This window comes from Pantherophis guttatus, chromosome 6 (assembly GCF_059756535.1).
Source record: "Pantherophis guttatus breed Tessera chromosome 6, ASM5975653v1, whole genome shotgun sequence".
Taxonomy (NCBI): domain Eukaryota; kingdom Metazoa; phylum Chordata; class Lepidosauria; order Squamata; family Colubridae; genus Pantherophis; species Pantherophis guttatus.
The window spans coordinates 27758793-27816681 of NC_142068.1; the positions used below are offsets into that span (position 1 = coordinate 27758793).

Consider the following 57889-nt stretch of genomic DNA (forward strand, 5'->3'; position numbering starts at 1 on the left):
AAATTTGAAACCCACCACTGGACAGCGTATCTTATACTCTGGCATAGTAAGCTTTTCCTGTCACAGTGACAGTCAGTGAACAGACATGGAATTTATTCTAGCAGAACTGTATTCCCATGTTGTCACATGGTCATGACATTCGTGAACAAAGCATGTCATGATACATATTATTCTGCATGACCATTACTATCACCACAGATCCCTATGCTTCTCATCTAGCTTTCTGACTAAAAAAATAGGTGTTCATAATCCAGACTAGGGATGATAATACACTGGGGAAGGTTGAAGTTAACTCTTAGAATTCAGAAAGCCAAAGAGAGCATAGTTGCTTTGATTTTAGACATGTTTGGCTTTTTTCTCTAATAATATATATTGAGTTTTAGCAAATAACAATGCAGAAATAAATGAAGAAAACTGAGTGTTATACAATATGAAAGCATCTGGTTTAATTTTTGGTAGTGCTAGGAACATTTTCTGCAAGGTTTTTTTAAGGGGGAGCAGCTATTTGCAGCTAGTCGAAATTATACAGAATAATTATTTGGCATTCTGATTGTTTTTATTTTTTTCCCCCCGGTATGGAGAAAGTCCTTACTTTCTGGAATTGAAATACCTCACTCGTGACCTGTTGAAGATCAATTGGAAAATGGCTGTAGATATATTTTGATTAATATTGACTATATATAGATTTGCCTTTTTTTTCCTTTTTTTACTGTGCAGTCAAAAAGATTTGTTTTATGCAGAAAAATCTCTTTGGCCTAAAATACTGCTGAAGCTCACTAATTAAACTTCTGAATACTTTTTTTTAACAAATAATATTTTATCCATTTCTAACATGTTTTAAAAATGCCTTTTCAAGGACTTGCTTACAAGGTTGCCATCAAACAGGTGTGAATATTTAAAAGCACTTTCCTATTGTTATTTTTATTAACCTATTTCCAGTGGTTCTCCAGTGGCCTACTTTCCCTTTCATCTTTGTACTTGCTTTGTCTGACTTACTAGTTCATAATTTCACTCCTTGCCCAATTCTCATCACCTATTATATGACTTTTATACAGTCAAAAGAAAGCCAACAGATTTGTTCTGAAATGCCACAAACAGCTTTTGCTAAAGCCCAATTATCCATTTTATCCTTATTGTTAAAACAGATTTAAGAAAATCATCTTAATGAATGCATATGCTGCTTTTACAAAGGGTTATCTAATCATCCAGGTTACAGATCAAATGTATGGCCTAATCAACTTTGTTACTGTTGCATCAAAACAGTTCTATGCTGTTTACCTGTTAAACCAATAGATCACATTCAATAAGACTTGCCAAATAATAAATCACATTCAATAAGACTTGCCAAATAATAATAGTTATGGCCTATTTGTACTATCTGGTTTCTATTCCTGCTTTACAGAAATATATCCCAAAGAATTTCAAACATCAATAATCCATTACTGATCAGTTACTGATACCAATGTAAGATTTAGACTAAAAGAAGAAATTATCTTGAGGTGGTGTCTAAAATATCTATTTCATTTGTATAATCCTGCAAACAATACCTTGAACACCATAAAATATCAACATCTACCTATCTAACAGGTCCTTGGAAAGGATTCAATAGGTGTACAAATGCCAAATCTAGTCTGAACATCTGGATGACTATGCGATGAATCAACAATACACATTTTCTGTAATATTTTATAGGGATCAAATGTGTACTCTCTACAAACATGTATATCAGTAGAAAATTACCAGAATTTTTAAATGCTGCTAGAGAGCCATTTTAACAAAACTTCAAAATTCTTCAGCTTCTACTACTGAATATAAATTTTAGTGTAATAGGAAAATTTATTAAATACATTAGAATTATTTTGTGGGCGTGGCTTGATGGTCATGTAACAATTCTTTAGGATTTAGCAGAGGTACTGGTCTACCAGGCTTTTAACTGCTTGCAGAGCTCTACTGGTCTCCCATTTATTTTTGCAGGCACTGGTCTACTCATTTGTTTTGGAGGTACCAGTCTACCACCAAACTGCCTTTTATCACTGATTAGCTGTAGGGCAGCCCTTTGAAGCCCCGCAGCAAGAGTTTAAACAGTTTTTTTCCTTATAGCCCATCAGCTGGGACTCAGGAGGCAGCAATAGATTGGGGGTGGGGCCAAATAAAAGGTAAGAATAACGCGTGGGGGCGGGGGGCAGAACTGGTTCGGTGACATCATATCGTCACCGCTACCGGCTCGGCGGAACCGGGAGGAACCCACCACTGGCATGAGATGTTAACAAATGCAACAGTTTACTACTTCCATGATGAACAAGAAGCAGATTGCAAATATTCTGGCCCAGATAACCGAGATCAGGCTTAATCACATGACTTTATAACATAATACTATGGGAGTGGAAAGTCTGGGATAACATATGTGGATGTAAGCAGTTAGGAATAAATTTAGATCACAGCTTAAGGAAGTCCTGGTTCAAGTCTTTCTGATCTTCATGGGAGTGTGATGTCTTCCATTTCTACCCATCTGCTGCAAGGATTTACTTTGCAACTCTGAACCTTTTGCACTCTACTTGACCACATTCAGATGTTATTGGCCTCATCTGAAACCATATCCTGCACTAAAATGTGAGTCTGATCTTTAAAGTGTTTGATAAATCTCTTGGAAAAGTGTCTGTTGTGATGGACAGCAAAATGTCTCATTCATGTAGACAGATGAGTCAGCTCTCGGTTAAGAACTATATCAAATTGTTCCCACTACTTCAGTTAGCACAAATTAAATGGTCTGATACCTTCAGAGGAGAAAAACCCTTTTTGAGGCATAGATTTTAATCATCCTGCATGGGATAGATTTAGTGATCCTGAAGTGTTGAAAAAAGTGAACTCCCAGAACTCAAGAGATGACTTAAGATCCTTTAAATTGTGGCTCTGAGTACCTAGAATAGCTACTATGCATTCTAAAAGTGACCTAATTTGGCTATTAAAGCCAGTCTGTTAGCACAGCAATGCCTACAGCTTCTCTTCCTTATCACTTCCCAGGATGTTTTTTGCATTCCTCTGCCAGCAAGCCAAAGGGGCAAACATAATCTTTGACCACAACCATATAGAATTCCATTATGATGAGCAAAACCTACGGAAGGAGGAAAAGAATGCTGCAACTTCCTCAGCAATATTTCCAACCAAAATGTAAACCATCTCAACAAGGAGAGATTTTTCCCAGGTCCCACTCAGAGCACAAAATGGATTTTCCCTCATCAGATAATAAAATGGATCAGAACAAAACGCTAGATTAAACTATGACCAAGGAATTGCCTTCTTCCTTATACAGCATGCAACTATAGCTATGAATTTCATGGTTATGAAAAAATTATCTGAAATACAGAAGAACTCTGACTATATAACAAATGTTTACTTTTGATTCTGTGATGACTAATATTCAATAAAGCTGTATATAAAATATCGAAGTGTTAGTATCCCTCAGTGGAACATTAAAAATGAGATACGATATAAAATATAATCAACTTGTAACTGATAAACAAATGTACTCAAAGTCGCATACTACAGAGTCTACCTAGATTTCTAGAACTATTCTCAGACTCAGTGGAATAATTATATTTACTCATGTTTTATTTATTTATATGTGATATCTATATCCTGTTTTTCCTGCAGAAACTCACACTGGCACACAGTGCACTCCTTCATCCAATTTTTCCCACAATTACTATCTTGTTGTCTAAGTTGTTGTTACTTCCATGGCTAAGGATCAATTAGAATCTAAGAACTCCTTTTTTTAAACAACCCTGTAATCCCTTAAATTGGGGCACAGTTGGGGAGACTGGATGGAGCTGAGCATTTACAGGCCGGATGCTTTTCCTGACGCCACACAGAGTTTGCAGCAAATATTTTTTCTTTGTGCCTTAGAAGAGAATAATCTGCCACTACTTAGGATTGAACTCTCAACCTTGTAAGTGGGAGGTGAGCATCTTCACCACTTAGTCACCACGCTGCTCATCTGGATGCCTAACAACAAACCATTAAAATCCTCCTAGCCTACATTAAAACAATAATAATCAGATAGTTATCTAGAATAAACCATTATGGGCCAAAGATCGATAGAAAAAGAGCAGTATTCAGGGTCTCCTACAACAATCAAGGAATAAGGGGCCAGGCATACGTCCAGATATTTCACTACAAAGACCTGCCTCTTCTCATATGGGTGAAACTCTCAGTAGATCATCTGTGTGTGTTTGGAGTAGATGGGCCAAATCATTATTTGGTAAAGCAGCCCTTGATATAATAGCATCCTGGCATGACCGGAATCAATTATTTATAAGGGTATACATACTTATTGAGAAGCAAGTACTACTGAGCATTATGGTGTCATTTAATAAACACACAATTGTATGGTGATCAGAATTCAGGAAAATTTTTATTCTGGTTTTGGATTTTAATTTTTTTTTATACATTGTATTTGTTCGTATATGAATATTTAACTAGAGTTTTCTTTATATTGTACTGTTATTATATAGGAAGTGAACGTATACATTTGTTGGAAGAAATGTCCTACTGGGTTCAGTTCCAAGTGTGGAAAAAGACACTGGAAACATGGAGACTGCTTGGAAAGATGGTTTAATGATGGACAGGATCACATAATTTGAGTTCCTGAACAGAAAAGGGTTGAGATGCTGAGAGTTCCTGGGTTTTATGCCCTCTCTGGGCTTTCAACTTCCTGAGGCACAGGAAGAGTATCCTGATTGGTGTTCAGACTCCCAGGGGGTGGGGGTCTTAGCTAGCCTTGCTGGCTGATGTAATCTTCCCAGGTGCCATGTGGTCAGTTTCTGTTGCTATATGGTTCCTTTGTGTTGCAGATGGGATGTTGAGCCTTAATGGCCCATTGACAAAGGTGGGGGTGAATGAGTTTCTGCTTCTCTGAGTTTCTACTTCTCTTTTAGGGGAAATATTCTGCCTTTTTAGTATATCCTAAAATATTTCACTTTTCTAGGAGAGAGGTGGGTTTTAACTTCCAACACATTTATATTATAGTAAGATGATATAGTAATGTATCATCAACGCTGAACTAAGAGATTAGAGTTAGTCAATACATCTGTTAACACAAATAAACTGCTCAGGAGCTATACATGAAGCATCTGGAGAGGTGGAGCTGGACAGATAGTGATCTGGGTACAACTAAGTCAGTATGACAAGTTAGGTGACAGACTAGTTACATAAATATTACATAAACCATTTGAACCAATTCTCAGATGAAGGAGTCATCTGGCTTGTAAAGGAATCAATCAAGAATGGAAAAAAGTCAAGGTGAGAGACATTGAGAAACAACTGGAGGGTCTGAATAGGATGTGAAACAACCTCAATTTACAGAGAATAAAAGAACTGCATTTCTTTTATCTGTGAAAGAGAGCATTTCCATGATCGCTGAGCTCAAAGCACATCCCCACTCTTGTCTACACAGCCCAATTTTTTGCTTCCTGCCATTAAAATCTACCTCATGAACTACTTAAGCCTGCATTTTAGTTTGCATATAATTGGATAGTGAAATATTTGCTTTCTATTTACTTTTCTTTATTTTTCTAAGCAAATTTAAGTGATTGTCTCTATGTTACGTTCTCAACTTGCTATCTGGTAAAGCAGACAAAATTCCATTTGGTTTTCCTATCTTTGTTCAACATTTAAGCTTAAAAAGGAAATGAGCCCACAGGGGGTTTTCAGCAGATGCTGAATTAAATACAATCAGGAAAGCTATTGTTCTCTAACAAAAATGTAAACTGAGAAGTTGGGCAAAATAAGCTCTGATAGACTGGATTTTGACAGATTCAAAGTCTTGGGGAAGGAAGAGATGTCTATGTTAGTTTGACTAACTGTGTCTTTCAACCCTGGGCAGGTAGTTTGGTTAGCTTATTTTGCAACCATTCCATAATAAATAATTTTAGGAGTTATTGGTGTAGCATAGAGTATCTGCTTAAGAAAAACTGTACAGGACATAACAATAGAGCAGGAGAAGAGGATGTCAAAAAAGAATACTCTGAGTATAGAAAGTAAAAAATGTGTCCTCGTCTCCCTTATAGTCTAAATCTGTTCCATCCCATGTTGATCCATAATAACCAGTGGAACTACATAGTGCAAGAAATAATTTTAAAAATGGATACATGTGCTTTTGTCATATCTAGTTAATGTAAGAATTTCACACAAAATAGTGCTTCTGTAATGAATAATTGTGACTAAAAATATTAAACTAGTAGGAATGCATGGAATGATTACAAATGGAGGGAAATAATTTTTGGAAAATCTGTTTTTAAAAAGGGCAGTGATTGAAGCACTCCTAATCTAGTTAAATGTCAATGTGATGTGAACCTTATTTATACAGGTAGTTCTCGATTTACTCACCACAATTGAGCCCAAAATTTCACAAAATGAACTGTTTTAAGTCAAGGACTCCTTCTATTACATTTTTACTGATGCAACTAATATTATTTTATTTTCCATGCAGTACTTTGTTTGCTATCATCCCATAATGGCTCCCAATAATACAAATCATTTCTTCATGTAGAATATTGCCTTTGCTCATGGAAATGGACATTCTCATATCACACAATCCTGCTCAAATCATCAGTCTGATATCGTTCTTGTTTTCAAACTTTGCAACACTCTATGCCAAATACTGCATAAGAATCTTATGTACCTCAGGCACTATACAAAATAAACAATTTGATTGTGATTGGATCAAGATAGTTCCACCCATTCCACTGTGGAAAAAAAATAACATATTTTGTCAGTCATAAACGCTTATGATCAAGAAAGTGAAAAAAATAATGAATTCTTTTTTGATACCCCAATATATAAACAGGCAGGCCTGATTCAGATAACACACTAATCTATAAATGTGATTCACCTGGTTCTGCCTTGCATGTTGGGTAAACTCAGCTGTTGTCAAATCATTATGTTGTGCAAACTCGGTCTACAGTGGCTATTTCAATACAGTAATGTAAACAAATTTAACCATTTGTTTATTAAATAAGCCACAATAGCCAGGCTGATAAAATACAATAAGCCAAAATATTTAAGCCCAAACAGACCAAGTTATGTCTTAACATTACTTAAGAATTAATAGATGTGTGGATTCAGTCTTAGAATAAAAAATGAAACAATTCTTATTTATTAATTGGCTTTATGTTCTGCCATTCTACTCTAATAAGCACTCAAGGAATAAGTTTTTTAAATTTAAGCACTCAAGTTTTTTAAGCTCCAGCAGCAAAATAAATTCTAAAAATATAACAATTTAGAAATGTAACTATCTAAATTGGGGGTATCCAATGTTGGCAGGCTAATCAGTGATGGGAGTTGGAGTTCACAAGTCTTAAAATTGCCAAGACTGGACACCCCTCATCTACGGTAAATGCTGAGAGAGAAGGTGCCAAACACTGCTTACAAATCAGTTCATTCGATAACTAGCCAACAATGAGAAATCCCAAAAAGGAGAAGAGAATGGGGCAGTGGCAAAAAACACTGAATTTGGGGTAAGAACATGGAGATGCACATGGGAAGCCACCAGCTGAATATTACAGTCTAGGGACAAAACCATCGGAATCTCCAAAATGCAGAGCTGAACTCCATCATCATCTACTGTGGGTTTTGTTTACTCCAACCCCCAAAAAAGAACTCTTCAGAGGATGGCACGCCAGATGGCACAGTTATATTTTGCACTGTACTTACCAAATTATCATCCAACTATGGTTTTTCTTCCCCCCCCCCCACCCTCACAAATCAACTTGCCGTTTTCTACTACATACAGGTACATACTGCAGGTAGTTCTCAACTTACCACCAATCATTTAGTGACCGTTCAAGTTACGACACTGAAAAATGACCTGTCCACATGCTTACCAACAGTTGCAGCATCCCCAAGGTCACATCATCAAAATTTGGGTGCTTGGAAACTGGCATGTATTTACAAGGGTTGCAGTGTCCTGGGGTCATGTGATCACCATTTTTGACCTTCCCAGCCAACTTCAGTAGGGAACGCTAGATTTATTTAATGACCACGATTCACTAAAAAAAACCAGTGATTCGCTAACTGTGGGGGAAAAGTCATAAAATTAGGCATAACTCACTTAACTTGCTTAGCAACAAAAATTCTGGTCCCAGTTGTGGCCATATGTTGAGGATTATCCATACACTTCCTTTTATTCTAAATTGCAGGATTAAAAGCTTACTAGGGCTGGTCCCTTCTTTCAAAAAATAACACACTAACATTGAATATGTACACTTACTTCTACTAGACAACATGCACAATATTATATTCATTCAGGCCCATTACAAACAATTTTGCCATCTGAGTGAAAGACGACCTGTCTTCCAACATTCTCTGAGGCACTACAGAAACAAGCTCAAATAGTGAATTAATTTTGCTTCAATGCCAATCATGATCTTCATCCCCCATGACAGTCCTGGCCCTGGCTGAAAATTCAAGGGTTTGTAGACCCAAGATACTGTGAAAGCCAAAGAAGAAATCTGACAGTTGGGAGCTGGAAATCTGACCAAAGCAGCTGGAGAAAACTAGGGTGGGAAAAAATGGGTTCTCAAAAATTCATAGCAGGCCATGTGGCAGGGGTGAAATCCAGCAGGTTCTGGACAACCGGTAGCAGAAATTTTGAGCAGTTCAGAGAACCGGCAAACACCACCTCTGGCTGTCCCCAGAGTGGGGTGGGAATGGAGATTTTGCAATATCCTTCCCTCAGGAGTGGGGAGGGAATGGGATTTTGCAGTATCCTTCCCCTGGAATGGGGTGGGAATGGAGATTTTGCAGTATCCTTCCCCTGTCACGCCACATCCACAGAATCCGGTAGTAAAAAAAATTGGTATTTCACCACTGCCATGTGGCCCATACAGCTTCCCTCTTCAGAAGGAAATGGGTATTTAGGAAGAGCCTCTCAGCAGTTTTTTCACTCTGTTAATGCCAGGAAAGAGGCTGATTAGCCAACAAATCAGAAAACCACAGTCCATGTGTCCCTTGGTGTTGCAATGTTGCAACATCCACCATTTAATAGAGCCTTGGTGGCGCAGCAGACTAAAATGCTGTTAAGTAGCACCAGCTGCCTGCAATTACTGCAAGTTCAAAACTCACCAGGGGCAAAGTTGACTCAGCCTTCCATCCTTTCGAGGTAGGTAAAATGAGGACCCAGATTGTGGGGGCAATAAGATGACTTTGTATAAAAAAGAACACCGCTTGGGGGGTGGGGGGCGAAAGCCCTACTAAGCAGGTATATACAAAAGTATGAAGGCTATTGCTTAACGCATTGTAAGCCGCCCTGAGTCTCCGGAGAAAGGGCGGCATATAAATCGAACAAATTAATTAATTAATTAATCCACTTGTTACTCAAGTTCTGAAAGGTAAAGATTTATTCAAATTCCGTTTAGGATGTACTATATGGACAAGTCCCTGCAATTTTCTAATCCGCTCTACAGCGTTAGGATTTCCGGGTAGCCTTGAATTACTATCTGCTTGCCTCTTTTTCCCAGATTGGTCTTGCTACATGCTGCCCCCTGCTGCAAACGTATTTTTTTTAAAAAAAAAGAGGCAACAGGACTGAACATGCAGAAGGCCAACCTCTTATCACTTGCTGCACGAGGCGTCATAATTGACCAGCGTTGCTAATAAACCTGCACGATCAAACACGCCAGACGGAGGAAAAAAATCAGCCGGAAAAGTTTCTTATAATATAGGTGAACAGGCAAACGGGGTGAAGAGAGTCTTGTCTAACCTCAAAAGGAGGTCAGCATACAAGACGCCCACACACCCGAAGCACCAAAAACAAGCCACCCGGAATGAACAGCTAAGTTAACGGGTGGAGTTTGTGCCCAGCCGAGAGAAAGGAGCGCTTTGAGCTCCTTCCCTTGAAGTCCCGCGGGGGAGTCGAGTCCTGCTGCGCCGTCTCCCGAGAGACCAGAATGCAAAACACTTCACGTCACAAGGCACATAGAACGTCGCTTCTCCGAGCAGCCCTCGGCGTTTTAAAGGGGCCGCCTGAGATGCAGTGAGAAGGGAGTTGGCGCGCGGATTATGGAAGGATTTTCTCAGACCTCAGACCAGAAAAATCGGGATGATGAAGGCAATGATCCAGGTGCTGGTCGAGCCTCTTAATGCTCTGTCTGTTACCATCGGTGTCCTAGAGAAACACGCGAGGAAGTCACTGAAAAGGAGTATGGTGGGGTAGAAAAGCGGGCGTTTTCCGTGTGCCGCCCCTCAGGGACTTGCAAGAAGCTAGGAACACGCGTGAGTTTAGTGTCACGTGCGCAGAGAAGCCCGGCGGTCTCAGAAAGCAAAAGTGTGGTTGTGTTCGGCTAATAAAACGCACATCAGCAGATGAGGGTTTTCTTAGTGGGGGTTTAGCGCACACGGGATAGCCGTCTTTCATCTGAACGTTTCTTAAAGTACAAGCTTAGGTCTAGTTTTAGGAAGCTTCTCTTAAGTGATGAATGGAAGTTACTCCTTTATATTGTAGGAAGAAATATCCTCCTGGGTTCTGCTCCAAGTGGGGAAAAAGACACTGGAAACATGGAGACTGCTTGGAAAGATGGTTTAATGGTGGACAGGATCACATGGTTTGAAATCCTGAACAGAAAAGGGCAGATACAGGGAGTCTCCGGGTTTTATACTCTCTCTGGCCTTGAACTTCCTGGGGCCCAGAAAGAGTATCCTGATTGGTTGTCAGTCTTTCAGGGGGTGGGGGTTTTAGCTAACCCTTCTGGCTGATCTAATCTTCCCAGGTGCCATGTGGTGAGTTTCTGTCCTATAGATGGGTCCCATTGTCTTGCAGATGAGGTCCGTTGACAAAGATTGAGTTTCTGCCTCTGGCTCATTAACAAAAGGGTGGGGGCAGGAAGGTGGGAGCTGCTTTGTCTTTAAAACATGCTTCTCCATTTCTCATCCGGGAAACATAATATTCTGCCTTTTTAATATTTCCCAAACTATTTCATTCTTCTAGGAAAGGGGTGGGTGCTAACTTCCTACAATATATTACATGCTTGTCCCTTTTTTTTTTTTAATGGGAACTGAAGGTGGTGTTCTTGGGGTGGCCTTCTAATTTTAGTCCCACGGCAACAACTCTGGGGAGTAAGAATTTCAGACAGAGCCCTGAAAATTGGAAGGGTGAGTAGATGTGGAACAGCAATGTGTGCGGTTGGTCTATCATCTATGAAAGAGGTTTGGGAAAGAGCTGGACAGAGCGGCCAGATGTTCTCCAGTGCAGAACATGTCTCCATAAAAACATTATAAATATTCTGGGAACACTTATTTGTTGGTCCCATCCTTCATGTTGTCCACAGCTGTTGAGCAGAAGAAATGTAAATCATCCTTAACTCTTTCTATCCCTCTCACTCCTTTTCATCTCAAAACTGTCCAAGAATAGCATAGAGGTGTATAAAATCTGTCAAGATTTCTTGCCCCACACTGAGAAAAGAATCCGGCAATTGCACTGATTTGAAACTACAGTAAGCAACAGAGACAGGATAGGGATCAGCAAGGGACTCAGCCAATTTCATCCTGGTTTGCGGAAATGTTTTCTGCAAACATTTGGGCAGAAAGCACTTTGGCTCACTAGTGAAATCAAGGCCCAAGGAGACTGGATCGAATCACCCAATAAGCACTGTGGTTGAGCGGAGACTTGAATCAATGGCTCCCTGGTCCAAGCCTAGAACCACCGATTTGGTAATTTCCTTCCCTTTTTACATCTTCCCAAGGCAAAATTCCAAGAATAGGCTTTTATACTGTTATCATGGGAATGGCTGAGAAATTTTTGCTGTCAGAACTATAGACACACACATACATTTCATTCTTGCATTATCTGACTCAAAGGAGATTAGGATGGGAGATGAGATAATTTCTGTCAGTGAGATATATACCTCATACATGGAGTCTGTCTCTTGTATTTATATCATATATTTGTCTACTCCTGTGGGTTTAAACCAATTTGAATTTTACTTTATGTGATTCAAAATCTAATTTTTATGTTCAACATGCAGCATCCATAGATACATAATGTGGTTAACGGATCTCAGTGGTATCTTACTGTAAAAGTATAGTTTCTGTAGTTAAACACAATCACTAAACATTACAGATTTTTTTTGCCAACATAGTTTATCCATGATGTATGAATGTACATCATGAAGTATGATTCAGCTATGCAGCATGTGTGGAATAAGAAGAACTTGACAGTATCCAATCTGTCATCCACCACTGTTGAGGGAAGGGAGTATGTGTGTCAAAATCTTCAAGATGTTGGGTATAATGTTTATTTATTTATTTATTGGTTCGATATGCCGCCCTTCTCCGGAGACTCAGCGCGGCTTACAATGCATTAAGCAATAGCCTTCATACTTTTGTATATACCTGCTTAGTAGGGCTTTCGCCCCGCCCCAAGCGGTGTTCTTTTTTATACAAAGTCAGCTTATTGCCCCCACAAACCGGGTCCTCATTTTACCTACCTCGAAAGGATGGAAGGCTGAGTCAACCTTGAGCCTGGTGAGATTTGAACTTGCAGTAATTGCAGGCAGCTGGTGTTACTTAACAGCACTTTAGTCTGCTGCGCCACCAAGGCTCTGTAATGGCTTTGCACCACCAAGGCTTTGTAATGTTACAGTCCAAGGCCTGTCCCACTATCTTGCAGATTTTGACCATCTCTTTCTTCCCTATCCCAAATGCCTCTGCTGTCATCCTTCTTTACAAATTATCTGATGTTGTCTAAGTTATGTTTGGTTTTTAAAAGAAGGAACATAGGATGAACAGATGCTTATGTTTTTTTTAAAAAAGCAGTTCATATTTGTGCGTATGCCACGCATTCCCACCCAAATTTTTTTATTGTAAAAATGGTAGATTGAGTGATAATGCTTCATCCATAGAAAATTCCGTCCAAATTGTTTATTTAACAGAACATTGGGAGAGTTGCATAAATTAGAAGTATGAAATACTTACTGCTTTTTTACATTAACAACTACAGGGTTTAAATATTTTTTTTCTCCTTGAAATCATGAAACTTGCTGGATGAGTTTGGATCAATCTTTCAGTCTAAACTATCATTTAGAGTTATGAAAACATTGGGTGGAGAAAGAACCATGTATTTACCTTTTGATCTTTTAAAGAGAGATCAAATTTTTATTTTATCAAATAAATGTTCTTAACTTCCCACCTATGATTTGGAATGGGGATCGTATTTAGCATTACTTTTCAGTTTATAATTCAAAACCCAGTAAATTCATCCATATATTTATAATAAATGTCTGTATTTACCAGATGGCAAAGATACTGGAAATGGAAGTTCATCTTCTGAAGCTGATAATTCTGATAAGTAAGTGAATGGTAAAAATTGTTTTCTTTTTATCTGTAGTTCTCAGAGTATTGCAAAGAAAATGAATATCCTCCCATAGCCATCCAATAAAATTCATTGATAATAAATTTAGGCTAAAAGTCAAAAAGTAATTTTCCTGTGCCTCACACCATTAACTTAATGGTATTAGTTTCCAAAGAGGTTGCAATTGGAAGACTTAAAGCAACAAGATGAACGAGGTAGTGTTATGGAAACTAATAGAAATCTCTCACAGCTGCAAGTAGCCAGCTAAATGCAAACACAACTGTCCCACTTGAACTGCTTGTCCCAAAGAATTATCTGGTGAAAAATCCAGATAGTTTCCTTGATCTTTCAAAAATTTACTAGAATTTATTGATCCTTAGTACCAACCATTCACATTTAGACTCTCAGTCTGTGTACGAGAGATAATTGCTATAATTTCAATAGGAAGTGGTCAGCTTTAGTAAGAGAAGTCATATAAAATCCTACACTTTTGAATTAGCATTCTCCTGAAAAGGCTGGCAAATGTTTCAGTAAAGTTATCTTCATTGGTCCCCTGTGCTGCCATTGTGGCATACCTTCCCTCTAAACTAAATTTGATTTATTCTCAACACAGTGCACCGGAAGCGAGTAGAAAGATGGAGTTGCATGAAATCACAGAAGAGTCACAAGTAGCTACAGGTGTTGTATTACTACTGTTTTTGAAGTGCAAGTGCAAGGGTATGAAATAGTAAGCAAAAGAAATTATAACTAAGATTGTTTACCCAATACCATTCGTTACACCTCTCCTACCCAGTTAGTCTTTACAAATCATCCTTCTACCAGATTCATACACCAATTCCATAAATAGCAATTAAAATATTAGTTCTAGCTTCCCTCATTCTGGCTAAAAGTTCTCAACTTTGTTTATATATATCATTAGAGTCGATATGGTGGAAAATGCACAGTTTCTGATCTAATATCTTGGCTTCCTGAAGTAATCAGTTGCTTATTTTGCCTTCAGTAATTCATATATAATCATTCTGTTTCTTGTAGGTCTTCCAAAGAAGTCAAAGTAGGAGAAATTAATGGTAGTCCAGATAAGAGATCAGATAGAGCTGCTTCAGAGAGAAAAATTGAGTTGTCTTCCCCAAGTGCCACAGAGACATCAACATCAAGCACAGGTACTCTGTCTTAATTTCCTTATAGAAGTTCTATAAGTTAACAAGGCAGAGAGTAAGGAATTTCAAAGCCATGACACTGGTCATAAAGAAACTTCTTAAGTGCAGTTGCATGAATCTTTCTACTCCAATCTAATGTTCTTCAGATGTTGGCCAATAAAGAATTCTATTCTATTATATTCTATGTCGTGGGATTATAGTTTCTAGAATTTTCAGCCAGCATTACCAAAGTGCTCTAATCCCAATGCATTTGAACTTTCAGGAAGTTCATCAGTTATAGGTTCAAAAATTAGGTAGTCATCACACTTGGTGATTAGAATATTTATAGAAATTTGCTCTATGTTGTTATGTTAATTTGGTAGTATAAGATCTTCAGCAGTTGCATTCATTCCTACATAATGCAAGAAATTTTGGACTGTGTGGCAGAAATCCAGATAAAATATATCTGTATCACAATTATATTAATGTTGACCTTAGGAAGAACTACAATAGTAATAGCACTTAGACATATATACGGCTTCATAGTGTTTTACAGCACTTACACTTACTCTCTAAGTGGTTTACAGAGTCAGCATATTGCTCCCAACAATATGGGTCCTTATTTTACAGATCTCAAAAGGATGGAAGGCTGGGTCAACCTTGAGCCAGTCAGGATCAAACTCCTGGCAGTGGGCAGAGTTAGCCTGCAATACTGCATTCTAAACACCACCACCAATGTAATAACCTTCCTTATTGATGCTGTATTCTCCTATTAACTTGGCAGTATGCAAAGAAAAAGTATAACTGGACTAATCTCTTGGCCGAATGAGTACCAAAACGATGGCATTAAAATGAAATTTAGCAGAGTTATGTTAGAATACGTTTCTGTTTTCTGTTTATATGGATGTAGACTAAACTCTATGTGCAATCAAGTTCTTCGTTCAAAACAATGCTTGTAGGAATTTTTGACAGAGCCTATTTGTCTTGCAGGAGGGAGGAGAAGACAGCTATAATAAACAGTGGAGTCAAATCTGATTCCATTTGAAATATCTGAGAAGGAAGAGGGAGGATAAATTTCATTAAAACAAGCCCAGATTGGTTTTTGATGCTATTACATTTGGCATAGGATTTTTTCAAAATCAATGGAATAGTCATATTTAATCTGTTGGTCTCAATCTTGATCCAAATCAGCTGCAACAATAGTAAACATGTTATAATGCTTTAAAGACTTAACATGAATTATACATACTATTTCAATACAACAAAACTATAACATAAGTTGTTATCCTGAGTGTTGCAGTTGAAGCTAAGAGTTGCCTCATGAGCTGACAAGAGGATGCTACATTTTAATGATCATTTTCTTGATTCATGAAAATATCGGAGTTTGAAATAAAGGAATGTTGGTAGCTCAGGTTTTAGACTTTGCTCACCAAGCTTGTTTCAATTTAGTTTCTGAACGTTTCGTTACCAGACTAGGTAACATCAGCAGCAGGATTTTCTTCTCCTACCTAAAGAAGAATAGGGCAAGAAAATCCTGCTGCTGATGTTACCTAGTCTGATAACAAAGTTCAGAAACTAAATTCAGAAACAAGCCTGGACAGCAAACCTCTGCCAAAATACCTCAGTTTAATTGCATTACTGATTGATTTTACAGAATTTATGCCTCACCCTAATCCTAAAAGGCAGTGGATATCATACAGCGTCAAACAAACAACAAATGAAAAACAGTATAAAAATACAAAAAACAAAGATAAAACCCATAAGGTGCCCCACCCCTAGCCCTACTGAAATTCAGCAGCAAACTGACCAAACATTGGTTCTGTGATTTGGGCCCATGTTTGTTTGTTTGTTTTGCAGTGAGGATATTAAGGATGGAATATTTACTAGCTTCCTCCAAGAGCAGCTGTTATTATTCTTGTCCCATTCCCACTTAATTCCCATAGAAAGAAGCTGAACTCCTTAGACCAAAGCATTGTCTGAAAATCTCAGGCATAACCCTTCTAGGATCATTGCCACATCTGCTGACCTCCTGAAAGTTTGGAGTCTGAGCCAGAGATCATCTGTTGACAACCTTCAGATATTTAGTTCACTTTTCTGCAAAGACAGAAAGGTCTGGGTGGCCACAAGATATTCAAGACAGAGAGATGGGCTAGAAGCCATTAAAGCCGTCTCAAGATAAATGACCTATAGGAAGATATTTATATTTAAACTCTCCATAGCCAGTACAGAACAAAATTTGGTTCCCATGTGAATGATGCAATTGTTTTATGAACAGGAAAAACCAAGAGCTTTCCAAGGATATTGGGAGGAGTTCGGAGAGAAAGTGAAATCAGCAGGTTAGTATTTAAAATGAATAGCTGTCCAAAAGTAAATTAGATCATGTTATTAAGTAACAATGTTCCACACTTTAATGATGTCGCTGTCTGTACATTCCTCTCTTCCAAATGATGGTTGGAAAAAGTTGGAAATAACTTATGTTCCTTCTAAATTGTGCTTTAAACAATTATAATTATAGAAGTCTCTTTTTCAGCCAGGCAGCTAACAGGTGCATTTGCTTATAATTCATAGGAATCCAAGGTAAAGCTCCAGGCAATTTGTGAAAGGCTGGACTACATTGTGTAGGTCTAATGATGTATACACATGGGCATCTGCTGGGGGCAGAGAATAAAATACAACATTAGCATGTTGACCTTGTGCCTCAAATTGCACAACATATATACTTGAGTCAGACTTCAGGACTCAATAGATAATGGTGGCATTTCTCTGATGATACAGTTGTGCATGTGGCATCATTGTTGTTTACTGTAAGTGTCACTGCTTTCCGATTGAAGTAAGTACATTCTAGCTGGGTTTTTTTTTTATCTTTTAAACTTTGCTATGGCTACAGTTTTGTGCTCACTGCTGAATTAATTATTCATGATTGATGTATTTCTTTTCTTTCTCATCTTGACCCTTCCTTGATATGTTTATCAATTTGTTTCTTGGAAGAGTTCAATAACAAATAAGATTAATTGTGATCAGATAAATATCTCTCAGAATAAGAAAGTTTCTATTTTATCCCACTAAGTATTAAGAATAATACTGGATCTTTGCATAGAATGCTACCTTATCTGTTGGTAAATTGCTTCCAATATTTTGTTTTTCTATTGTTTAAAAGCAGTGGGCAACAAATATCATTTTGGGGCATGATGCATTGAAGTTTATTTGAAGATAATTTGATTGCATGATATCTTGTATCTGCTGAAAGGGAAATATTGGACACCATTGCTGATATGCCTCAGAGACCCTTAGAAATATCTGTCTCAATGCAGACAGATGCAAGTTGGATTCATGACCACATCTACATGAGAAAGGGTAAGTAATGTTGGAAATATATATAATTGAAGACATTTTCATTGTCTTGAGGAAGGAAAACTTCTACTTGTTTATCTGTTTACTCTAACTTTGGGGTTCTTTTCCACAGTATTTGCTATATATACTGCTCAAAAAAATAAAAGGAACACAAGCAGAAGACATCCGAGTTCTAAATGAATGAAATAGCCTTATTAAATACTTTGTTCTTTACATACAGTAGTTTATACACTGCTCAAACAACTAAAGGGAACACAAAACTACTGTATGTACGAACAAAATATTTAATAAGGCTATTTCATTCATTCAGATCTCGGATGTCTTCTGCTTGTGTTCCCTTTATTTTTTTGAGCAGTGTATGTTTTGTTACAGAGAGTAGATTATTTGAACCTGGAATCTTTGACATACAAGAACATGCTTTACCAACCATTAGTGGTTCTTCATGAAAGTACAGTTAGCTGTGTACCGTAGGCAGGAAATGAATTTGAACCCAGGATCTCTTGTTAAGCACAAATCTTTAATTATGAAATTTATCACACTATATATTTAAATTTTGGAAATTTATGAAAGTCATACTATTTTATGATTGTCTGAATATCCTTAGAGTACTTCAGTTTGTTCTTTGGGGATATACCATTGCAGGCTTGTTGGAAAGTTCTGTTGCTCTAAAATTTGGGAGCTGGACTGTTATCCAAAGATAAAGGAATGGAAGATAACATTGCTAATTCTTAAATAACTTCACTGGTTGCCAACATTCTTGTTCTGATTGCTATTTATTTTCCTAGAAAGCCGCATACAACTTTGGGGTCTAGAGTTCAGAAGGATGGCCTACTTGCACTCAAATTTGTCCAACTGCTAAGGGCCTTTTATATTAAAATGTGTAGAGCTCAGGTTAATGAGGGCCATTCTGAATTGTGGCACCCTGCCTGTAGAATACTTTTCTCTGGGAAGATCTTCTGGCATTGAATCTGGTTGATGTGTCTGGTCTTACCCAAAACTCTGCGCTGGTATTGTTTTGGTATCCTAATTGCACTTTAGATTTTTTAAAAAATATTTTTGCTTCAAATATTCAAATTCAAGGGCCTGGTGGCTCAGCAGACTAAAAGCATTGTGATTAACACCAGCTGTCTGCAATTACTGTAAGTTCGAATCTCACCAGGCTCAAGGTTGACTCAGCCTTCCATCCTTTCTAAGGTAGGTAAAATGAGGACCCAGTTTGTGGGGGCAATAAGTTGACTTTGTATAAATATACAAAAGTATGAAGGCTATTGCTTAATGCATTGTAAACCGCCCTGAGTCTCCGGAGAAGGGTAGCATATAAATCAATTTTTTTAAAAAATGAATTGTTAAACTTTATTGGGAAGTTGAAACACAGAACCTTATTAAATCTTTTAGATAAGAATGCATTAACAGAGTTTAAAACAAGTGTCCAGGCTCATGGCTATCCTGCTTTTACTTTATAAACTATAGTTTAGACCACTGTTTTTCTCACTTGGCAACTCCCAGATTTCCCAGCCAACATGGGAGTTGTAGTCCAGATAACATGTGGTGACCAAATTTTAAAAATACGGTCTAGAATCCTCTTCATCAATTTGGTACCAAATTCTGCTGCTCTGCTTGCTACCAGGTGTCATCCAGTTCTAACAGTGGTAATATTTGGAAGGAGCATTTAAAATATATACAGTTTTCATTTCATACTTTTCTTTTTTTTTAATGTTTTCTTTCTGGCTTCACCTTCTGTTTGAATTCTGTATTCCTCTGATCATCCAAAAGCTAAAGTAGAAAGATGGAGTAGCATTTTTTGAATTAGGAATATCAGGGTTTAAGTTATGAGGATATTTTTCCTACTCTTGTGTATATTTTTAAAGGAAAATACACAGAAAACCAAAAGTTTTCTGTTCCTTATCAGGCTGAAAGATGACATAGATAAGGTGGTGACAGAAACGTAGGTGGAACATCCAGTGAAATGGATGTGGTTTAATTTAAACTGAATGATGAAGTAAAATGAGTTTGTGTGTGTGTGTCTGTGTGTGTGTGTGACCTCTTTCTATTTACAGCTCATTGTCATCTTTGGGAGGAGCCCTATGGGTAACTCATAGTTACCCATAGCTTTGGGGGCTGTGATCTCTAGTTTAAAACCTTTGTTGTTGGCAGTGCATGCTGTCTCTACAAATTGCAATCTCATATTGCTGGGCAATTTTAATTTTTCTGTTTGAAAAACTCTGCATGGAAGCAGAGGAGCCTACATGGTTCAGAGTGGCCTGTTTCGAACATTCATTTTCTGCCCAGTTGCTGCCTCTGTTCATTTTCTATTTAACCTATTTTTGATCTTCTTCAAAAGAGAGAAAGAAGAAAAAGAAAGTTGATAGAATTGGGCTGCTTTTTCCTTTTCAGCTCCCTTTTCAGCTCCAAAGGAGCGCCAAGAAGAGGTTCATCCTGAGAATGGTAAGTTGCTCCCCAAAACATCTATTATTCATTTTGAGAATAATTTTCATTTCTATACTTTTTGAATTCACAGGTTCCTATCAGGGAGCTATCAAACTGATTGTACATCTAGTATGTTATTGCTCTTCAGCCACTAGGCTGCTAAAGACGTCTTAGTCTTAATTTTCATTGAAAGCCAAGACATTTTGATGGTTGCTGGTAGATTCTGTGCCTCTTCACTGTATAAAGCAGTGATGGCTAACCTTTTATGGACCAAGTGCCCAAAGCGCAGGCCCCCGCCACACGTGCCCCCCTGCGCATCCACACACGCCACCCCTGCATGCGCCCCATCCCCTTGTATGTGCATGCCCTCCCCGAATGCATCTCACCCCCCACGCATGCGCAGCAGAAACCTGATGATCAGCTGGCTGGCGGGAAGCACGCATGCACATGTGCAGCGGAGCTGAACTGGGGCGACGACTCCCGTGCCCACAGAGAGGGTGCTGCATGCCACCTCTGGCATGCGTGCCATAGGTTTGCCATCATGGGTATAAAGGCTTTGCTGTGATTTTTTGGAGCTGTAATGTCTATATATGGCTGTCCTTTAATTTTTGGCTTCTATTTCGGCATATCACTTTTGCCAATTCATTATGGAAATATAATCTTTTAGAGAGGGCAGTCATTCTGATTGAACCTAAAACTATGGGATACAGTTGCACAGCTGGTGTGGAAGTCTGCAGCTAGTCCTCATTTACTGACCACAGTTGATTCTGATGACTGTCATTAAGCAGGGCAGTTGACTGCTCATGATTTTACTTTAGCTTTCCTAGATTACAAGGCAATAGGCGCATAATGGGGGATACACATTGAAAGCGATGCAATAGCACTGGTGGTTTGCCTTGACAGCTTCAGAGGCAAAAGAAAGCCTTCAGTGTTAAATGTCAGTGTCTGCAGCGGGTTCTAATCAACTAATTAAGGTCACGTTAATTAACTGAGTTTGTTAACTTGCTCTTTAGCACTTCTTACAAACATGGACTATGGAAAAAAGTGGTCAGGAAAAGGTAGATTCTTGAGGCCATCTCTGCTCTGCAAGGTGGTGAGGGGAGAGAAAAAAACAGTCAGGAATAGAACAATAGTATTATTGGATTGTAATGGTAAACATATGACTGACAGTCATCATGAATGTGGTAAATGTTGGCATTGATTGCAAAGTCCTTTTTCATCACTGTTATAACTGAACAGTTGCAGTCCGAGATGGTTGCTAAATGAGAACTAACTGTATATTCTATGAATTATATGCACTATTTTTATAATGTTCTAGAAACTGAATGATCCCGCTCTCTTCCTAAAATGTAGTAGTTTTCCTCCAGGCTAATTCTCCCCAAACTGCTGCCCCAAATGTACTAGCCCTACAATGCTGAGAGTGCTAATCTCTGCATGTCCGGTGAGCACCAATTTGAAGGAAGACCTAAGAGTGGAACCTAAGAATCATATTTAGAGTTGGCTTTTTTTAGAATTCCATTGGCTGAAAATATACCACATGCTAATCTGATTAGATTGGGATTGAGAAATTTGTGGCTCAGCATGCTGTGGAATTCTAGATATTGAATTAACATGTTAGTTAGGCCAACCAGACCATCACATGATGTAATGATATGATTTGTCAGGAAAAGCCTGCTATATTGACATAGTCATGGTGTTTTGTTAATTTGAATATAATTCTATGTGTTGTCTGAGCTCAGCTTTTAAGTATCCAACAGTTAAATGAGAACCATATATACCATATTTTTTGAAGAATAAGACGCACCTTAGTTTTTGGAGAGGAACATAAGAAAAAAGCTGATTGGCAGGTGGATCAGCCTCCCGGAGTACCCCCAATCAGCTGTTCCCAGAGATGGATTTCAGCAACAATATTTTGCTTTTTTTTTCCTGCCTCTGAAACTTCTGAAACTGTTTCAGAAAAAAACTTTTTTTCTGTCTCTGAAACAGCTTCAGAAAAAAAGCCTCTGAAGCTCTGTTTGGGGGCTTCTTTTCTGAAGCTTCGTTTCTGAAGCTTTTTTCAGCCTCTGAAACCTCCGTTTGAGAAGCTGGGCGGGGCTACATTCGGAGTATAAGACACACCCAGATTTTCACCCTCTTTTTTGGGGGGAAAAGGTGCATCTTATACTCCGAAAAATATATGGTATATTGCTTTAAGATTCAATTCATACCTTTTCTAATTAATTCTATTTATTGATACCTAGATATTTATGCTGTTGTGCCCCAAGATCTCAGCTGCTTAGACATTTTATGCGACACAGAGGTATTGGTCATAAGTGGTCTTTATACAATTCATTGGAACCTATTTTCATTTGTAGTTTACCTACCTCCTTCCCCATCCCTGCCTCTCACAGTTAAATAAAAATGGAGGGTGTTTATTGTGCAGTGATGCTGCAGGGATATTCTGGACAAATGGTTTGAGGTTTACAATAAATTATTTTTTTCTCTTTTTTTAAGTTTACAGAAGACTTCTTAAAACTGTTTCAAGAATCTCTGCAGACAATTTCCAGTGTGGGCCCACCTACTATTATAGCTTATAGACCAGAGTCATCAAGAGCAGATATTCACATTGAGGTAATGGCTCTACCTACCCACATCCTATGCATTACTTTGCACTGTAAATTTATAACTTATTCTTTACTGAAATGGACAATGCTGTTTACCACTTCCCTTTCCTCCTGGATAGGGAAGAACATTTTGGAGAAGGAAGGTGAAGGAGGGGGTTAGGAGAGATTTTAAGAAGACCGATTGTTTCTTCCATTTTCACTGGTATTCTGCTCAAAATTCCAGCTTCCCATAGATACTTCTGCTGAGGAAAGAATCATGTGAATATATCTTATGTTCAGTTTTCCTTGGAGGATTAACTTTTATGTTTTCTGAAGAAAGAAATAGTTACCGGTCCATGCTTCTACAAGTTTACCACTTCAGAATAAAGTTGCCTGACAGAATACTTCTCATTCTTAAAAATTCTGCACTGATGAAAAATTATGATAAAAAGCTGTCCCTAACAGAGAAAGTGGTGTGTTGCCTTCTATCTAATATATTAATTTTCTCTGTATAGTCAGCTTTCTTTCTTTTCAAACTTACAATGCTGAAGTATTTAATAAATGAAAAGCACAAATGCAAGCAAGAGCATTAAAAGATCAATCCAGCCACAAAAATTATAAAGTGTAATAAAAGAGGAAAACTAATCCCCTTTTGTAAGTTATGTAACAAACCAAATAACTCCCAAGTATTTGGCCATAAAATAAGTTTTTATCTTTCTATTTCTGTACATAATAAGAATATGAAACTATTCATGTATGTGGCCTTCTCACTTGCAGTCTGATATCTGAATAAGACCACATCATATTTAAGAATATAGGCTAGCTTAAGTAAATACCCTAAGATACACAAAGAAAATGAGATAGAAGAACTGTGTGTTTTGGATAGTTTTGGCAAATTCAGTCTTAGAATATGGGATTGAGGAGAATCGTATCCCCTTTCACTGTTTTGTTGCTTGTTATCCTTTAACAGCTTTTAAAAGCCAGTTGTCTCTAAGGTTCTAATGAAATTGCAAAATGAATCATTTACAGTTGGTTTTAATCCCTTTAGAAAAAAGGAAAAGCGAGGCTTTTTCCCACTTCTGAAACAGGTGGGAGTAAGAACAAAAAAGCAGCAATGATGCTTAGTGATTGTGGTGCACAGCTGCCTAACACCATCTGTTCCAAGGAAAAATCAGAAATAAGAGATGAAAAAGCACAAAAGGGTTTTTCCAGCACCCTTGCCATACAGCAGGATTGCTTTCATATACTTTAAGTGTTGTTTACTACAGGACAGAACCAGCGTCATCCATGTGGCAATTCATATTTGTGGTTTTCATTTATTTTTTTTCTGAGGACTGACTTCTCTTTTTTTTTTTTACAAACTTTGGTTAAACATTCCTGAAAGGCTATTAGGAATAAACAAATATCAGGGCAATGTGACATCAGTTAAGGCTAAGTAAAAACACAATTAGCTCTCAAGTTGAAGTTAAAAGACCAAGTTTGCTTCAAAAGCAATTGGATATTTGACCAAAAATGAATGATTTGAGATTTTCTCTTTTCTCCCATAAGCACTTATAGATACTGATCAGTATATCTATACCTACAAATGCTGCTTAGGGGAGATAAGAAAAATCCTCCTTCCTCCCTACCAGTCAGCCATCTTTTCATGTTTGAAATCTGGAAAGAAGTCTGGATTTAATAGGTTCTGTAGGGTTTTGTCTAATTTTGTGTTCAGATAATCGGTGTGTATTGAATTTTTGAGTAATACTAAAGATTCCTGCCAAATTCCAACTTTGCTTAATTATCATACATACTATGCAGTCAATTTGGTTGCTGTGGCCTTACTTGATAAATATTAAATCTTAAATGGTTTTATAATGGGGAATAGGTTCTTTGAACATAACTCTAAAGGTGCTGGCTGTTTCATCACAGCTAAATCCAGTCTCATTTTGTCCTAGAGTCTGGTTTTTCTCATATTCAATTATCTGTACACATACAGACACACATACACACACATTTGATAAAATGTGGGGGATATGAATAGAACCATATAGTCCAAATCCCACAATTGAAATTCTTCTATTAACTGTGAACCTGTGAACAGATTTAAGTGACTCTGGCTCCCCCATTTGACTTTGCTTGTCATAAGGTCACAAAAAAGGATCACATGACTCTGTGACACTGCAGCCATCATAAATATGAGTCAGTTGCCAAGCATCTGAATTTTGATCACGTGACCATAGGGATGTTGCAAAGGTCATAAGTGTGAAAAATGGTCATAAGTCATTTTTTACAGTGCTGTTATAATAACAAAAGTTCATTTGGTGATCCAAATGAAGGACTACCTGTATTAGCATGCAGAAAAGATAATTTTTATTGTGTCATATATTCCCATTTTTATTGTTTATCCATGCAAACAGTGGCTGTTTATCTCCAACCAGGTGGAACATTTTAAATTAGTTTGAATAAAATTAAAAAACTAAATTTTGCTACTTTAACCTTATGATTAAGAATAGGAATCTATGATTGCCAGTGTTTTCACTTTCTCTTCAGTTTTCTTATTCAGTTTATTATTATTCAGTTCTATTGTAAGTTGAGGACTATCTGTATTTCTTTTTTTCTTTTTCTTTTTTAAAATAGAAAGAAAGAAAAATATCCAAATATATTTAATTCATTCACCTCAGTTAGTGCATAGGGAGAGAATGAAAGCAAAAACAAGTTGGGGATGGGAATTACTTCAGTGGTGGGTTGCTCCCAGTTCACGCCGGTTCAGGCAAACTGGTAGTGATGGCGGGAGGCCCCGCCCACACGCCCAGACGTCATCAAAAATGCTCTGCGCATGCACAGAAGCTCCACATGGTCACAAAATGAGCGTGCCTGCACACTACCAATAGCGAACCGGTAGCGCCGGGATTTGAATCCCACTACTGAATTACTTAGTCAAAATTATTATGTCTTGCTGACTACAATCCACATAGGCCTTGTAGTCAAAATGTCAACATAAAAATATGTCTGTGATGTTGAATAGGCAACATAATGAGCCAATTTTTGTGCTTCAGGAACTCCTTTACAATATTCTTTGGACAAGCAAACAGCATTTGCCACTTCTGTTCCCCAGTTTCCTTCACCAATTACCCAAGCAACTTTGCTTTAAATTTCACATTTGTTAAGTAAATGAAATTCTCAGTCCTTCTAGTTGTGAGTAAATAAGATGGCCAGTCTTTTAAACTTTGAGTGTGCGTGGGGTCTATATATCATTCATGACAATCCTCCCCAATTTAATATTATGTCCCACTGATTTATTTACAGTTGCGATATACAAACCTTCTACAATCTGTTTTCCTCCTCCCAAGAAACACTGCAAAGCCCGAGTCAGTGCTCATTTTCTATTAGCATTGCTTTTAAATGAAGGCCATAATGTTTATGCCCAAACGGTCTGCCTTCACTCTTCAGGCACTGGTATTAATCCAGAGTCTTTAAAATGAGGCTCTTCCCACTCACCCAGTCATCTGTTATTTTGATCTTCCCACTCTACTGTTGTGTCTGTCATAAAACTTTCCAAAATGCTCCCCTCCCTTCTTCTCTGCAGGTTCCGAAGGAAACCCTAGAAACCTGTGAATTCTGTGGCAGCCCCATAAAATACTTTCCTTCATTTGAAAGTCTGGAACACATAGCAGAATGGGGAGATGTAAGTAATGAGAGCAAATTTACCACGTGGTTTTCCGTTGGGCCCAAGGTTCACCTGTCCAGCTGGTAAGAGCAGGACCTTGCTTTCCAGCTTTTCTGTTGCCAGCAATGCCGGGAGCTTCATGAGTTCATTGTCAGTGAAAAAAATCGCTATCCAGACAAAATGAAGATGATTGATATTGCCCCTCATAAGGCCCATGGAAGTCAAGCTGACCGAGAACGGGCAAAAGAAAGAGCTCGAGAAAGGTATGGCAAACTGGGCTGATAACATATTTGAGCCCTTAAGATTATTTGGGGGACCACTGAAATCTGATACCTCAGAACTACCTGCACCTCTGAAAGCTCTTCATGCTTCCTTCATAGATCTCTAAAAGTTGATACCAAATTTAATGTACAGTATAACAAAGGAAAATTACTAATTACACAGCTGAAGACTAATAACTGTTGAATTTTAATTTAAATGAAATAAAAGTTTATTTTTGTCCTAGCTTCGCCCATTACTTTTGGGAGTGCAATCTATAGAGTATGCAGTTTAAAGTTCGGTAGCTATTATACCTCTCAAAATGGACCACTTTAAACCGTCAGTTACGGTGCAAGCAGCAAGAAATGAAGTAGGAAGGAAATGTACAACCTAGAATTTAGAATAACAGAGTTGGAAGGGACCTTGGAGGTCTTTTAGTCCATCCCCCTGCTCAGGTAGAAAACCCTATACCAGTGATGGCTAACCTTTTCCGGACCGAGTGGCCAAAGCGTGGACAAACCCTCAAAATGCAATGCACGTGCGGTCCCCTGCATGTGTTCCATCCCCGTGCATGCATGTGCCTCACGCATGCACCCTGCCCCCGTGCATGCACACGCGCCCCAGTAGGGACCTGAAGACTGGCTGGCTGGCAGGAGGCGCGCGCACATGCACAGCAGAGCTGAACTGGAGCAATAGCTTGCATGCCAACAGGGCGCTGCGTGCCACCTCTGGCACGCCTGCCATAGGTTCACCATCACGGCCCTATACCACTGATGGATAACCTTTTACGGACTGAGTGGCCAAAGCACATGCAAATGCGTGCCCAAACCCCCAAAATGCAATGCAAGGGGCACTGCCCCTCACATGCCCAGTCCCCCAGCATGCGTGCGCAGGCCCCCACATGTACCCCCCCTGCACATGCAGGCCCCCACGTGCCCCGCCCCCACACATGCGTGGCAAAGATCTGAAGACCAGCTGGCCGGCGGGAGGTGTGTACACATGCGCGGCGGAGCTGAACTGGGTGATGGTTCACATGCCCTCAGAGGGCACTGTGTGCCTCTTCTGGCACGGGTGCCATAGATTGGCCATCACGGCCCCATACCTTTTCAGATAGATGGTTGTCTAATCTCTTCTTAAAAACTTCCAGTGTTAGAGAATTCACAACTTCTGGAGGTAAATTGTTCCATTTGTTAATTGATCTAACTGTCAGGAAATTTCTTCTTAGTTCTAAGTTGCTTCTCTCCTTGATTTCTTTCCATCCATTGCTTTGTGTCCTTCCCGCAGGTGCTTTGGAGAATAGCTTTATTCCCTCTTCTTTGTGCAACCCCTGAGATATCAGAACACTTCACGTGATCTTGATTCTATCCCTGTTAATGCAGCCTAGAACTTTTTTTGGCTGCTGTAGCACACTGCTGGCTGATATTTAAGCAATTGTCCACTAAGATTCCAAGATTCCTCACAGTTACTACTATTAAGCGAGGTACCACCTATACTGTAACCTACATTGGGTTGTATTCTACTATGAGTTAAGGAAGTTTAGAGGAAGAAAATTTCTAACGTCTCTCCCTGAAGTTTAAATAAGTTCTCCAAAAGTTACCTAAAAGGAAGATGACTCTCCAGCTTAATTCAAGATATAGGCCTTGGAATCCTGCAATTTGTCAATTTTAGGTTGCACATCTAAAGAATTTTAACCAAATGTCTTCCCTCAGAGGGAGGTTGCATAATCCAGTAAAGAAACTTTGGAGGGAATGTATATGAGTAGTCTTATCATTAACATCTTTAACTTATCTACAAGTCCCTATTCTTGGACTTATTGTATATAGGTATTATTAATGCAGAAGAACTGGTCCAATTAATTAACACTTTATCAATCTTACGCATATAGTGAAACTGTAATGATCATGGTTGTTAAAAGATATTAGGGAAAAAAAGATAAAGTAGAAGTAGATAAAGTATTTTTTCTAGACATAGTTATGAGAAGCAGCTAAAGAGCATTTAGAGCTCTTAAAGCATTACTGGGGAAGAAGACATCAAGTCCTTGGCCATTCCTGCATGGGATGTTGCAAAGTTCAACTTGTTCCTTTATACCCACATAGGGTCTAATATTGAAATGCTGATGATAGCAAGATTTGTATTTTGAACTCAGGCTCAGTAGGAAATGCAGTAGAGTCCTGATCCAGGCTGAGATGTGCAAAACAGACTAAAATTTAATTCTAGCAAGATAGTGTTACTATTGATGCAGAAGTCCTCCAGTTCTGTATATTGCTCCATGTAGGATTGTACTTTCCCTGAAAAGTTGGCCTGCAATTTTGGGGTTCTCCTGGACACGCAGATCCTGGGCAATATCGAGTGGGAGTCACATCCAAGAAAGTTTTGGTCCAGTTTCATCAAGCATGCCAGTCTATTCCTGAATTAGCAGGTGCTGGAGACAGTAACTTATGCCACTGGGTTATCTCAATTACACTACAGAATGTAGTCTGTCGTTGAAGACCATTCAGAAGCTGCAGTTGGCACAAAACGCAATGCCTTCTGACCAGCACTAACCAACTTAGTAGCATAATTTCTATTCAAGAACTAAAGTGGCTCCCAGCAGCATCTGGGCCCAAATCAAGTTGCAGGTTGTAACCCACAACAGCCTCAGGTTCAGCCTCTCTACCTACAGTATAATCTTGCCATGGGTGCATAGCCCTACAGAGTTGAAGTGGGGTCAGGGACCTGAAGTATGGCATTCTCACTGACAGCCCACTCACTTTGTAACCTCTTGTCTTATGAGGTCAGGCTAGTCCCCATCTATTATCCTTTAGGAAGCAGGTTAAAACCATGCCCTTCCACAAGGCATTTAGGAAAAAAGAATTTAATAGATGATCGCAAGAAATATTTTTAAAGCTGTTAATTTCTTTTACTGATGCTATGGATGTTTTCATGTATCCCAGTTATAAGATGCCTAGAGTTGTTTGAGTATGGGATAAAGAACTGTAGTAGATAAGATTTTTAAAAAAAAAAAAAAAAAACCCAAAAAGTCCACACACATCATATTTTAATGTTGCAGGCTCAGAGAGAGACAAATGGCAAAACAAATTGCCTTCATGGCTGTAGAAGCAGAAAAGAGTGCACTTCCAATACATCTCCCTGAATGTAAGTTGGATTATTCCACTGTTATTTATGTTTTTGTTACTATGCACAGAAGGAAGATTGATTCTTATTCCATATTCACCCAAATGCATATCAAAACTTTGGCTCAACGTTACTCAGTATATTACTGAGTATAAGACTAATGGTGGATTAGAACCTAGATTCCCCTATACCAGTACACTACCTTTATCACTACAGCATATTGCCCACCTCAGGAATCTATTCATTTTATTTGATGTGATGCCACCCAAATATGGGCAGATCACAGTAATTTAAAAAAAATGAAAACAGCAAAATATAAAAAAAATAATTACCAGAAATGCAAAATTAACTACAAAATAATCACAAGATTATTCCAACAACATAGCAAGCAGAAAGCATCAGAGGACAACCATCCCCCCTACTTTACATCCTGGGTAAATACAGGTAATCCTTGATTTATGACCACAATTGATCCCAAAATTTTTGTTCCTAAGCAAGACAGTTGTTAAGGGAGTTTTGCCCTATTTTATGACCTTGTCACAGTTGTTAAATAAATCACTGCAGTTGTTAAGTTAGTAAAATGGTTATTAAGTAAATCTGACCTCCTCATAACTTTGCTTGCCAGAAAGTCACAAAAGGCAATCACATCACCTCAGGACACTGCAACTATCATAAATACATGCCAGCAGCCAAGTGTTCCAATTTTGATCATGGGATCATGGGGATACTGTAACGGGCATATGAAAAACTGTCATAAGGCACTTTTTTCAGTGTTGTTGTAACTTTGGTCACTAAACAAATGGTTGAAACTCGAGGACTACCTATAGGCAGGTCTTTAAGGCCTTCTAGAACTGGTTCAGAGGAGGAGCCATATGGATCTCAGCGTTTCAGCACAACTTTGCTTATAATGGAACTAGAAAATAATTGTGTAGATAGAGAAAATGAGAACAATTGTTGCCAATTTTGCACAAAGGAAATTTTTCTCTGTAGCATGTACCCCAACAATTTCCAGCTACAGGATTAACAGTAAACTAGAAGATTGTCTAATCAAAGGAATTGGAAGGAGCTGTTTAAAATCCAATCATCTGCTTTGTATTTATTTTTTTATTTATTTTATATTGGATTTCTATACCGCCCTTCTCCCTAAGGACTCAGGGCGGTGTACAGCCAAATTAAAAAAAACATGCAGAACAAATATTAAAAACAATTAAAAGATATATAAATTTGGCCCAATTAAAACTCATTTACCAATTAAAAAACGTTTAAAACATTTAAAAACAGTTAAAAATTTCATCTTAAGCCAGCCCGGCTTGTTTAAATAAATGGGTTTTAAGGGCGCGACGGAAGGCACTGAGGTCTTGGATTCTCCTTATCTCTGGGGGGAGCTGATTCCAGAGGGTAGGTGCCCCCACAGAGAAGGCTCTCCCCCTGGGGGTCACCAGCCTACATTGTCTGGCTGATGGCACCCCGAGGAGGCCCTCTCTGTGGGAGCGCACGGGTCGATGGGAGGTCGTTGGTAGCAGCAGGCGGTCTCGAAGATAGCTAGGCCCTATGCCATGGAGCGCTTTAAAGGTGATAACCAACACCTTGAAGCGCACCCGGAAGACAACTGGGAGCCAGTGCAGCTCGCGCAGGAGCGGTGTTACATGGGAGCGCCATGCTGCTCCCGTCACTACCCGCGCTGCTGCGTTCTGGACCAGCTGGAGCCTCCGGGTGCTCCTCAAGGGGAGCCCCATGTAGAGAGCGTTGCAATAGTCAAGGCGAGAGGTGACGAGGGCGTGAGTGACTGTGCACAGGGAATCCCGATCAAGAAAGGGCCGCAACTGGCGAATCAGGCGAACCTGACAAAAGGTCCCCCTGGTTACAGCCGTCAGATGTTCCTCCAAGGACAGCTGCATATCCAGGAGGACTCCCAGATTGCGAGCCCTCTCTGTATTGGGATACAAATTAAAGTATTCTAGATAGATGGCTGCTAGGTCTGTGCTTGAATACATCCAGTGAAGGATGTTCACATTTCTGGGTATTTGGTTTCATTGTTAAATGGAATCATACCCCTACCACAGCTGTCTTTAAAAGACCCTTCTCTTATCACCAGCTATTCATTTTGATGACGCCATTTTCAGTATGACCCAATATCTGTTGCTGAGATAGCAAAAGCATTAAAGAATTAGGGCTATTCTGTTATTCCTGGAGTTTCCCTTGAAGCCTCTGGGTTTCTCTTTATGTAAGATGCTGGACTTCATGATCCCTTGTTTCTAAACCAGTATCCCCTTGTTAACATACACAAATAAGTACTTTATTATTTTTAGTGTTGCTTTATCGTAATTTAATTTTTAATTATGATTTTATTCAATTACATGTTGCAGCAGCTTGCTATAATTTTGAAAATGCTTGGGTTTCATTATAGAAATGTTTTATTTTGAAAGCAAGTCTGTATCTTCCTATTGAAGGATAGGGCTTTAATAAGTATCCAATTAAATTAGTTTCCTCTAATAGTGTGAGTCTCAGATCCAATATTTGAATTCTGCTGGCAAAAATTGCATGAATGGTGATATAGGCACTTCGAAAGTAGTAGGCAATACTACTTTGTTGTTATTTATTGGATGTATATGTTACCAACTTCATCCAGACACATGACATAAAGTGCCACTATACAAGAAAAATGCCACTTATAACTTTTCCCCTAATAATACTTTAGGTATAATCTTACATGTTGACAGTTGATCACTAATAATCCAACAAAGGAAGTTTGCTTATTCCTTCTAAGTCAATCATCATTTAACTCTTATTTAATATTTTATTTTGTAGACAATAAACAGCTTAAAACAATTTCCTTCTTCCTGTCTCAAGAGACACCTTCTTCAGCAAGAATTTATTCACCAGTAATTAAAGAAGCAGAGATTGTGGACAATACATACACCATCTCTTGCTGTGATTTCACTATTGCAGGTGGAAAGGTAAACAACTGATTCTATATGCTAGAAGCGACTTTTGAATTTTATGTTTCCGTCATAAAAATATGCAACTTTTTTTTAGAGCTGAGGGATAAACTTTTAAAGCAATGTGCTTAATGTACCCATGTCAATTATATGTGGGATTAATATCAAGTAATGGCTAGGATCACTTACAGTAATTTGAATTTTAAAGGTGAAGTAAATATAGCAGCATTTTCACTATATGGTCAATAATTTCTTTTTGTGACATTGAAATTACAATACTTAAAAAACAGAATTTGCCCAGGAATTAAGGAGTGCAAACAGCACTGATAACAATGGTGAACCCATGCCATGGGCATCAGCTTGTAACTAATCTTTGAATTTGGAAACCAAAACAATCCATTTCAAATGGGAATTGCATTTCAGAATACTTTACCTGAAGTGTAAGGCAAAAAAAAAAAAAAAGGGAGGGTATTTGTTACAGGGCCCACTCATTTTCTCTCCTCCCAAATTAAGGCGGTATACTTCCAATCTTTATGGCATCTTTTGGGACATATAAAAATAAATGTGCTTGGGAGTCAGACAGACATTGCTAGCCACTGCAGACAATAATAGGACAGACTGCAAATTGAATTTCTAATGTAAGGCTCCATTTCCTCTCTCATTTTCTTGGTTTAAGCTTGTCATTTAGCTGCTGGCATACTCAAACGTATCTGTTTGTCTACATAACAACATACATGTATCTATAGCAGAGCATGTAGTGCACCGTGAGCCTTTGGTAATAATAAACTAGATTTCTAATTAACTCCATTTTATATAGCAGCCTTATTGTTCTCTTTCAGTATCTAGCTAGCTCTTTTGAGTTTCATAGGGAAACTATAATCTGCATGTTGTTCTTTTTTTCATCAATAGTTGGTGAAAAACCAATTCATACAACAGTACTACAAAAATGGTGTGAAGTTCCTTACCATGTTTCCGGATGGCACTGCACAAATATTGTATCCTTTTATGATATTCTCCTTTTGTGAGACATACTGTGTTCTGTGGAACTGGCTCAGAGCTAGAGGGCTGCAGCAAAGGTCTTTAGGATGACAAACACAACTAATGTTCTGTTTTTGCTATGCTTTTTAGTGATCTTTTTTTTAATATAGCCACCTTAATATACAACAATCACCACAGTTAAAATTAGAATGTCTAAAATGCATTGACCTACAACAATTAAACCTCTTAAGACAATGCTTCTCATCCCTGGCATCTTTTAAGATATGTGAACCAACTCCCAGTGTTCTAAAAGTTAAAGTCCTCAAATCTTAAAGTTACTAAGATGGAAAATAATGTTATAGTACCGTAAGCAGAGGATTCATAGGATCCCTTCTTGGGGGGTTGGAATTAAGACTAGACTACAACTATAACTTCATAGGCAATAATCCAGTACCAAAGTCTGCCTACTGATCTCTGTTGTCCTATTTCTGATGCCATAAGAGTCCAAATTTTTCACAACTACATGCTTTCTGGAATCCCAGATTTTGCCTGATAAAAATGCAGATGACAGTTACAGAGATACCTCATACACACACACACACACACACAACATACACCAACACCCCTCATAGTGTTAATCATAAACTACTGCTGCTGAAAAATGGAAAAGGCGGGTCTCTTGTAATATTACAGTTCTCCAGTATAGGTAGTCCTTAACTTAACAATTACAATTGGGACTAGATTTCTGGTTGTAAATCATTTCAGTCGTAAGACAAGGCACCCATGTGATTGCATCTACTTTTACAATATTGTGATGCTTGCTAAGCAAATTACTGCAATGGTTAAGCAAATCTGGGATTTTTAGGCAAACACTGCAGTCATAAGTGCAAGCCCATTGTTTCAAATGAGTGGGTTTTTGCCAGAAATCAGAAAAAAAAAAAATTGTAGTCATCTGATTGTAGGATGCTGCAATCGATTGGGCAGATGAGCAATTGCCAAGTGCTCAAAAGGCAGTCACATGATCGAGGGAAGAAATGTCAGGTTTTATAAAATCCAGAAATGCTTTACGGGCTATAAAACACCCATTTTTGGCCTGTCATAATTTCAAGTAGTTGCTAAGTGACCAGTCATAAATTGAAGACTACCTGTGTCTTGAACCTTTAAGTGACAAGGGTTCAGGCCTTGAATCAAGCTGGGAAACGGTTGCACATTTTAGTCTGTAATAAAAGTCTTGGCAAACTTGGGCTTCTAGACATATAAACTATTGTTTTATAAGTTATCCTGCTGAAGTAGTCATTTTTCTTGTGTAGTATCATCCATACTGCTGTACCACTGCAAAATTAGGGAGAGTTTTGATATTGGTACAAAACTATAATAAAAGTTCTATTTCTAAGGTAGTTAATCTATTCTGTTTAAGATTATTTGCTGTTTGTCTAGACAGGGAAGATTCATGCTACATCAGTAAAATAGAACCAAAGAATGAATTTAAGAACTGCAGGTAACATGGGAAAAAAGGACGTTAACCAAGATTCCCCTCCCTCTCTCCAATCAGAAATTCACTATGCTATTCATACATTTCAGCTAGCATGTCTAAGTAAGTAAAGGAGTAGGGAAAAAGACCTTAGCTACACGTACAGCTATCCATCTGGAAATCTAGCAATTATTGTTGTACAGAAGAATGAAAATGCAGGGTACATTTGTATAGTCCAAGAAGATAAGCACGAGAAGCCCGAAATCCAGGCAGTATTTGACTCTTGTGGGAAAGGAACTTGTTATCATCCAAACCAAATTGTATGGTGAGCTAATTATAAAGATTTCATTTTTTGCTGTGGGTTTTGTATTTCATATTTAAGTATTTCATATTTAATGGGTACAATTTCCATTACTTCGACATATGCAGTATTATTAGAAACATTCTTTTGTGACTGGAACCATGCTCAAGTTGTAGAAAATACAACTATTTCTAAGTGATAGATGGTAAATTTATCATGCTGTAATTTTCTGTTCACTAGCTTTTTCCTTGAAATTGCAAAAATTATAAATCTGCTAGTCATTTCTAGTGTGTGATTGCTAACATCATGTTGCTTTGCTGCAATTGACAGAAAAGACATGTGAATTTAGTCTTTTCATGCCAATGCATAAACCAACAGATTTTGTGAACAGTCACATTCTAGATATCTTACATTTTATTGTCCACTAAGCTTGGCTTATAATTTACCTTCCCCTAATATAATTTGTATGTTTATTTAGACTTCATACATATTATCAACTAAACATTTGTAAGAAGCTTATGTTGTAACAAATTAAAAACATCACTGTTTTCATTATAATGAGCTAACTTGGTTGCAATTCTGGAAACAATTACATATTACAGGCCCTTTTTATGTATTTGCTTGGAATGATGAGCAAATGAATCAATCAGGTAGATCATGAACCTGTCTTCGTAATTTTTATATAGGATACGTTAAGATTTGTGGTTTGAATATAGTCAGTTTATTTTTCTCCCTTGTAGGATAAATATTACTATTCGAGGAGGACATTACTCAGATCAAGCTGGCAACAAAGTGAAAACATGGAATTGGCCCAACAATTTACAGAAGCACAATCCCCGTGTATCATTTAAACCCATCTTTCTGTCCTTGAACCTTAATGTTGGTGTCAGGATACTCGGGCAAGATAAAATTGCCATTTCTTTTCTTGCAATGGGAAAACAAGCAAAAATCAATGTAGGAACCAAAGTGCAGGTACACGTCAGAGAAATTAATATTTACCTATCCTTACAAGTTACAATTAATCAAGGCGTGGAACGTTTTGGGGCAAACAGAAAATATTTAGGGAAATACAAAAACTAAAGTTTTATTCAAAATTGATCAAGTTCGTGTTCTCTAACATAATTAATCTGTATAGCCATTTTACCTAATTTAAATTAATTGCAACATTGCTTTCATTCCTATGCAACTGACTGAATTTCTGCTAGTCAGAGGTGTGCACTTTGGACACTGAATTAACTTTTTTTTTTCTTAAAGCCACTTGCTGAACACCTTCCATGGCCAAAGTACGTAGCTGAAGATGACCTTCTGCTTTTCGCCAATAGATTAAAGATTCTTCGCATCTTTGCTAAACTGAATAGATATTTAGACTTTCCTGCCAGTGACTGGTGGACTAAACTGGAGCTCCCTTCATTTCTTTTGAAACAGACTTCGAAGTTAATGTATCTTTGTAAAGAATGTGAAATAGACTGTGCTCTGGATAAGTTAATAATGACAATACTAAATTCACCAGTTTGATCAACAGCTGATAGTTGATTGATGTTGACTGAACAGTGTTAAAGTCACTTGCTTGTTTAAAATATTTAATATTAATCTGTTGAATTCAGTAAGCAAATTTATTTGTATTTAATATTTATGTATTCGTAAAATATACTATATATGGGTATCTTCTTGAATGTTTGTCGCATTAGAAAATATAAATATGAAGCAAACTTCAGTAAGTAAACTGAATTATATGCCATAGGATTCAGTAACTATTCATAAAACTCTAGATCCATTTTGCTATGGTTAAAAAAAATCATAAACTTTTTAAGGCCATATTCTTATACTAACCCACATAATTCATCTGCTTTTTTTATTTCTCCACACCTTTAAGCAAAATAATAAATAAAACAGGATGGTTGGGCTGAAGAAGAGGATGCTTGCATTTAGTTACAATCTGGATGGAATTAGATCCTACCAGGCAGTCATGTTTTCAGATTACAGATAAAAGTTTTGTAAAAGCTGTTGGGAAAAAAAAATTGTTGTTCCCACTGTCTGAAATCAAACCATCCAGTTGTTACTCAGACTCATGTCCATCTTTAGGGAAAATACCTAATGCACCTTTATTAAGTGTAAAATCAATAGTGGAGAAAAAGGTATCTTTTATATAAACAACCCTAGTCTTGATATATTAACAAAGTTTTATCTACTACACTTGGAGGAAACTATTTTCTAGGATGTATATTCCACAATCAGAAAATAAAACTTTCCATATATAATGCTGGTGCTGATATTTTCCAAACTGTAGAATACTTATCATAAAAAGGAAATAGTGTTAGTGCAGCAATTAGATCATTTCAGTATCTCAAGATAATGCATAATTGGTTCAGGTGTAATAAAATTCCTCACAATCACTTGACCCCCATTTCATGACTTGTAATAGTTCTATAAGCATAGGTAAATTCCATTTATGTATATATGTAGTGATGAATCCTCAACTTCAGAGATAATTTTATAGAAGCACTTTCTATTGCTATACCATCATCTAATCAAAGCATAGTGTTACAAACCAATTTTTAGACAAAAAAGCTATGTTAATTCTTGTTTATCTTCTGATCTCTCCCTTTCGAGTTAATGGACTATTGGAAGCAGATGTGTATAATAAATTATACCCTCTGATGAGCAGACAGTCCATTGTTTTAATTCCTGAATTAAAACAATGTAATTGAGTAATATGGTAAAATAGCAGCAAAAGTGGTAGGACATATAAGGTGGAGCTGGGACGGCTGTTACTTATTTTCCATTTCCTTTCATCAAAATAACTCTACCAAGATCTCTGTTAATAAAGCACTCTAAAAGCACAATTATATATCAAAATACTTCACATTCCTATGGATGCTTCCCTAAAAGTAAGCTGCATTTAAATCAATGTGGTTTGTTTTTGAGTAGGATGTACTGGTATGAGAAGTTCAATATTTTATCTAAGTGTAATTTGTAGAGGCTCTGTTTTTCATTTTTCATCCTAGTTTATTTTATCACAATTTATTTACTTAAAAACTGCCCAAAAGCAATCCTAAGGAAGCTAACTATAAAAAGGAAACCAAATGAATTAAAACATAAAATTGCAAAGGACACAGCCATGAAAAAGCCCATCCCAAAATATGCCTATAAGTAATAAACTTGTCCTAAATGATTTCTTAAGTAGCAGTAGAGCTGCTGGGGGATTCTGGGAGTTGAAGTCCACCCATCTTCAAGCTATCAAGGTTGAGAAACACTGCTTTAAACCATATTCAAAAATACACCTGGAGCAATTATGCTATTGACTATTACCAGTAAAGTTTCCAAAAGATCCACATGAAGACAAATAGGAGACTCACTGTATTCTCAGTTTTAAAATACTTCATCAGGTAAACTAGATCAATATTTACTTACTAGTTAACCCATCTTTGGGTATCTTCAACTAACCAAATTATGGCTGAGAGGAAAGCCTCTCTTGATCAGAACTGTACTTCTCTAGTTTTCTGCACTGGAGATTGAATATACTGTTTTATAATCTGAAAAACTGTTGAAGGGAGAAGAGGCAGAAATTAGATTAATTCCATTTTATAAATCATTTCATGTTCCAAAGTTGGAATTGGCCACTGCTAAATCAATAGACTTACATGGCTTTATTTGACCTTTTCCCTTACACTTCATCAGCCTGGCAAACTCAGTTCTTATATCCTTGTTGTACAATGAATACACAAATGGGTTTATCAGTGAATTGGTTTCTCCTAGAAGGAATAAAAAATCCCTCAACAGTGGGCTCAGATTGCAGGATTTACAGGTAGCTTTCACAATGGCAGTTCCATAATAAGGGCCCCAGAATACAATGAAAGAGACAATCACAATAAGGATAGTCCTTAGAGCTTTGGAAAAACAGAGATGAGCAGAGGGAATATTTGCATGCAAGCAAGAGCGTTGGATCTGCTTATGCTGTAGATAGGCAATCCTTCCTATTGAGATATGCAAACACACCAAGATCAACAATGCAGGAATGAAAATGCCAAAACAGATTATGTAGAGGTAATCACTTTTGGCAGCAGACAGGAGCCCACAGTTACCTTTCAATTTGTTCTGCCGCAATCCTGAAGAAATAAGTGGCATGTGTCCTACCAAGGAGGAGAGAACCCAGAGGACTACAAGAGAAAGGATTACACATTTCTTGCTCATAAGGGAGGGATAATGAAGGGGCAGTTTCACTGCCAAATATTTGTCCAGAGAAACCAGGAGTAAGGTGAGAATAGAGCCAATACAAGGAGTAATACCCATGCAGATCCTTATAAGACAAAAAACCAAATCTGTATCAAACAGTGCATCGGTTGCATCATCCAAAGCGTCCCCAATGCACATCACACCCACAAGCAGATCAGCAGCTGCCAAGTTGAGGATGAAGACATAGTTTCTGCATGATCTCCTCTTCTTCAACCGACAGACAATGATTACCAGTAGATTAGCAGATGGGATAAATATACTTAAGATAACATGTAGCACTGCATAAATAATAGTTGACATCTTGTTTACTGTAAGCTGGTAAGATATATTAGGCTTAGATATGCATTGCATATGCCAACTGTATAAAGTCTTCAAGAGTAAATATGCTTTCCAATCACCAAACTGTTTAGTCACAGCAAGAAGTGAAGACCTAGTAGCTACAATCCTCTCTGGTCAAACGGTTTTCTTCAAATTGATGGCTAGTGTGTCTCAACATCTTTGTTGCCAGTTTGCTTCTCTTGCAAAATTCATGATACTCTTCCCTTGGCAGACATCTGAAGATACGGAGGTTCAAAGTTCTGCCAGTTAAAAGCTTCAGACAAAATCAACTAATTGGCTGAAATGGAGGGATGTAAAATAGTCAGGAAGCAGATTTGTTCTATTTATGGAATTCTCTGATGCAGAAAGATAAGGAAGGAGTTTAACAAACAAACAGAGACACTGCAATATCAGTTACCATTACACATCTAAGGGTGTGTGATTGTTTGTTTTCTCCATGCATTAAAATGATCTTATGTGATGAAGTGATCAATAGATAGAACATCTCCATGGTGTCCCTATTGGATCCTGGGAAGAAAACGTAGTTATTTCAGAGGTCCAAGAAAAAGAACAATTTTTCCCCAGGTAAGGGGAATGGATATTGGACTTAAAATTGAAAAGTAAATTAGAAAACTATCACTGGAGTGCAAGCTTTGTAGCTTGTCTGGGTTCAAGGGGACTATTAAATGAATGATTGGGAAGATAATATTTTCTAGATTTTCTACATTTACAAGTAGTCCTCAATTGGGACCAGAATTTCTGTTTTAAGTTATTACATCATAAGTCCAGTTAGATCTGTTCGACTGTTTTTACAGTGGTTATTAAGCAAATCACCATGGCTGCTAAGCTAATCACATGGTTGTTCAACAAGTCACATGGTTATTAAGTAAATCCAGCTTCTCAAGTGGACGTTTTTGCCGAAAATTGGCAAAAAGTTTTGTAAATCATGATCATGTGACTGCAGAATTCTGTAACCGGCTGTAAACACAAACCAGTTGCCAAGCACCCAAACTGCAATCACAGCACCATAGGGATGGTTTGTGATGTGATGATCATAACTGCAAGTGCATCCTTTGGCAAGTCTATGTAACACCCTGCTTTACAAATTGCACTGGTTGCCATTTGTATGTGTGCTTCCAGATATGATTCAAGTGCTGATTATGATCTATAAATCTCTACCTGAGATAAGGCTGTTTGAGAGACTACCTGTATTCAGCAGCTTGTAGCAACAAATTATCTTTCAAGTGATATGTTTTGAAAGAGTTAGAAGGTACTTCATGCAACGCAAATGCTTTTTTTAAATAGAATCTATTATTAATCTAGATGATTCTAGATTTTAATCATCAGGACAAATGTTTAGGGTTGATCTATTAAATCCAGCCTATTTTTTTATAATGCTGGATCTTGAGAATATTTTTTTTATACATGACCATATGGTGCAGAGAAAAGTGAATTGAGGTAAAATTTCCTTGCCTGAAATGAACGAGAGATTATGTAGTACAGTATTCCCCTGAAATAAAGCACACTAAGAAGCAGTCAAATAGAACATAAAAGATGTGCAGGTAGGTTGAAGGTGCAACATCAAATACAATATTTAAAACACTTTTCTCATGCCCCTCAAATAATAACCTATAAAAGGAATCTTAATAACTATAAGCAAAGGGAGATACAATTGGAATTTACAAGGCTTTTAAAATATTTTAATAGGATATAAGGAGAAAAAACTGGTAAATTTGAAGCAGAACAGATTAATTTTAGAAAAGACCCTAAATTATGCTCACATATGGCATTCTAATTTTGTTACAATCTGAAAGTTAATACAGCAATGTTAAATTTAGGGAGATAAGAAATGATAAATTATAACAAAAATCAAGTATGGTACTCAGTTGAAAAACCGTCTATATGGAATTTAAAAAGTTATACTTAGCTGCCTAAATTCAAGGAAGAGGGGCAACAGATACACAGGGATACACATTTGAGAAATGGGGATTTTATAGCATAGCACAGATGTAGTTGATTTATTTAGTTAATCACATGGAACTGGTTCAACTGTGTTAATTCTAACACTAATTTATCCTCTATTCAAACAGTATATTCATTAAGTTCACAATTATTGCAGTTTCAGATTTTATGACAGCCATTTTGAGATAGATATCACCAATCTTCTCATTAATGGCCACCAAAAGAGATGCAGTAATAGCTGGGCAAACACTATTTAAAGGAGTCTGTACTTTTGGGTTGTTTCGAAACAATTAACCCAGCTTTGTCAAGCTTTTATAGCTTGAAGCTTCTATTTGTTTTTAAGAGTAATTACAACAGCTTTTCACAATCAGTGCCTACTACAGGTGCTACACTAGATCTTCACTTCTGGCCAGTAAGCTCTAACATTTCGGTAGCGGGGGTGATAGGAGCTATAGTCTGTGTATCTGGAAACCACTAGGTTGGTGAAGTCTGCACCAACATCTTGCAGAATTAGCAGATTTTCAGGAATATATTTATGTATTTATTTCCTACAGGCAAAACTGAACAATGTGATGCCTTGTTCTAATATGCCAATCATACTTTAGAAATATCCTTAAAAAATGTAAATGATATATATATTATTAAAATTCTCATGTTTTGTAATTTTAACTGAGCAAAATTATGCATCACAGAGCAGCACTTGTTGAACCATGTTACCTCAAAGGGCTAAATTACAGAACGGGCATAAAATCAGAAACCAATAACTTCCATAGGATTTAGACTCGGCATATTTGTTGCTTCAGTGCTGCTGTGCTGCCACCTGGAGGTTCGGTAGACCAGTTGCACCCTAGCCCTCTTGCTAGTAGTCAAGTTAGATTAATTCTTCCTTTGGCCACTGGAGATCAAGAAGGGTCCTTCCCTAGCCCTCCAGATACCAGGTAGACCAATCCCATCATCAACTGCTAGAGACTAGTCAGCCACTGTCAAACTGGCAGGAAGTGGAAAGTCACTCCTACTCTCATTGTTTTTGACCTTGGTCGTTCTGTTTCTCTGTTTAGATAATATCTCTGAAACAATGAACCACCAGATCATGGATTGCTTGTATTATTTAAAATTTATAGCTATTTTATGAAAATATGGTGTGGAAACAAACCTTATATTTGGAATGTCAAATTCTTAATATAATTAAGATCACCTAATTTAACATTTTCATTCCAAAGTCACATGCACTATATCAGTACATGTAAATTTGGAGTACTTTCAGATTTATTTTTCAATGAGATTAAACCCCCACAGATACAATAAATATACATAAAACTGAATTAAATGGGACTAAGCTGTATTGAAAGACTTAGGTTTTATTGAAGTCCAACAGTTTTGATATATAGTAAAATGTAAAGCTGATTATATAAAAAAGCAGAAATTCTATTTTGATTGGCTATTGTGAAGTTATTTCTTCCCTGAGATGAGATTTAACAATGATGTATTACATAGAATTTGAAAAAAATGAGAAGTTTAAAATTTGGAACAAGAGAAAAAGATATGTATTCTGAATGAAATAAATTATAGGAGTGGGAATATTACAGAAACTTAAACACATCACTATATATATCCTATGATTAAACCAGTAATTTTCATAGCAATAGCAAAATATATTTGAGGATGCAGACAAATATCTGTTATTAGCTCAGCAAAAGTTATAGCACACTAATTTTAAAAAATATACCATGTATGAACATATCACATAAACATGTGCAGTGTATATGCCAAGCAATACTTAATCCTGATTTTAAAAGAAGACAAAAATCCCAAATGTATTTCAACCTAAGTCTTTCTCACAGAGTTTACAGTAGGCATCACATAGACTGAATAAAACCAAAAGGGTTGTAAGTCCACAGACCATAATGAATTTTCCATAACTGACCTGAATTATGTAGACTTTTTAAAAATCTTAATGTATCATTGGAACTGCCTGATTTTCATAAAATCACTTGAAGTTTGAAATGAGTTGGATCAATATATCCATCAAAATTTGTTTTTATTCTTTCTTCGTATACTTTAAAATACTTTAAATTAGTTCTTGTTCCATGCTGCTTGTTTGGATTTTTTAAATTTGTTTTTGGTTGAGGAAGAATCTCAATTGTTCTGCAATTTTACCCCCCTTCAAAAAATAATGTAGATATATGGAAAACTCATTGCAAATAAGTAAACACATGTTTTCATTAATGTTTGCTGTACTGTCACTCAATGTATTTAGGTTTCAGAAATTTATTTTTGAAAACATAATTCTTTACAATCAAGGGTAATATTTGTAGCTCAGGGTTGAAAGGAGTCGTTGTTGGTGCTCTCTGAGCTTGCTTGTTTTCTTGCAGAGGTTTCATTACCCAAACTGATAACATCATAGTGCTAGCATGATGGTAATGTAACGTCTGCAAGAAAACAACCAAGCTCTCTGAGCATTAAGCACCTCATAATTCTTCAACAATTTTGAAAAATTATTAAAAAAACAGCTTTTTACAAGAAATTAATTTTGAAATAAGAGTAGAAAGAAGTATCTGTAAAGCTTGTGCAACTATGTAAGAAGTCAGAATTAATAATCACAACATTACAGGCAGTCCTCAACTTTCAACCACTCATTTAGTGACCATTCAAAGTTACAACACTGACAAAAGTGACCTTCGGCCATTTTCCACACTTATGGCCATTGCAGCATTCCTGTGGCCATGTGATCAAAATTCAGATGCTTGGCAACTAGCATTTATTTATGACAGTTGCAATGTCCTGGAGTCATGTGATCACCTTTTGTGATCTCGTAAGCAAAGTCAATGGAGAAGGCAAATGTACTCAACAACCGTGTTACTAACTTACAATAATAACTAACAACTGTGGCAAGAAACTGGCCTAATAAAATGAGGCACAATTCACTTAACAACTGTCTTGCTGAAATTTGGGGCTCAATTGTCATAAGTCGAGGACTACCTGTAAATGATGTTTACCAAAGTAGGACTACTGCAAAATGTCCATTATATTCTTAAAAATCTAGAGGCCCATCATGTCAATGCTTTTGCTTTGGAGACAAGAGTGTGCAATATCCTTTTGCAGGGAAAGCTTTATTTTCTACCACAAACTTTGTCACACATGAGCTCTGGATGTTTCCTAATGTAAATTGATATTTGAGTGGAGGAGGGAGTAGAAACCTGTTTTCTCCAGAAGATGCCACTGAACAATGTTAAATAATAAGATCACATTATACTTTGGAATAGGGAAACCAAATGTCAGCCTATAAAAGACAAACTTGAAAAAGTTCAGTAGCAACATACAATCTTAAGAATTGGCAGTTTAAGGTTCCCAGACTTTGAGCTAGGGTGGTTAGATTTCCATGTTGAGTATGTTACATGTTTGTTATTCACCATCTTATTTATTGTTGATTGTATATTAGTTATTTGGTTTTTAAGTTGTGAGCTGCCCAGACATTTGGAGTCAGGTGGCATATAACAATAACAATAATAATATTGAAATTATTGCATTGCCACAATGTAACTCTTCATCACCACCAACTTTTTTAAACTAAAAGTTGATTTAATTATGATTATAGGTTAACAGTAAGAGTAATAATTAACAACCAAAATAGCAAGTTGTGCTCTCATGGACTTCCAAATAAGACAGTATAATAATAAACTTATTTGCCAGAAATCACAAGAGACAATTTGAAATAGGAATTAGGTGTTGTTTGCTATCTACAGAATTATGTTGGTCAGATATGGTTAGTAGTTGGAAAACCAACATGAAAGGCCAAGAAAGTCACAAACAAGTCCCAAAATACACAATGGCAAACCATTTCAGTATAGTTGCGGAAAAAATACCATTGATATATTAAATTCAACTCAAGGAAAATTTGGCTTTGTAGATGTTACATTTGTAGATGATTATTACTAGGACTTTAAACAGCCTGAAATTAGCATATTTTTATTTCTTCCTTTATTAGCTTATTAAACAAAGAATTCAGAAGATCAAAATATCCAAATTTTAGATCTTAAGTTGGCCTTAGAAAGATACTATCATAGAATTACCGGTATACTGTTTTTTTTTCTTTTTGTGCTATTCTAGAAGAATTTCAGTCTTAAAACATTTCCAAATGAGAACTCAAAAGAACCTTAAACCCATATAAGAAGCTATGCAAATTCACAATTTAGCAAATCAAATTAATCTTAAATCCATGTATGATTATATGCTTTCTGAATCCAAAACTGTTTATATACATGGAGGACATTATAAATAGAAAGTACAACCCTTTTTTCTACATTTTTAACCTTTTTTTTTTGTTACTACAAATGTATTTGACCATTTGTTACTCAAAACAGTAACATGGGAACCAATAGCGGCTGCAGCACATTTGAAAGAATTGTGGCTGGAGCCAGAGTACATTTTGTTGAAATAAACTTACTCAATGAAAACCTTTTCTTCAATGAATTAAAATTAGAAGTTCACATAGTTCAAAAATATTGTTTGTTTTTCAATGTCTGGTCTAAAAATATTATCCTTTAAGAAAATGGGATCGTCTTTTGGATTTATGAGTTTTGAGGAATGCTAAAGATTATGTAAGGGAGATCCATAATGTATATGAAATTGCTTTTGCTTCTTTCTTCAATATATTATTCAGATAAGTTTATCAGGTGATTTAAGCTGATTTACTCACAGTAAATGAATTTTTTTTATTTAAATTAGTTTACTTAGTTCATATTTATGACAGCATAAAGGCCGACTACTTGATCATACAATTTGGGCCAGGAAAGAGACTTGAAATTGTTGAGGTAATCTGAACATCACTTGGTCTTCTGAAGTCATGACGTAGAAGGTAAGTAACTCTGCATATAATTTGTTTATATAATTTAGTTTTACAATGCACCATTCACTCAGCAATATACTCTGAAAATATACAAAACTTACATAACCAAATCAGTATTGTTCGGCAGCCATCAATTATCCAAACCAGTTTAAAAGACAGCCAGTACTTCTCAAGATTGATTTTAAACCACAAATATTCTATAAAGGCCACATAAAGCAAATGACTTTTTCTCAGGGAAAATATTAGAATATTAACTAATTTTGCCACCTTAATAGACATGAATATAAAGAGTTAGATCAAGACTCCACTGGTTGCATTTAATCCACACTAAATTTAATAGGTCTAAAATGCAACTTAGTCTGGATCTAATCAAAAGCAAAAACTTGTAATCAAGTTAATACCTGCTTTTTTTTCTAAAACTGAACTGGCTAAATTACTTTTAAAAAAACTATACAGTATTATTGCACTCCTTGAATGTGCAGTTCTTGGACACATACCAGCACTGAAAGGGATCTTGCATTAAGATTTTCAGAAGGTACAACATGAAGACAAGTAGATCATCCAGTCTGTACCAACAGCTTTCTGTCTTCAGTACAGACCTTCATTTATTTCATTCATGTTGCCTTTGGAAAGTATCACTTAATGTCTGAAAGCAGAATAAATAAAAACAGAACAAGTTACAAGATAGCCTCATAAAGTAAACTCAAAGAAAATCTCAACACAAAAATATTCAATATAAAAAGGATTAAAATCCCCCCAAAAGTAGGATTTCTCTGTAAGCAGACTCTACTTCAGCGTCCCCCAACCTTTTGGGCACCAGAGCGCAACTCCATAGAGGGTGGTTCTTATGGAGACTGGGAGGTGTGGTTTCATGCATTGCCTAGATCTCACACATGCATGGATGGGGCTTTACTCGCTTGCACAGACAGGTTCCTGGCGGGCTGCGGACCAGTGCCAGTCTGGAGCCTGGGGTTGGGGATCCCTGCTCTACTTCATTGCTTAAATAGCCTAGATAAGTACAGAATATAGTCGGAAAGGAAAGATCTATGTCTAACTGTCAGACAGCTAAATACTTTAACTAATATTAAATACTTGTATGATATACACACACATCCCCAAACAAATGAACCATTTAAAAAACTTACAAGAAGTTTTCAGTACTGATGAATGGGGCTATGATCTATGATGTGGCATTTGCTCCATATGCACATTGAGTTTCATTTCATTATCAAGAATTTGAACAAGTTGCTGCATGGAAGGAAGATGCCCAGACTCCAGCTTAGACCATACTGGGACATCTAAAAAGCATAGGGAAAAAAGGGTAAAATATATAAGGTGAAGGAACAGCTTTTATAGCTACCTACATTCAAAATACTTATGCAATCTATGGATACAAGCTTTTGAAATGAAAAAGGTCAGAAAGCAAGAATACTGAAAAATCCACAGAAAATATAAACATTGCAATTCTACAAACAAAATTTATTCTCAGTAAGCCTGGAAGAGACAACACACATGTAAAACCATCAGTATTGTTGTTCTAATTACTCTGTAGCTAAGTATATCATTCATGAAGATTTAGGGACATCAGTGAGTATCTGAAGACTACAAATTCAAATAGTTCCTTCTTTTGTTAATGATTCAAAACATTGAGAGTAAGAAAGTTAACACGGTTATTAATGTAAAGTTTTGGAAAGGAAAACCAATATTTATTCATGTTCTGATTTCATTTCAGTTTTTTTGTAACATCAAACAGTAAGACATAAATTCTCAGCCAAATTTAGCAGGCTCTTGAAAACACACTGCCATTTTTAAAACACTAGTTCATTACAAAATACATGCATGAAAAAAACCTCCTATTCCCTTATCTTATTTGGGAATTTCCAAAATGAGAAACACAAACTGGCTACTCTCTAAACTCAAATGAAATGACCTTACTAATCTAAAGAAGACCATAACTAACATTATTTTTACTGTGTTAGAATACAAATGTAATAAAAAAAGTAAAATAATCTTAGTTTTGTGAAAGTTTAGGGCTCAGATCCAAAAAGGTTCTTTTTTATTTTTAGAAAACTTATGTCTGATCAAATGGTATTTATATATTGATAAAATTCTTAACAAATAAAGTGCCTTCAAATCAAGTTTGACTCCAATCTGTGTCTTATATGGATACATAAAGTCCATTTTAAACTTAATGGAAGACAAACAATTATTGAAAACTTACCATTTAAAGTTATTTCAAATGCACCTGTTGACATACACTGGTTCTCAATCATGTTGCTCAGGAAGAAAACCATCATACAAGCATATACCTAAAAAGAGCATTTATCATAGTTATTAAATCACACAATATATTTAAGAGTTATGTAACATATTTGTGAATTCCCCCAATTAAATTGATAGCAATATCTGTTATGCATACTTCTTTATTATTTTTTAATAGGTTTTACTGATTTGCTATTTTTATATTACAAAAGTCATTTAGACTTAGAAAAAAATAGACTTATGAATAACACTGGCAACATCAAATTTTAACAGAAAAATAACCTAGAGGTTATTTTTGCCCCCAGAGATACGAAGAATTCAAGGCCTCGGTGCCTTCCACCGTGCCCTAAAGACCTTTCTTTTTCAGCAAGCCGGGCTGGCTTAACACTTTTTAAAATGTTTTTAATAGCTTTGTTATTGTTCTTTTAATTTTGGGGACAAACATATATATGTCTTTTTAAATTGGTTTTAATGTTTGTATTTATGTTTTTACTTTGGCTGTACACTGCCCTGAGTCCTTCGGGAGAAGGGAGGTATATAAATTTGAAAAATAAATAAATAAATAAATAAACCTAAGAAGTGCAATATATAAATGCTGTGTGTGTGTGTGTGTGTGTGTGTGTGTGTGTGTGTGTGTGTGTCTAACAAAAGCTCCATAAAAAAACTTAGTTTCACAATCTGCTTATTAATATTCTGCTTCAACTCTAATAATACCTAATGAGTATTTGTTTAGTATTATTCAAGAATGAGATGATACAAATCTTACCAAGATGGCTCTGAAAATTTTTTAGTCAAACATTATAAAAACACTTTAAAAATACATTTTCCTCAAAGAAAGTGGGTCAAGTTATTAAACTTCAACCCATTCTTCATTCAGTTACTTATTTTAAAGTGTTTCACAAATTCTAATTTTGAAGATGTTAAATAGAATTTTAAACACTCTTATATCAACTAGACCAGTGGTTCTCAACCTGTGGGTCGGGACCCCTTTGGGGGTCGAATGACCCTTTCACAGGGGTCACCTAAGACCATCAGAAAACACATATTTTCAATGATTTTAGGAATAATTTTATTGTTGGGGGTCACCACAACATGAGGAACTGTATTAAAGGGTCACAGCATTAGGAAGGTTGAGAACTACTGAACTAGACAGTAGTGCTGTTTTTGTTGTGATTATTAACTTATTTAAATTTATTATCCGTCAAACTCCAATGGACTCTCCAAACTACTTATAACAATCAAAAGAAAAATGTATTATTTGTGGAATTTAAAAGGACCAAACATTATCATGCCCATGTGAGAACCAATTTGCTGTGATAGTTAAAGGCACGAGACCAGAAGCCAGGAGTCTAGTCCTGTTTTAGGCACAAAGCCAGCTGAGTGGCATTGGGTCAGTCAGTGACTCTCTCAGCCCTAGGAAGAAAACAATGGTAAGCCACTTCCAAAAAATATTGCCAAAAAACAGGGACTTGTCAAAGCAGTCCCAAGAGTTAAGAGCTAACACAAAGGCATACCGTATGTATGTATACATATACACATACATACACACACACACAAATCTTACTTGCAGCCAAAAATAATCTCTTTATGAGCCAAGATTTTTTTTCATTCCTAAATGAAATGTTTTAGTTGTATTACTATGCTTGTAATGTTTTTAAAGAACATTCCGTTTCGAATGTTATGAGTAAGAGGATACTCATGTAATGTGGCTCAATTAAGTAAACACAGTATAAAATCTGCTTCTAGTACAATTAAAAAATAAAATGCTATTAAGAAATAGTACCTTATTTTCTTGTCCCCACTGCCAGACACTTGGAGTTTGCATGCCAAATAAAGCAAAGGGATCCTTGCCAACAATAATGAAGCCTATTAGCACTAGTTTGAAGACTGACAAGAAAGATGCTATATGTCTAGTAGAAAAAAAAGATAAGTTAATTACCAGAGTAGGATAAAATAAATTTAACTAATCTAAAGAAACAAAAGTTATGCCATGCCAATGTGAACTCCAGTGGATTTTGCTTTACCATGTATCTGAAAAGCTGCACATAAACTTTAAAGAGCATTAACAACGGCTAAATATTATTCTTAAAAAATTGAGTCTTTGGTGTTCTCTGAATTTAGCTGTTTGCTTATATTTTGTTACTTTTCAGACTGTAACATTATTATTATTGTACACAGTCATCAAAACTAAATCAGAATGCAATCAAATATTGCTTCTGAGATTTTGTAACATTACAGAACTTGATATCCCCAATCCATTCAGGTAAATCAGGGGTGTCAAACTTGTGTCGTCATGGCGGCATCACGTGACGTATCGGGACTATTTTCCCCTTTGCTAAACCGGGCATGGGCGTGGCCAGTGCATGACGCATCCGGCCTGCAGGCCGTGAGTTTGACTGTCCTGAGGTAAATTATTTAGCATAACTCAGAACTAACTTACCTATATATAGGTTGGGGAAGATAGTTTTCCCCTTCAATGCGGATGTCTGGGTACCGCTGGCTAATAACCCGCATGTACTCTTCAAACACCCGCCTGTATCCTCAGGAAACACTGCACAGAAATATTTTATCACAATTAGTACTGTTATTTATACAAACATACACACACACAACCCTCCCTTCCCTACCTGATGAATTCAATGGTATGGAAAAAGCTCTTTCTCTAGAACTCTAAGTCAGATAATTAGAAATACTGGCAATAGCCACCTGAGAAAAAACAAGAACTAATACCCCCAAAAAGTGTTTTACTAGTTAATAATTGCTGGAAGTTCTCACCTTACACCAGTGATTTTGTATAGAAAAATGCTTGATATATAGATGTATACTGAGGTTGTAGAAACGTTTCCCCCGATTATATTAGAAAATATCTAATACTGATGTCTAATACTGATATTTTATGGTTTTATTATGACATTAAGAGCCTTGGTGGCACAGCAGACTAATGTGCTGTTAACTAGTGCCAACTGCCTGCAATTACTGCAAGTTCAAATCTCACCAGGCCCAAGGTTGACTCAGCCTTTTATCCTTTCGAGGTAGGTAAAATGAGGACCCGGATTGTGGGGGCAATAAGCTTTGTATAAAAAAAGAACACTGCTTGGGGGGGGGGGCAAAAGCCCTACTAAGCAGGTATATACAAAAGTATGAAGGCTATTGCTTAACGCATTGTAAGCCGCCCTGAGTCTCCAGAGAAGGGCGGCATATAAATCTAACCAATAAATTAGTTTATACTGTATTTTTATTTACCATACTGCATGTAGATACACACTATACAAAACTATGGCTAACTTTAATCCCACCCAGTATGCTCTGACCTTTAAAATATTAGCAAAAATGAATAGAATAGAATAGAATAGAATAGAATAGAATAGAATAGAATAGAATAGAATAGAATAGAATAGAATATAGTAGCAATTAAACAAGATTGCAATTTTTTTCTGCAATACCATTTGTAACATAAAATTATTACTTTGTTGCTTCCATAGTGTTTTACATTACAATTTGTTACAAAGCCTTTCAGTAATCAGTTTCTGTATTATATTTGAATGTACAACAATCATGTAGTATCATGATAAGAAACAATTGGAAAAATCAGAACAGCAGCTTTGGTTATAAACCAGTCTCTGTGATCCAATAATTAGCATAAAACAAAAAATCCATTTGTTATATTCTTTTGCTCAAATGACTCCTTCCAAAAGTCTTCATCATACACTAAGGATATTATGACCAAGCAGTCTAATTCAAGAACTGGATAGATACCATATTGATTTTCATAATGTTGAAAGTCAGTTTTTGAAAGTCAGTTGCTCTCATGGAGATTAACTTTTTTCAACAAATTTTAATAAAATTAATTTTAACTAGAGTGCATAGACTTATTTAGTGCTATGAAAACCTAATTTACACTACTGTTCCTGAGCTTAATGACTGAGGAATTTTATAACATTATTTATTTATAAACTTTATTAAATAGCTGTTTTAAAAATAAAAACCTTAAAAGACTAATGTGAAATTGTTTTTTAAAATTATTGTATCTCCTGTTTTCCTACTTTAATTCCTATGTGTTTTGTTATGCTGATGCAACACTGATTCATCAGAGACATAACAATACTTGTTTAAAAATAGCAAGAAATAGGCACAAATATTCTTAATTCTGAAAGCTTCATAGGAAAAAAGAAAAGATAAATAATTAAGGAAAGAATCAAAAGATACTTAGGGCAGAACAAAAACTGAACTATCCTCAAATTTCAAAATCACAATAATCTCTAATCAAATTTAAGCAGAGATCTAGCTTGTTTAGTTTCAGACTTGTAATTTATAATGTTGAAGTCTCATTTCCAAAAGTACGTACATGTATGATCAGTGGTGGGTTCCTCCCGGTTCGGTCTGGTTCGGCCGAGCCAGTAATGGTGACGATATGACGTCACCGAACCGGTTATTCCCCCGCCCTCCCAGCCCCCCACGTTATTCTTACCTTTTATTTGGTCCCACCCCCAATCTATTGCTGACTCCTGAGTCCCAGCTGATGACTAGAGGGAAAAAAACTGTTTAAACTCTTGCCGCGGGGCTTGAAAGGGCCGTCCTACAGCTGATCAGTGTTAAAAGCAAACAAATGAGTCGGGTCGTAAGTGCGAGGACCTTCCAGAAATGACTCTGACCAGCTAGCCACGCCCACCTAGTCACATGACCTCCAAGCCACACCCACAAAACCAGTAGTAAAAAAATTTAGAACCCACCCCTGTGTATGATGTTGTAGATGACTTGAAATTTTAAATGATATATTGTCAGTCCATGTTCACCCTTAACAATGATAAAAATTGTGCTATTTTAGAAATATTTTGGTAAAACCGATTGCTAAAAAATTCTTAGAATAGCGCCAAGGAACGTTTAATCCAGCAATATCAGGAGGATAATATCTCTAGCACCCATGACAATTGGCTCTCCTGGCTCAGTGTCTTCAAACCTGTAGTTTAGCAAATCTAGGCAGCCTCTGGCATACAATTCCAGGAAAAAACACTACATATAAATGGAATGGAATTAAATGTTAAGTATGTTTACTGACAAGAATTCTCAGTCAGCTTTTTAGAATTATTCAATTGCTTTATCAATTCCATGCATATTAATTCAGGAATAAGCTCCAAGAGTCTGCACTGCTACAGGTTTACTTTGAGAGTTAGTGCAAAAGTTGTTCCCTAAATGAACAACGAATCTTATGACAGATATGAGGATACAAACTGATTTGAATAACCTGTATTTTATTGCCTCACTTCTAATAGTCTGTTCCTTTATACTGATTTAATCACTGAGCAAAATTAAGATATCTTGTTTTTTTTATAAATTTGGGGGAGGGGGCGGCAGCTAGGAAAACATAAAAAGATGAGCGGAACCATCTACAAATATTTCTACTATCCCAAGTTAACTGCTTTTTTCACTGTAAAGTCACAACATACACATTACCAGATTAAAGACAACCATGTCCTTTTCTCTACAATTTCTGAATTCCTACATCCCTCATCCTCACTCCAATCAAAGAAATTCACTTAGTATGTAATCATACTATAGGCATTTTTAAACTGTCAAGTTATATTACATGTAGTCCTCGACTTATGACTACAATTGAACCCAAAATTTATGTTATTAAATGAGGAATTTGTAAAGTGAGTTTTGCCCCATTTTATGCTCTTTCTTGCCACATTTGTTAAGTGAATCTGGGTTTCCTATTGACTTTGCTTGTCAGAAGGTCACAAAAGGTGATCATATGACTCTGGGACACTGCAACCATCACAAATATGAACCAATTGTCAAACATCCGAATGTAAAACACATGACCATGAGGATGCTGCAACAGTCATATGTGGGAATGCAGTGGCCATAGTACATGTATAGACCAGTTTATGAATTCAACAGTCATAAGTGTGAAAAATGGTCATAAGTCACTTTTTTCCCTTTTGCCATTGTAACTTCAAATGGTCACTAAATGAACTGTTGTGTCAAAGACTACATGTACTCATCTACCTTCAAGCTGGATGAAAATTACACTGGCATGATTCTGCTGTCCCACTGCCAAATCCTATCCTGCTGTATTCCCAGTGCCCAGAGTAACCTCCAACAAGAGGGGTAACAACTTTTAACAATCTGACCGTTTATATACACCTTGAAGATGTCCTGGGACAGCATCAGAATAAGTGGGAAAATACTATTTTAATGTATTAAATGTCAGGTGTGCTAAGGAAAAGATGAAGGCAAGCAATATGAAACAAAAAAGGTTTAAGGCATAAAGTCCATACTAATGAATACTTTCCAGCACTATATATTACAAGTAATCTTCAACTTACAATTACAATTGAGCCCAAAATTTATGTTCCTAAGCAAGACAGTTAAATGAGTTTTGCCCCATTTTATGACCTTTCTTTCCACAGTTAAGTGAATCACTGTGGTTGTTAAGTTACTGACGCGGTTGTTACGCGAATTTGGGTTCCCTACTGACTTTGCTTGTCAGAACGGTGTAAAAGAAGATCATATGATCTCGGGACACTGCAACCATTATAAATACATGCCAGTTGTCAAGACTCTGAAGTTTGATGTGTGACCACTGGGACATTGCAACAGTTGCAAGTATGAAAAATCATAAATCCCTTTTTTCAGTGCCGTTATAACTTCGGAGACTAAATGAATGGTTGCAAGTTGAGGACTACCTGTACTGTTCCCAACTCTGCAACAGAAAACACCAGCTCCTGTTTTGCTGTTAACCACTTAAAGTTACCCCTCCGACTTTCAAGGCCTTCCAATCCTTAACTAGTCGCCCATTTATCATTTATCATATATTACCAGATCATTTTTATCTGATCGAATTCCAACCTCACTTCACACACCTCATTTAGCATAATTTCAAAATAAATGCACTCAGTAACCTACAGAAATGTAAATGAAAGGCTAATGAGATCATTTAAAAACTGGGTCTTGCCTGTTTAATATGCAAACTATGGATGTGGCAAGTTTGCCTTGGGTGGGAAGGAGAGTTTGCTTTGCCAATAATCAGGGGTGGGATTCAGCCAGTTCGCACCACTTCGGGAGAGCCGGTTGTTAACTTTCTGAGCAATTTTGCAAACTGGTTGTTGGAAGAAATCATTAGGGCAGAGAACCGGTTGTTAAATTATTTGAATCCCATCACTGCCAATAATTATTTGGGGGAGGGGGAGAGAAAGACAAAGGTTTTAGTATTACAATACTGTATTTTTCTAGCCTTACAACTGCCTGCATCTCCACTCTATCCTGCCTACTCAGACTATCTCCTTGCTGTTGTTCTTAATATTAGCTGCAACCCAACACCGAAGCCAGCAAGCCCCAGCCGGTTTCCCTAGAAAAGAGCCAGGCAGAACTTTGCATGCCGGTCATCGCCTCCTCCACTTCTCTTCAGGCGCCACAATCTCTCCACCTCCTTTCCCCGCAGCTCCCAGAGCTTCAGGATCGGCCGGCCCACATCCTATCTACCACGATTCTTCCCCCCCCCCACACACACACACACTCTCCCCGCCTCCCCAATCCGGCGCTTCCACTTGGGTCGGTTCCCGTCGTGACATTTCTTGCCGCTTCCACACACGCCAGCCTGGCGCCCGCGCTTTGCCCCACCATCCTCCGCCCCGCCGCTTCCTTAACTCCCGAGAGCTCGGAAATGAGGAAGCGGCGCCGTCGACGACGACGGGCCGGAGGCTGAACTTGGCTCCGGTTTACGGTCGGGAAGCAGCGGGCAACGCAACAGGCCTCCGCACCGCACTCACCAGATCTGGAACTTGAGCAACGGCCCGGTGGCATAGGCCATGCGTAGTTTCTTCCCAGGCGGTAGACCGCCCGGCTGAGCCCCAGCGCCGCTCAAGGCCACCGCCACCAGCAACAGCAGCGCCAGGATCGGCTTCATTTTGCTCCCGCTGCCCTCTGGACCCACAATGGCTTCCCACCACCCGCCGACCCTCTGGGCCCGGGTGTGGAAAGCTTCCCCGCTCAGCCGACAGCGGTCAGGTCACGCGAGCCGGCGTTGTAATGCGCCTGCGCCGGAATGTACCTATCGCGAGCCCAAAGGGAAAGGCTGCTCCAACCGCCGCCCTCCTCCGCCCCCCCCCACTCCTCCTCAGGAGCGGGGAATGAACGACCGGGCGCTGGTATCGCTCAGGGAGGGTTGTAGGTCGTAGGAGATCTTCGCCATCGCCTGAGGGGCGGTCAAAATACGCGGTTGCAGGATGTCCCTCTCTGCTGTAGTTGCAACGGAAATGAATGCCCCCCGTGCCTGCCTCAGATATGGTATTGTGACAGTCGTCGTTGTATAAAAAGCAGGAGGTGTAAATTCATAGCTGCTTTGCACGTTGGTTGGAGGTCACCCTTTACACGGGGAGGGCGAGATGGAAAGACCCCACCTGCCGCGCGGGGCAGAGATGGTTGAACTATCGAGAGGCGAACTGGCGAGGGCTTTTAGGCGTGTTGGAAATGTGGGGTCATGTTGTGGGTGTTCTCAGAAGGGGATTGCTGGGGGAGAATTTGCAATGGTTAAGAATGGGCTGCCCCAAAAACATCCTGGTCCAAATATGTGTGTGATAGAAGCCCCCCCCCCAGCAACAAAGCTGGGAGTTTTCATTTAATTTTTTTTTTAATGTGGGGTGCACCTCAGAGGCTTATTTGAAATAAACTATACACAATATATTGTTACCTGGAGTTTTAGGCTTCATTGTTAGCAT

At 37.4% G+C, this 57889-nt stretch overlaps 3 protein-coding genes across 4 annotated transcripts; 1 reads left to right on the plus strand and 2 right to left on the minus strand.

The window, feature by feature from the left end:
- Nucleotides 1–9652: 9652 nt before the first annotated feature.
- ERICH6 (glutamate rich 6) lies at nucleotides 9653–37221 on the plus strand. Of its 2 annotated transcripts, XM_087872618.1 has the most exons (17): nucleotides 9680–10117; nucleotides 13285–13339; nucleotides 13956–14020; nucleotides 14375–14502; nucleotides 16754–16814; nucleotides 17726–17832; nucleotides 20224–20274; nucleotides 22497–22555; nucleotides 22750–22866; nucleotides 26407–26505; nucleotides 26596–26750; nucleotides 29795–29880; nucleotides 32668–32816; nucleotides 33708–33793; nucleotides 35414–35572; nucleotides 36289–36520; nucleotides 36803–37221. In XM_087872618.1, exons 6-17 carry the CDS (start codon nucleotides 17751–17753, stop codon nucleotides 37061–37063), a joined length of 1536 nt encoding a protein of 511 aa, XP_087728744.1. In that variant the 5' UTR covers nucleotides 9680–10117; nucleotides 13285–13339; nucleotides 13956–14020; nucleotides 14375–14502; nucleotides 16754–16814; nucleotides 17726–17750; the 3' UTR covers nucleotides 37064–37221. The 2 variants fall into 2 exon arrangements, with proteins under 2 accessions (XP_034295126.2, XP_087728744.1); XM_034439235.3 differs by lacking the exon at nucleotides 13956–14020 and having other exon boundaries at nucleotides 9653–10117.
- A 404-nt stretch (nucleotides 37222–37625) lies between these two features.
- On the minus strand, nucleotides 37626–43025 carry LOC117678283 (glucose-dependent insulinotropic receptor-like). Its single transcript, XM_087872619.1, has one exon. It carries the CDS (start codon nucleotides 40130–40132, stop codon nucleotides 39143–39145), a length of 990 nt encoding a protein of 329 aa, XP_087728745.1. The 5' UTR covers nucleotides 40133–43025; the 3' UTR covers nucleotides 37626–39142.
- A 1288-nt stretch (nucleotides 43026–44313) lies between these two features.
- On the minus strand, nucleotides 44314–57384 carry SELENOT (selenoprotein T). The gene is made up of 6 exons (XM_034439240.3): nucleotides 56942–57384; nucleotides 51610–51720; nucleotides 50953–51079; nucleotides 49129–49216; nucleotides 48053–48205; nucleotides 44314–47553 (listed from the first exon to the last, which is right to left on the minus strand). Exons 1-5 carry the CDS (start codon nucleotides 57076–57078, stop codon nucleotides 48081–48083), a joined length of 588 nt encoding a protein of 195 aa, XP_034295131.1. The 5' UTR covers nucleotides 57079–57384; the 3' UTR covers nucleotides 44314–47553; nucleotides 48053–48080.
- Between the last annotated feature and the right edge of the window lie 505 nt (nucleotides 57385–57889).

Excerpts from the sequence above, each read along its gene's own strand:
- ERICH6 (XM_034439235.3), top strand. The coding sequence starts at position 10,057 with ATGGAAGGATTTTCTCAGACCTCAGACCAGAAAAATCGGGATGATGAA. Across the intron at positions 16,815-17,725 it reads AGAGAAAGTGAAATCAGCAG|GGAAATATTGGACACCATTG; the intron begins GTTAGTATTTAA and ends ATCTGCTGAAAG. Across the intron at positions 33,794-35,413 it reads GATGGCACTGCACAAATATT|CTATCCATCTGGAAATCTAG; the intron begins GTATCCTTTTAT and ends CTACACGTACAG.
- LOC117678283 (XM_087872619.1), bottom strand. The coding sequence starts at position 40,132 with ATGCAATGCATATCTAAGCCTAATATATCTTACCAGCTTACAGTAAAC.